The 72,089-nt window shown below is 39.5% G+C and overlaps 1 long non-coding RNA gene across 1 annotated transcript; it reads left to right on the top strand.

The window, feature by feature from the left end:
• Nucleotides 1-35,962: 35,962 nt before the first annotated feature.
• Nucleotides 35,963-60,879, top strand: LOC147227340 (uncharacterized). The gene is made up of 6 exons (XR_015107151.1): nucleotides 35,963-35,978; nucleotides 49,773-49,948; nucleotides 51,402-51,437; nucleotides 51,801-51,830; nucleotides 54,750-54,825; nucleotides 60,774-60,879. It is a non-coding gene; the product is annotated as an uncharacterized LOC147227340 (long non-coding RNA).
• The last annotated feature ends 11,210 nt before the right edge of the window (nucleotides 60,880-72,089 follow it).

Genomic DNA, 72,089 nt, shown 5'->3' with positions numbered 1-72,089 from the left:
GATCTCCTTGCTCATCAGCAAATGTAACAATTTTTCATCCCCCACATTCAGTGCAACTAAAGAAGGTGAGGCAAAACACCCCTGAGGTGAGTCGCAAGAAGGAAAAAGGAACATCTGAAGAAACTGTGTTACCACATAAATCTTGAGACATCCCATATTCTAAGTCTATCTCATGTGTCAAGGCAGGGTCAGTTTTCCGTGTGGTCTTTGTGTTTGTTGTAATCAGGACACTATATTTGCATTAATTATTACATAGATGTTTTCTTTTTAATTAGGGGAATAGTTCAAGATTTTTTTTCTTTTCAAATAAACAGATATGCGATGCATGAAGATGATGCATCTTTCCATGCTAAGGAATAAAAGAAAACATTTTTCTTTTCATGAACAGAAAAGTGATAAGTATTTCATTGGGGAGCTGACAAGTAGTCTGAAATTGTACCACATTTATGCAAAGCATCTTGAGTCTTTCCTTCTTTGTCTCAGTGTGGGTTTTATATTTATAAAAAAAACAACAAATAGCAAAAGGATGCAAAAGGATGTCAAAGTCATTTATTTATTTTGACATTTCACTTTCAGAGAAGAAAAAAAATTTGATCGCATGAGGTACTTGTATGTCTCTTTCAACAAAATGAGATAATTGCAGAGATGGTTGTGTTCACTTTGCTTTTTTTTCATGGAAATTTTTCAACTTCTCATCTTTTAAATTTGATCTCATTACCTCTCATGTAGTCCCTGACACTTCTGGGTGCAGTTCAGATGTTTGGAAGGAACCTCAGAGGAAAGAAGCCTGCCTCATTGCTCATTGAGTTTAAAATCCAGCCAAATTTTTTGCATCATTTGTCCCATGAGTAACCTGTGGTTGTGCTCTGTTAGAGTTCACAAAACATTTATATTTTCTCTCAAAAAGGCCTAATTAATCTCTCATCAGGGTGGCAATACCCTGCATAGGTTCATGCTTCCCCGTCAGCACCAAGACGGTTCTTGGTTAGATTCCAACAGAGGCATCTCTGCGTGGAGTTTGTATGCCCCTCGGTTTCCTCTCGGTTCTCTGGTTTCCTCCCCAGTTCAAAACTATGCCGTAGGTTCACTAGAGACCCTAAATTTCCTTGATGTGTAAATTACTCTTTTATGTCTCTGTATGTGGTTCAATGGTCAACTGGTGACCTTCCAGGGTGTGTACAGCATTTCATCCAAAGACATCCAACACCCATGCAGAACTCAGCACAGAGCTAGTGGTGGATAATAAATGAATGAATAATCTTTTATTGTATAATTTCCGCAGTAAGAAATACATACATACATACATTTTTATTCCATCAAATAAGAACATTTAGGCTGACTGTATGTATTATTCATCACTTTTTTACATTTATTGAGTAATTATTGGAGAATGTGGTACTGATCCTCTATGATTTGTATCGGCTTTATGCACTTCTAAACATGATCTCCCTGATATAACAGTTGAATATAGAGTTCTGCATAACTCTTTCAAAAAGTACTGTTGTGTTGTTTGCATGGGTTACACACCTCTCATGATTTGTTACAATCAAAGGGTTGACTGAGTAGGTTCTGATAGTGGTAGTGCACTTGCAAATTTGCTGAAAGTGTGTGCAAGTGTTTACTTGCATACACTATGTGTGTTGTGCTCTTTACTGCCCTGCAGTCATTGTGGGCATTATATAATTCTTATGTCTGAACCAGTGATTTTTATTCTTCTTTTAACTGTCAGCTATTAAATTTTTACTGCCTTTCATTACCCACAAACATACACATATTGTTTTTATGTAATACTCGCATTGAACTTTGTTTTGAGAATACAAACTTTATGTCTGCACTCCTTTTTTCAGCGCATACTGTTTAATGATCAGTTGAATAAGTTGAACAACAAATGTTGAACACACTGGCAATTTATTCTGTTGTGTTTATTTATGTATTTTTACAGTGTGCAACATCTTGCTGTATGTTTTTCCCCTTCCATATTGTATGGTTTATATATACTCCATAAACAACAGTGTGTCTGTGTGCCAAAATAACCGACAGATTTATTTTTCTTGCACACATCTCCCTCATCAAGGCTTTTTACCCCTCACTAAGTTTTGGATGGAGGAAAGAGGAGGCTGAAACTAAAAAAATTAGAACAGCCTCATGGCTCCAAGAGAGCAACAAGGTGGTAAAACTTTGCAAACTAAGGCACACAAATATAAGTATTATATATATGTATAAATATATATAGAAAATACTTATATTTGTATAATTGTATTAGTGCATAAGAGAGAGAGAGAGAGAACGAGAGAGCAGGAAAAATAATGTCTTAAGGCAGGACAATGCTGAGCTCAACATTAGGGCTCCTCAAAAATGTCCTCTTTTCTTGTGTGTTACATTCCTTCTTTCTTTACCCAAAAAATAAATCTTGAAACATAATATTTTCAGATGCCACAAGCAGGTTTTGTCAGTTCTTTCTTATCAGAAAAACTCTTATCTATCTGGAAGAAAGCCAGATAAATATATAAACGATGACTGCTTGTGGATGTGGCAAGCGACAAAGTATAATCTCTTTGCAATGAGTGCATATTATACACAGAAGCACGATTTAAGCATAACTTTGATTCTGACACTGAAAATTGGACCTTGCGATTTCTGTATTACCCCCAGTGAAGGAGAAACATTAGAATTCAGAACCCAAAAAATGAGCCTTTCAAGTAACCCAGAACTTCCAAATCACAGACGGAAGGTACATGGTTGGATTCTGACAGGGGGCTTTTCTATGTGGTGTTTGCATGCTCTCCCTATGTCTTTGTGGGTTTTCTCTGGGTCTCTGGTTTCCTCACAGAATCCAAAAACTTGCAGTCAGTTCTGAGTAAGTCCAGAGTAAACCTCCCTTTCGCACCAGTGACGTCTGGGAAATCCTCCAACCCCTCTTACGAGTGCAGGATATACAGTATAATGACTGAATGAATAAATGAATGAAGGAATGAACAAATAGATAAATGTATTTATAAAAATCAATAAAATATCTCCAAATATAACTAATTCTTGATATAAGAATAAACAAGTATGGACCCAATTAAGTGTCATGACATTTGGATCCTGATCAAAAACAAAGTTCAACTTTAAAAATCTTAATGGGACTCATAACGACTTTGTCATTTACAACTGTTTACCATTATGTGATATTAAAAGGTAGCCCTACATCTGTAATGGAATTATTATGAACAGTCTGAATAGTCTGTTGTCAAGAAAATAGTAAGGACTTTAAATTTTGAACATGTAAATCAGTCAAAAAAAAAGGATGTGACTTGTGAACTGTAATTTGCATTTTAGAATATACAGCTTTTATCAAAGCCATTAAGACCTTGCCTGCAATGAAAACACATCCTTCTTTTCTGTGTGCTTTTGATTCTCTGTGAGATACAAAATCTACGTGAGTGACAGAATCAGCAACTCAAAAACGTCAGAACTCTGAAATGTCTCTGAATATTTGTGCTTCATCCCTTTAAATTTGATCTCTGACTGATGTCTCCTTAATTATTTGGCAAACAAACCAGTTGCTTGTCATCATGTCTAATTCAATTTCTTTATCATTCTCCTTTATTTCCTGGTCTTCTCCGGGATGTTGAATAATGGTAAGGCTCATAGTAGTTCATGTGTGGAGGAGGATTTGGCACAACTGATCGGTGCGTGCAGTGCCTGGTGGCTGTGGTTGGTGGTGTTGGTGGTGGGGGAGGTCATCCTTGCAGAGCTAATGCCTGAGGGTTGTCCTGCAGCTAATCTCTAATGACCTACTCACACTTGCCTGCTTCGCACAATAACAAGCACATGTATCTACTCTTGCTGCCTTGGCATAGAACAGACAGTGCAGGGAAAGAGGAAGATGAAAGGGAGGAAAATTGAGAAAAATTCAATATAAGACAGTGATTCCTTAATATAATATTTAGCTGTGGTGACAAAATGTCACCTATACACACTTGATTTTAGGCATTAATCAATATACAGAAATAAGTATGTATAGAATAATTCAGCAAGTGGACAACAATGTTCTTAATGATGTGTGTTCTCCATGTAATTGCAGCCACCTTTGTTTGTAGATCTTTTAATCTTCAGGTATCAATTAGTAGTCTGGTCACAGTGCCTACTGGTTCTGGTTTGACTGAATGTTCTCTTACAGTGGCATCCTATTTTAGAAAACAGTGCATTTTGTATAGATGACCATTAGTATCAGAATAATTACATTGTCGGACAGTGGCTTTATTATTGCTCCTGTGAGAATGCAACTGATCTCATGTTGTCTCCTGGATTAACAAGACAGTGGGTTTTGCAAACATGACAGTCAGTGAACCCCAACCCTGAACTCCCAGATAGAAAGAGACACTTAAACAAACCAATATTTCCATTCTTTAATGCTCACCTTTCCATTTTTGGTTGTTTAGTTGTTCAAAAACTCAACAACTAGATATATCACAACTTTAATATGATTTTGTATAACTTTTCTCAAAATTGGACGGTGATGGTAAAAAGCTGCATTGAAAGAAGCATAGCTTAGGCAGTGCTCCGAGACAAACCAAGGACATTCAGAAAATAGTTTAATACCCTCGTCAAATGCAATTTGCTTATCTTTTTAAGTCACGGATGATTCTTCAAAAACCTTGAAGAAACTCATATCATTCCAATTACGCTTTTATGACTACAATTCTTACTTATGTATGACCAACAAAAAATTCCTAACCCTAAGAGCAGGCTACTGAATAAGTAGCCGGAAAATAGCTACGCTTGTGAACCTGTTCGCCGGTCGCTAGAGTAATTCTGAACGGATTCTAACTAAAAAATTGATATACCTGTAGACGTATGGAAGTGTTTAGGAGAGACAACAGCAGAGTTTCTGGCTAGATTATTAAACAGGATCTTAGAGAGTAAGGAGATGCCCAAGGGATGGAGAAGAAGTGTGATTGTGCCCATTTTTAAGAATGAGAGAGTTATGCAGAATTGCGGTAACTATAGAGGGATAAAGTTGATGAGTCATACAATGACGTTATCGGAAGGAGTAGTGGAAACTAGACTGAGGACAGAGGTCAGCATTTGTGAGCAGCAGGATGTCTTCATGCCTAGAAAGAGTCCTGCAGATGCAGTATTTGAGCATGCTAAAAGAGAAGTACAGTGAAGTATGTTGGACTAGTGCAGGACATGTATGCTAGCCGTGCGGCAGTGTTGAGGTGTGCTATAGGTGTAGCAGAGAGGTTCAAGGTGGAGTTGGGGCTCCATCATGACTCAGCTTTGAGCCCCTTCTTGTTTGCAGTGGTGATGGACAAGCTGACAGATGAGGTTAGACAGGAATCTCCATGTACCATGATGTTTGCAGATGACAGCATGATCTGTACTGAGTGAAAATCATGAGAGGTGGAGGTATGCTCTGGAAAGAAGAGGAATGACGATTAGTGCGTGTGTGAATGAATGGAACCCAAGTGGAACGGTGAGGCTAGGGGGAGGAGATCAAGAAGTTGGAGGATTTAAAATACTTGGGGTCAACAGTACAGAGCAACTGAGTGTATGGAAAAAAAGACAAAGAAACAGCAGCTTGGAAGGGGTGAAGAAAATTGTCAGGGGTACTATGCAATAGGAGGCTATCAGCCAGAATGACAGGAAAGGTGTAGAAGGGCAGTGGTGAGACCAGCGATGCCGGTGTAGAAACAGTCACAATGACGAAAAGACAGGAGACAGAGCTGGAGATTGCAGACATGACGATGTTTAAGTTCTCTTTTGGAGTGACGGATAGGATTGATAGGACCAGGAATTACTCCAATTGGAGGGACAGAACTTTAGATGTTTTCGAGAGGTCAGAGAAGCCAGACTGAGATGGTTTGGTCATGCACAGAGGAGGGATAGTGAATAATGGTCGCTGGAATGGGAGCTGCCAGGCAGGAGGTCTTGAGAAAGACCAAATAGAAGATTTATGGACATAGTGAGTGAGGATATGAAGTTAGTTGGTGTGATGTGGTGTGGTGTGGTGGTAAAGACGCATTCACTGTGGTGACCTGCGAAGGGACAGTGGTCCAATCACTTTGTGCAATTACACACTGCATGTAATACAGTATGTAGCAGCTGTGGCGAAGAGAGTAGAAGTGCAATGGAACTGCTAATGTAGTTAAACTGAAAAATGACAAACAAGCACTCATTGGTTGATTTACACATCTAATGGCAGCAAAAACATTTATATACTCGTATCTCGTATTATTTTGTTTCCCATGTAAAGGATAATGAATGAACTACTTTTACTGACGAGGTATAATCGCATGTGGAATTAAAAATCTATCTTTCTGCTGGAGGCTTCACATGTGTTTGACTGACCTCTAAATTTAGGCTATGTGATAAACTTAATGATAACTTATAAATGTCAGGGTAAGACTGCCCTTTGTTGCTTAGAGCAAAAAAGAGTTTCAACATAATTATTCTATGTAGAATTCCATATTTTTGTCAACAACCATACGGTATAAATAGGAAATGTATTTTATGCCCATGGGTTATTTTACTTAAAATAAGGAGGCACCGAACATTGTTATTACACTCACATATTGATTCAGTAAATGTTAAAATGTTTGTGTCAAAATCATGCAAAAGTCAATGACTGTAGAGTTCATTTCTTTTGCCATGTAATTAGATATTCATTTACATACATGAATATATATCCGGTACTTGCCCTGCCCTAAGCAAGGCAAGCAGATATGAATTAATTAACCAACCAAGAAAATAAAAATATAGAGTAAACTAAAGTCATTCACCAAAATGTATGGCTGTTCATTTTCTCTTCATTACATGATATCTTTCAAAACTCAGAACAACGAAGACTTATGATATAAATCTCTGCAATATTCAGCTTCAATTTGTGATCCGAGTATGACATCAATCTATTACACATTTATCTGTGGAAAATGGATTAGCAGTTGTGTCCTGAAGTCAATTGCATATATTGTTGTCGTAGCATTTAGGTAAAAGAGAAACAGTCAATTTTACCCTTATGTCTGGTCAGTTTAAATGAACTTTATTCACATTATTGTAATTAGTTCTATTTTTTTATTTATTTTCTATCATTATGTGCAATTCCAGACAGGCTGTCATGCCGGTCTCTCAGAGATCAAAGGATTTGAAGGATTTAAATTCCAAAACATTGCAAATAAAATAGAAATGAGAAAATAAATAAATAATGTAAGTCAAAACAAAATAAAAAAAATATAGAAATAATTCCAGATGGCACAGTGGTAAGCGCTTCGGCCTCAAAGCACAAAGGACCCTGGTCCGATTGACTAGCGACCAGTCAAGGGTGTACCCCAAATATCGCCAAATGACAGCTGGGATTGGGTCCAACATCCCCCATGACCCTGAGTGCAGGATGATAGGCGGCAGACAATGTATGGAAGGATGGATAAATAATTTCAATTACCAAATTTGTAAGTTAAAACATGCAAGCTTAGCTCACCATATTATAAGAGGGCATACCTATTGTACTGGCTCTTTCCATATCATTTGTTAGATATTCAGATTTTTGCTCAACCAAGCTGTCATTTTTGATGATCAATAGCCACTAAATGTGCTTTGCTCTTTGTATCTGATTGGATAGTTTAGATAGATTAGACAGTAGTTCCCTTTCACTGCTCACTTTGACTCACCAGTGATTTCTTTCTTAGCACAGATGTCACAGCTCAACATTGGGAGAAAGTGAAGATGACATGCTAAGTGCCTGAGCTGCATTTTTGCAGCAGATTTTACGCACTTTGCCCAGCAGCAAACAGCCTTTTACTATTCATAATACACAAAGGCAGGAGGATGTAGAGATAGAGCTGTAATGATGATAGCTTTTATTCCCTAATTATCAAAATTGAGCCGGTTGGGTTATATTTTTTTTTTTCCTCTAAACCATCTAAAAATGTACCCTTGAAATATGTTTTGGTTTGTCAGATACTCTATCACTCACAACCAACACATGAGAATGACTGCTTCAATGGAAACTTCTCATTGATAAGAGAAACTTCTACAAACTGATCACAAAAAAATGACACAGCTTGGCACCGGGAGCTGAATTTTTACTGTTGTTGTTTGTACCTTCTGCTTTGAGTTTAGATTTTTTTGAACGGCTGCCCTTAAGACATCCAACACTGTTATGCTGTTTACGACATCAGAGGCAAAGTTACGTCTCCACATAGCTGATTATTCCTGTCAACTCTGTGGAACGAAGAAAGAAAAAGTCAAGTGAAATGGCATAGTGATGAAAGAGGGGGGAAATACAGAGATTAGAGAAGACGAAATTTCTGAGGAATATTCTGAAAAAAAAAGAGACAAGTGTAATGTGAAAGGACATATAAGAAGTTTCAGAAAGAAAGAGAAAAAACAGATGGATGGCAAAAGAGAGAGAAAATGAATAAAGTAAAGAGGAGTGTACCTGTCAGCCCTGTGCTGCGTTTCCTCAGGCCATCTGCTCCATTACATCAAGGGCTTTACATTGATTAGCATGCTATTACACCCTTCACATAGTGGAGGTGTGTGTGTTCATCCATACACACTTCAGTGGTTGTATGTGTTTTTATACACTTGGTTGAAGGTGATGTGTAAATGTGAATGTATATATATATATACATTTGTTTATCGATAGACTGTACTTGCGATCGTGTACATAACTTTGTGGCCTTGCCAGTTGGTGTATCTCATTGTGAAGACCCTGTGTGTATTCATGAGACTTGTTTAGCCATAATTACAGCCGTGCATCGTGGTTTCCAGTTGAATTAGATTTGGAGGTGAGTGAGGGTCTGGGTTGAATAGCCAGGGTTACAGAGCAACAAGGATTCCTTGGGGTTTGCACCCTGATTATGGCCGGACATGTAAAAGAAAGACTAAAGGGGCCATAATGGTTTCTTTACATACCTGGCCAGGAGAAAAGATTATTAGTCATTTGTACCGAAGTGTACCATGACAATTTGTGATATCCCGGGCAGAAATTCAAAAATGTACATTTGGTATATATCTTAACTAGGATGTCAAACAATGCCAATCCAGATAAAGGGGTGGTTTTCAGACCAAAAAGTGCTCTTTGTGCCATGAATTCTAGAGTGTCTGCAACCAAATTGTCCGACTGTTCAATGTCTTTGCAAAAGGGTTAAGCATCTCTAATCCACTGGACATAAAGCTGGACCAGGAGACCTGTTACAGCATACTTACAGATGGTAAAAGAATTCTTTGAACTAAGTGCAAACTCCTGCATTCTAATATCATTATCACACAACCAGGCATATTTTGTGTTTGCTCATGATGCAACATGACGCCCTCCGTGGCAAACGTGTTTGCTCACTCCGCACCCACACGTCCTTAGATTCCTCCACTCTAAGGACAACTTTTTCTGTGGTGCGTGAATGCCTCTGCTATCGTACAGTAGGCAGACACTTTTGGTTATCGCCAACAAACAAGCACAGCCAAGTATTACAAGTTTCATACCACCAGAGCTACAGATCATCGTACACTCCCGCAACCACCACCATCACCCCCAGGATGGCCTTAAAGCACCGACCACGAGACCAGAATGAGGATTGCGCCTTGGAGGCCGGTTACAAGTGTGGCAAGCGGTGTGGGCTACATGCTAAACAAAAAGCCTGAGCGAGCTGACCACTGCTACCTAACATCTTGCTCACTTACTGTGGTCCCTGGAGAACAAACTAGATGAGCTGAGGACCAGAATCATAACCCAGCGTGAAATCAAGGAGTCCTGTGCCCTAATCTTCCCCGAGACCTGGCTCTCGGACAAAGTCCTGGAATACGCCGTTCAGCTGCAGACCCACTCTGTACACCGAGGGGATTGCACCAGAGTCTCTGGTAAGGCCAAAGGGGGAATTGTGTGTGATCGTGAACAATACATGGTGTGGAGATATTTGCAATATAAGCAAGTACTGTTCACCCGACGTGAAGTTTTTGCTGCTTAAATGCCATCTCTATTATCTACTGAGGAAATTCACTGCTCTGTTTTTTAGCCGCTGTTGGCCCATTCTGTCATGGGCAAACTCCACGGTAGCAAGCCCCATGATGATGTACCCTGAGGCTGTTGTGATTGCAGCTGGTGACTTCAACCAGGCAAGCTTGCAGACCGTACTGTCCACGTACCACCATGGAGACATGTGGACATTCAGAGCCAGGATGAGAACACCCTGGACCATGTGCACAGCAACGTCCGTGTGCAAGGCCGCACCCCGTCCCCACTTTGGACAGTCAGATCACATCTCTGTTTCTGTGTCCCACGTACAGACAGAGACTGAAACAAACGCCATAACCAGAGAAATCAAACTCTGGACCCTGGATTCAGAGGGTTTTTTCCAGGACTGTTTTGCTATAACTGGGATGTGTTCAAGACCCCAGCCTCTCTGGTGGACCCTCCTCTTAGCAGAGAGGACTATGCTGAGTATGTGCCTGGATACATCAGCACTTGCCATGACAACATTGTACCCACCATATGAGTCAGGAAGTTCCCCAACCAGAAGCCTTGGCTGAACCATCAGGTATGCCACATGCTGCGTGCCTGCTCTCATGCGTTTTTGTCCAGCAATGAGACAGAGTTCAAAGCTGCTAAGAACAGCCAAGATGCAGTATGAAGAGAATTTGGATGGCTTCCACTCCAATGCTGACCCTGGGCAGATGTGGCAAGGCCTGCAGCACATCATGGACTGACTACATGTCCACCACCAGTATCGGCACCTCCGCAGAATGACCTGAATGACCTGAATGACCTCAACATCTTCTACGCCCGCTTCGAGAACCCCAACCACAACACAGAGGTGCCTCACTCACACAATGGAACCTCTGCCGCCCCTTCTCACTCCTCTTCTCCCAACAGTATCATCGGACCAGATACGCCAAACGCTGAGAAGGATCAAACCCCACAAGGCAGCCAAACTGGACAACATCCAAGGGCGGCCCTCAGAGCTTGTGCCAGTGAGCTAGCTGATGTTCTCACCGCCATCTTCAACCCCTCCCTCAGCCATCATCCCCCTCCCCAAGAAGAGCCCACACACCAGCCTGAATGACTACAGGCAAACAGTAGTCACTACAATCATCATGAAGTGCTTCGAGAGAATGATGCTGGCTCACATTCAGAACAACAGAAACCCTAGACCCCCTGCAATTTGCATACCAGCCCAATAGGTCCACCATAGCTGCGACTCTCCACTACTCCTTCTCCCACCTAGAAAACAAAGAATCCTGCATCAGGATTCTCTTAGTAGACTACAGTTCTGCATTCAACACCATCATACCCTACAAACTAACAAACAAAATGTCCACCCTTGGACCCACCGTGACTGGCTCCTGGACATCCTAACTGGCAGACCCCAGTCTGTCAGGATGGGTAACTATCTTGCCTCTCTCCCACTCTATGTCGCCTCCCATGAGGACAATATCATCCTGAAGTTCGCGGACGACACCACAGTGATAGGACACATTACCGGCAGAAACTAAGCAGCCTACAGGATGAAAGTGGCCAGTCTGTTGAAGTGCTATGATGACAACAACCTCACCCTCAATACGGACAAGACCAAGGAGATGGTAGTGGATATGAAGGAGAGGAGACTTCATCAGTCACTGTTCCTCGAATGTCTTGAGGTTGACAGCTTCAAATACCTACGTGTTCACATAAGTGACAACCTCACCTGGTCCCTTATCACCACACAGATGGTCAGGAGGGCTCAACAGCGGCTGCAGTTCCTGAGGAGGCTAAGAAGCTTTGGCATGTCGCCTAAAATCATTAGCAACTTCTGCAGCTGCACTTTTAAGAGGACCCTGACCAACTGCTTCCCTGTGTGGTATGGCATCATCACTGCTCTGGACCGCAGACGCTTGCAGCGAGTGTTAAAGACCGCAGAGAGGATCACCAGAACCCCACTGCCTTCTCTGCAGAGCATCTACCATCGCAGAGTCCACAGTAGAGCTCTCTCCATTGCCAAGGACCACAACCAACACCAACATGGACTGTTCATACTTGTACCCTTTGACCAGAGCTACAGGAGTGTGAAATGTAGAACGACACAATTAAATCAGACTGTTAAACAGCTGACGCTTATTGTTCTTGCACATGTAAAGTCTACTGCCCACTTAAATTGCACTCATCCTTGCACTTGCACTTTGTGAGTGACACACCAAGGTGCACTCAAATGTCTTATTGCACTGCCACTGTTCTGTTGCACTGTTTATATTAGTATCTTTGATCATACTTATAATAATGTTTACACTTTTACTATCAGCACATATCCAAATGCACTGTGGACAGCAGAGTAGGAATTTCACTGTACAGGGACACACGTTTCCACACTGTCCATGTAACAATAAACGGTTTTAATCTTGAATCTTTGAATCTTGAATGTTTCCAGAAGTGGAAGTCTTGTCAATGATACCTAGAGGACAGCATTGTAGTAACACTGGACACCATCTCAAAACAACAGTGAAACACAAATTAAGGATCCAAACTCAAAATAATTTGTAAGACTCAGTTGATAAACTTATATAACCTATATAAATGGGAAATCAAAGCCTGATAATTAATCTAATTAAGGTAAGTAAACAACATGATCACACTTTTTCCTTGGATATTATAAATCAATATTTCATAAACACCAATAAACAAGACAAAAAATAAATAATTGTAACTGAGCTTGATCCTCTTCCATGTTTCCATTTCACATACTGTCTTTTCAGCTATTATGGTAATATACAGGTATTGTGAAAGATAGTAAAAGCCATGGTCTAATAAACTTGCCACCTGGAAAACAATATTTCACATCATGCCAATCTCTGGCTGTCCAGCAGCTACCCTGGTGATCCTCAGTTATCAATCTTAACTGAACATTTATTAACATCAAAGCCTAAAAAAAAGTTAATAAACCAATTTGGTTTTAACAGACAAAGGTAAAATTATCATGATTAACATATTACATTGAAAATAAAAGTCACTCCATTTTCTGCACAGGATTTATGAAATGTAAAAAAGCATATACATTTTTTTTATCTATATATGCAGTATATAACAACATGTTAATGTAGCCACAGGGGGAGACAAGCTAGTGTCTTTCTGAGCTGATCTCAAGCCCCAAATAAAAGCAGAGGGTTGCATCAGAATAGACGCAAAATAAAATATATAAACTTATGTGTTACAAACCTTCGACTTCCACACTGGATTGGTTGAGGCCCGGATAAATAACTATCACCATTGGTGCTGATAATCTACAGAATGCCAAAAATTTGGCTAATGTGGGTTGAAGAATAAGAGGGGGATTGTTTGTTCAAAAGCAAGACAATGCTTCATACCACCGTGTAATAGAACTTCTGCAGAATGGTTCTGCTACTTTGAAAAACCTAAGTCTCATGAGAAAAAATAGGGGCTCTGACCTTTCTTGGATACTTTCTTTGATATCCACCTGCATGTCTAGTAGCTTATTCCTGAGTGGGTCAGGTCGAGTGGTGTTAAAAGCACCGGAAAAGTGAAAGAACATGACTTCCACAGTACTGGCTGCATCCTTGAGGTGAGTATAAGCCGTGTGCAGCAGTAAGACAGTGGCATGGCCAATATAGCCAATTTGTGGCTGGTATGTCAACTGCAAGGGTTTGACGAGAGAACAAATGTGCCTCAGGAAGAGCGTCTCCAGTGACTTCGTGGTATGTGATGTCAAAGCCACAACTCTGTACACACCATGGGCATTTTGTCTTTGACACCGAGGCCAAGCATGAGGTTTACCACAACCAAGGAACAGCCATCATACTCAGGCTAAGACTGCATATATATTGAAAGAAATCACAGCTGAGTAGCACAGCCTTTGAGCAATTTGGGGGTACGACAGTCAGGGCCTGCAGTCTTTCATGGCCAAAGGTGACTAAGCATCTCTCACATCTCAAAGAGGTCAGCAAAGAAGAGGTGAGATATTAAGGGAAGTGAAAAGAGCAGACAGGAATGCAGGGAAATGCAGCACAAGGTAACGGTTGATGTAGCAGTGGTCAAACAAAGGGTATATGCATAAGGGTATGTATGCTAGGTTGGAAAGTAAGGGGGGAGAATGTTTTATACAGGTTCACAAAACAAAGACATAGAGATGGAAGGACATGCAGCAGGTACAGGTGATCAAGGGTAGAGAGGGAAATGCATTGACAGATGCCAAAAGATGGAAAGAGTACTTTGAAGAGCTGATGAACGAGGAAATTGAAAGACAGTGAAGGGTAGAAAAGGTGGCTACTGTGGACCACAAAGTAGCAGAGATTTGCAAAGGGTGAAGTGTGGAGGGCATCGAAGAATGAAGAGTGGAAAGGAAGTTCATCCTGATGGCATGCCTGTGGAGGGAGGTATGGAAGTGTCTCGGTTAGGCAGCAGTAGAGTTTTTGGTTAGATTATTCAATAAGATCTAAGAGAGTGAGAGGATGCCTAAGGAATGGATAAGAAGTGTGATGTACCCATTTTTAAGAATAGGAGAGATCTGCAGAACTTTCGTACATATTAAGGATTAAAGGTGATGAGCCATACAATGCAGTTATCAGAAAGAGAAGTTGTAACTACATTGAGTCAGTATTTGCAACAGTATAGTTTCATGCCTTGAGAGAGTACTATGGATGCAGTATTTGCTTTGAAAATGCTGGTAGGTAGGAACAGAAAAGGTCAGAGGGAGCTGAATTGTGTTTTGTAGAGCTAGAAAAAGCATACTACAGGGTCCTGCAAGAGGAACTGTGGCACTGTATGAGGAAGTCTAGAGTGACAGAAGTACTGTGTGTGATACTGGTACAGTACATGTATAGCAGCTGTGAAACAGTGGTGAAGTTTGGTGTGACAGAGAAGTTAAATCTAGAGGTAGGACTACATCAGGAACCGGCTCTGAGCCCCTTCTTTGCAGTGGTGATGGACAGGCTGGCAGGTGAGGCTCGACAGGAATCCCCACGTATCATGATGTTTGCAGATGACATTATGATCTACAGTGAGAGCAGGGAGCAGGAGGAGGAAAATATCAAAAGTGGTGAACTTGTGGAGCAATGAGGCTACAGAAAGCTGAGATAAAGAACGCAGGGGGATTTTAAGTACTTAGGGTCAACAGGCCAGAGCAATGGAGAGCGTGGAAAACAGGTGAAGAAACAGGATCAAGCAGATTGGAAAACCTGGAGGAAAGTGTCAGGGGTAATATAATAATGTAATAAAAGACTATCAGCAAGAATGAAAGGAGAGGTGTACAAGACAGTGGTTAGACCAGCGATGTTGTATGGTTTGGAGACAGTGGAATTGAAGAAAAGACAGGAGTTTGCAGAGATGAAAATGTTGAGGTTCATTTTAGGAATGACAAGGATGGATAGGATCAGGAATATGTCTATCAGACAGACGGCACAAGTTAGATGTTTTGGAGATAAGCTCAGAGAGGCTAGATTGAGATTGTTAGGCCATGTACAGGGGAGGAATACTGACAATATAGGTAGGAGGATGCTCATGTTGGAACTGCCTGGCAGGAGACCGAATGGAAGATCAAACAGTGTAGTGTGTAGTGAAAGAGGACTTGAAGTTAGTTGATGTGAGAGAAAAGGATACAGAGAAAAGGATTAGATTGAGGAGGTTGATTCACTGTGCCGATCCCTTAACGGAAAAGTAGAAGAGCCTCCCACAACATTTGGACATCTGAAGTAACAATGGTTTCCTTAAGCAAACTAGTGCCAAGCATACAACCAGTGAGCTGATTAAACACATTTCTAATGAAATTATTGCTGCATGTTTCACACTTATATTGGTTTACAGAATCGATGCCATAACTCTTTTTAAAATTCTATTCAGCGAAAATTGCAACCGTGATGTGTGTTGTGGTCATAAATATTTCATACTCACGCTTGTAATCTGAGTTCGCAATTCAAAGAATGCAAAGAACTTAATGGTTTGTCTTCCATTACCCAGGTAAAAAAATATATGATTGCAGGAGTTTTATGTAAGTTTACTGACATTTCATTGTCATTTCTTTATAATAAATTCATTGATACAGTCTTGTTTTGTCACCTCAGAAATATTATAAGCAGTAGAACATTTTCTTGTCCCGGAAATCTGGAAACTGACATTAATGGTTTCATTACCGGTTAATTAGATAAATACAATTCACTGCTCTCTTCACTGGGGAAAAAAGCTCCCCCACCTCATTCAAAGTTCTGCTGCCAGGATTTGAGCTTGGTTGAAGGACCAAGATCATATTTCATGAATGCTGGCCTCTCTTCACTGCTTACTGGTGGCTTTTAGAATAAAATCTGTCAGATCCTTATTTTGTTGTGTCTTTCCAACCCCCTGAGATCATCAAATCCATCTCTTCTGGTGCTTCCAAGATCCTGATTAGTTCACAAATGATTGAGCCTGAGGCTCAGCCTTAGGTTTTGTTGATGTGAGTCTGTAATATCAGGTTTGCCAGCTGTTAAACAGAGTCAGAAATGTACATACAGGTTTGAATACTGCAAATGAATCATCTTGATTGAGTTTCTTCATTTATTTATTACTTAATTTATTCATTCTCAATGTGAAATGATGGTCATATCCATGGCTTGTCCAGTGAACGATATGTTTTCCTCAGTAGATTTAACCATTATTTGCATCAAATATCAGTGTGAAAACTAACGTAGTATGTGTTTCATAGTTGGAAAATAGTATTCAAGGTCACACATGGGAAGCAGAAGTGGAACTGTTGCATCCTGTGATGTTTTATGGCAGAAATAAAACTGTACAGTGTTCAACTATAAAATGAATCCAGCTGAGGAAGCGAGGAGGATATTTTATTAGGTAATTAATATTTTGAAATCTAATTTGGTCACAGCTCAGAGTTTGCAGCGTGTCACTTTAATGTGTCAGAAGAAGGTTCACCAACTTATTGCTCACATTTTATTTTTTCTTCATTGCGAAACTTCTCATCATAGCGGTGGTGGATGAGGGGTTTCTAAGCCAGGAATATGGCTTAGAAATATATATATATACACAACATATTACTTCTTCGGAAGAGCTGCAATGTGGACACTCTTCAACATGGAAATCTGACTTTCGAAATTAATTAATTCTTGAGCTTGTAATTCAATTTTCTTTGTTTGGTCAAATTAGATTTCACCATTTAAATGAATTGAAATGATATCAATTTTCTTGAGCCCCCCAAAAAACATACCAAAAAGAACACTTTGTAAATGACAAGTAATGCATAGAAACAATATTACATAATAACATAATAAAAAAGGATTTAAAGAAATAAACTGATTTTATCAAGGTTACTTACCTTGAAGATCAGACAAACATGCGAGCAGCGGCAGAGATTCACAGAGGAAGTTGAGGGAGTTATTCGTTTTGTGCTCTATCACTCAGCTTACTCACTACATAGTGAATGCTACAATGTATTGCTAAATTTAACTTGCACACTATGGTATACTTTATCGATAAACTTAATTCAGCGACAGAGTGAAGGCCAGTCCTCTTTTTAAAATGATCAAACCATCCCCGACTAGCTTTCAGTGACTCTTCCGATGCCGCTGTCTGCTGCATCCAAACCCCATAAATGTGCCATGCCTTCTCACAGATGATGCTCTTGGTCACGGTATCTCAATAACAACAATGTCTCCATCTCTATATGGATCATATGACAAGATTCATTCCCTGCTCATTTTTTCCCATGATCTCTGCTGGGCTACACAGTGGCTGGCGGCGCATCCGACTTTTCAAACACCACTTCATTGACAGCGGGGGCCATGTTGGTGTCAAACGTCATCCCGATCGCTCAAAATACAGATGTCGGCTCATATCACACAGCAAGAACGCAACTGAGCAAATGTTGGTGTCTCGAAAAAGTTGATCAAGGTTCCACTGTACATTGATCATTGTCGCTGCTTGTTGGCAGTTTTTGTCATTTGAAAAAATATGTGCGACGATTGCATCAAGAAACATACTATTGTAGATGGTTGGTTTGGAGATGAAACAGCTATGATCGCACATAGCCGCCATACGATTGTCAGTAGGCAGCTTGAGATTATACAAACTGTAGCACGAAGCTATATAACCCTCTTGAGCCTACAGGATCACAACAGCAGGCCTTCACTCTCTCATGAGAGCACACACTTTCAGAGCAGCTATGAGTGATAACTTGAGCTGGTGCACAGCTGGGTGGCTGCAAAATTCATGCATGATATATAGACAGAGGCCACAGGAGAGAAAGGACATGAAATCAAGCAGCTATGTTTGATTGACAGCACAGACTGTGATCGCTATATGGTGTTCTAATTTTAAGCTCCCAACCACTATTGTCTATAGTAACACCAAGGATGGTAATAGTTGAAGGTGCAAGGGAACAGTTGAGAAAGAATGATTGACCCCAAGATATTTAACTCAATAGAGTTAGAAACACTGCGTATTGTAAGGAATGATGAACAGGTGCTGAGAGAAAAGTATGATACGGTTTGAGCTGAACCCATGCCTGAATAGTAAAAAAAAAAAAAAAAAAGAAATTGAGAATAAATTAATTTGAGAGATATATGTTTAGGCTCTGTTTCTTTGGTAATTCTTGACAAACAAATCCATACATGGCATTTCCGGAAGCATTATTATGAGAATTTACGTACATTTACATGGGTTTGTCGGACTAGTGGAAGCAAGTGAAGAATCAAACCCCAGAGACATTCAGTCACAGCAGAGGAACAAGCTGCATTTAACTTAGCTTTACTTTTTTCTTTTCTTTTTGTAACGTCTGCTTGTTTCTCACGTGCTGTAAAAAGATCTCCAATCTGCAAAAGAAGCTATTTAGTGAAATTTTGACTCATGCTGAAGAAAACACAACACAAATCACAAGTCAAACCTCAACTAAAAAGCACCAAAATTCTCAATTTTAGTGCAATGACCAGATGATCAGGTTGGTAATTCTACAATACACATTCCTGAAGTTGTATTTAGTAAAGAGAAAACTAATCAGGAAAAGCTAACCGGCTTCTTTTGACTTCAGTTATCATGAAAGTTTGATGAAATTTTTTTATTTTATTTGCCTTCTCTTCTCTGTCATCTTTTATATCCTTCTTCAAGATTACAAATGACTGTTATAGTTTACGTCCAAAGCATCTGTTTTCATCTATTCCCAATCCTGATCATCTTCTAGCAGATGTTAAGACATTATTAATGCCATCTGGTTTGTCACTACACTACAAGCCCACTTTACATGGTAACCCCTCAGCATTGGCACATAGAAACAGACACCTGCTAACCTGCCTCTTATAACTACACATCTGCTGGGGTTGATATCCAGAGGTCTTACAAACCAAGGGAATTAAACCTGTAAGAGATAAAAAAAGGCTATTCATAACAATTAAAACTGCTTGATTGTTGTAATATACTGACAGTGCAGAGTCTTAGAGAGAGTCCTGTTACCAGGAGAAAAACCACAAGTTCTCAACATCTACATTGGTTTCCTTAACCAAAAGAAGACAGATCTAATGTCAGTTATTTAAAATTTTGATAGACATCCTCTTAGTATCATGTGGATTCTAAGCATGGTGTCCTCACATTTTGTACATTGTACTATGCATCGTATGTTAATACGATGTATCTAACTGCCAGTGTGTGACTGAAACCATATTCTGTTACTCTCAAGATCACAGTAACAATCTTATTTTCTTAAAATTTATGCAAATGCGTTCATAGGAAGGCAAAGGTCATCTTTTTAGAGTCCATTCCTGGAATAGTTACTAGGCATCTCAGTCTTCAGTTTCCAATGTCTTCATATTACAATTCATTTTTAGTTATTAGTGTTCGCTCATAGAGCACTGAATGAATGGAGGGGAACAGAAAACTATCTGGTGCCTAACCATGACATTTAGTTGATACTTGATCTGATGGCTAATTTCAATATATGTTCTCATACTTATCTGTTGAGTCTTTATGGTGCAAATTCTGGAAATAAAACTGAGATAAACAGTGTCATTAAAAGCTACACACTGTGATTTTATCTATCACCTGGTAATTTCATTAAGACTGAATCCCTTTATGACCAGAGGCAGCATTTGTCTGCTTCTCATCTCAGGGCTGTATGTGGCCTCACTCTGGAACGATGGTGAGCACCAATGCATTGTGGAAAATATATTTGCATCATGTGATGCTTCTACCATATAGATGCCTCTAAATTTCTCGTGTCCAGATTGGGTATAAAATGCTTTTGATTATAAAAGTGACTTGCTCTTGACTGCAGATTATGATGATTATTATGTTTATTGTTATCATCCTTTTTTTGTAAAAGGCACAATCTAAGAATACATCTTTTAAATAACAGGTGCAATTAAACAAATCATTTGGATTATCTATTTTTGGTTAAAAATTGGGCTTATATACAGTTTTAACACTTCTCACACTTTTACAAGTTACAGAAGTTGCAAAAAAGAATATTTTATTGAAGCCAGATTCAGTCCTTTTTATGTCAGATTTTTTTATCATGCAATCATCAATCCTTCTTTTTAGTGGATGCTGAAGGACTAAACGGATTAAAACCAACTGGATCAACCTGAGCGAAATTCAGTTAAATTCAACAATGATATGTGACGCCCAAATCACAAGCGAAGCAAGCTTGAAACTTGCAATGTGTATCTGCCACTTGCAGCAACTTTCCTGCTTCCACTATCTATTGAATCACACAAAGCAGAATCATTTCAAAGCAAGCATTAAGAAGCGTATGTTACAACCTGGATTCTTACAGGATATATGGAATCTATTCATTCATTTCTTTATATTGGATTTCTTTTTAAATCCCGTACCAAGTTCAACACATGCGATGACTACAAATATGACCTAAATGTGGTTTCATTTGAGGGCCAGTAAATGTGATAATTTGCTAGACAAAACACTGAGTTGCCTGTAGGCTAACAGAGCCTTGTACTAAACAGTAGCTATTGATTAAGTCTTAGCCTCTAAATGAGTTGTTGTAATAAGATCAATCTTAATGTTATCTAGGGACATCACCCCCTAACCCACTCATCCCCACCCTCACACCGCCCACCACACCCTTCCCCACACATTCATCAGCCTGTACTGGCTATGGTAATTTTCTTTGTTGCTCTGTGTCTCAAATCTGCTGTGCACAAAGATGTTAGATTTCAAAGTGGAAAATAAATCAGTTAGTGCTTGTCTGCATATTGAAATGCCTGCGATTTAAGAATACTTGATCTTAACTTTATCAACAGTAAGCCACCATTAACTCTCCCCTAATTCGTTTTGAGGCTAATGCTTGTATTTGCTTAACTAACTCAGGGGTGGCGTAGCACAGGAGGAAGAGAAGTCGTCCTGCTTTTATTCCCGGCTCTTCCTGGTGTGTTGGGGTTGTTGTTGAGCAAGACGGATGGCAGCCTACTGTTCATGGTTCATCCATGATGGGTAATTGCAGAGAATGAATTTCCGCGCAAGGCATTAATAAACGATAAATTATTATTAAATACTTGTATGTGGTGTTGTGGTGGACACTAAGGGGCGTGGCCTCTCACCCCGCGGGACTAAGGGCTGGGGGGGGGCATGGTTTAAGCCAGATATATATTCACCCCCGGAAGTTCACTGGCCAGTTGTTTTATCGTGCTCATGGATTAAAGTTGGACTCTGAGACTCCGTCATAATTTCCTCACCGAGCAGCACATTAGTGACTTTGATATGATGCAGCCTCAGAGACATCTGAGAAGAGCCCGTTACTTTCTTGACCCCAAGAACTTGACCATCTCAGGCAGCTACATACATGGACCAGTGTGTCATAGTCATGCCCTTCTGGTACTACAATGGGGCCATGGGCTGTTTTGCTCAGGCCAAGCAGTTTGGCCGGAGGCAGGGTAACGGGCTCAAGAAGTGGGCAGAGTTTCTGCTTCACAGTGAGAAGGAGCAGGTCGCCCCCAAGCCCAATGAAGTGTGCAACTCCGCCTCAGCCAGGTCGGCACAACTCACTCATCTGGACCCGCCCATCGTGACCGCCTGGCTGCTGGAGTTCTGGCAAAGTGATCAGGCTGCCTAGTTTCAGCATGTGGAAGCAATTTTCCACCTACGTGGAATTTTTTCAGGTGATGCCAGGTACTTTTTGGTCGTCGCAGCGCTGGACTAACAGATCACAAGGCGAGCCATGGAGCGGTTGTGTGACCGCCTGCAGCACGGTAGAAATGACATGCAGCATTGGTAGATACAATGTGCGATGCTGCTTTCCCTGCTCAGGTTGGGCAATGGGCTGGCCATGGCCCTCATGGATACTATGCTGGTGCTGTATAAGGAGAGTGTAGTATAGCGTTTTTGACAGGGAGTTAATGGCCCCGCATCTGGTGACGCATCATTTCTTCTTCTTCTGGAAACCTGCTCATTCACAGCATACGTGGATTACAAGCAGTTAACTTTTTGATTTCCAAAGTGGCTATGGTCTGCCTTTCAGCAGCAACACCTTGCAGCCATTTCAGAGTTTATGACGGACATAGCAGGGAAGTCGAACCCTGTTGCAGATTGCCTTTTTGGCTATGGCCACCAACCAACTGGTTGACCCAGACATTCTCACCCTGTCAGTGCTCTGGTTGGCACTGGCTAGGTCATTGGGGGCTACGGTACACCGTACAACAGCCTACCACCCTCAAGCTAAATGGCTTGTGCGAACGGCTTCACCGGTCTCTCAAGGCAGCGCTGCGGGCCGCGCTCTCGGATGGCAACTGGGTGGACTGTTTACCGTGGGTTATGCTGGGGCTGCGCTCAGCCCCGAAGGACGACCTCGATGACACCCGCCGAGCTGGTTCTTGGCCAGCCGTTCAGGAACCCACCCCCCCAACCCCCTAACCCCGACGCATCTGTTGTGGCAGGCTGATGAGGTCTCCTGTGAGGGAATAATTTGTGTTCTAGGGTCCCCTCTGGGTGTTTAGGGGGGTACTAAAGCGCGTGGCCTCTCACCCCCCGGAACTAGGGGGTGGGGGGGGCATGGTTTAAGCCAGGTATATATTATATATTCACCCCCAGAAGTTCACTAGCCAGTTGTTTAATTGTGCTCATGGATTACAGGACTGACTCAGAAAAATAGAATACAATATACCCTTGTTTTTCGCGGGGGTTACGTTCCAAAAAGAACCCGAGATAGGCAAAATCTGTGAAGTAGAAACCTTTATTTTCTTTTACAATTATTATACAATTAAATACTCTATTATGCATTGCTACTTTTTTCCGTCCTTCTTTATGGAACGAACGGAAGATTAATTAATTCCGTAATGTTGACCTATAGCCGCATAGCTTTTACCTTAGCCTTAGCATGTCCAGAAGTTTAACTTTATCTGTGATAGATAGCATCTTCCGCTGCCTTTTGGGCCCTGCCGCAGGTGCTTTTGTCGGTCCAGAGCGTTTTGTCAACATTATGGGTTTTAGAGAAACTTGAAATTACAAGAGAATTTGTACGCAGGTACTGTAAATTTGGCAAGCTGTTTTACGTACGTATACATATTAAACTGCAACATTATTGACGCACAAGTAGAGAAGAAGCAGAGTGACTTTTTAGCCAATCAGAATGCAGAACACAATGCACGATGCAAATCCGTGAAGTAGCGAAACCATGAAAAGTAATCCGTGTTATAGCGAGGGATCACTGTATTGCAAAAACAAAAATGTCATACATTCTGGATTCATTACAAATCAACTGAAATATTGCAAGCCTTTTATTATTTTAATATTGTTGATTATGGCTTACATCTTGAGAAAACTCAAAAATCCTATCTCAAAACATTAGGATATCATGAAAATGTAATTTTTGTTTTTTTAATTGCATTACAGAAGATAAGAACTTTATCACAATATTATAATTTTCTGAAATAGTCCTGTAAAGTTGGACTCATTCGCGACGCCAAGAATCTGTCATTATTTCTTTACCGAGCACCACAGTGTCACATAAGATATGTTTGACAATAAAAAAAATGTTTTCAATGAAACTGTAGTGAGTTTGAAAGTTTCCTTCTTTGCTCCATGCAGTCCACCAATTCTCAAACATTTTAAGCAACTGAACCCCTCAACAAACATCCAGCATTTAACATTTTTGAATGAGCCACAAAAAGCTGTGGATGAGACACTTAAACACTGTATATACCTTTTATTGTGCTGTGGGATCAGTTGTTCTATCAAAGTCATGATACAAGAGTTCTTCAACGGGTGTGCTCTTAAATTTCTATATTTATGAATAATATCTATTATATTGCATTGCATTATGTCACAATGTGACCATGGTCCAACTACTTTCAAGGCTAAAGCTACCAACATGGCAGTAAATCAATACTCAACAGATACCGCTAATACAGAATGTTGAGTTGTAGAAATAAACACATCTTCTAACTTTATTACTAGCATAAATGCCAAGGGACAGAGGGATGCTATAGTGGAGTGATAACCAAAGGGAGAAATATCTCCATGGAGTCAAGCACTTTCCTTTTGACACGATTGTTGGATGACAGCGTTTGTAGGTATTTTTCCCAAGGGCACCGAGGAATTGAAGGGACGGTAAAACCCATGTGTAAGGTATCTATGTATTCAGTCAGCTTCACCCACCAGCTTATAGACACTGATAAAGGCAGCTTTGAGTTTTTTTTTTTGTTTGTTTTGTGTGTCTGTTTGTGTTTCATGTACGTATGTGCGTGTTTTTTTAACTCATGAATCTAATATCTTTTACCTCCAAGATATTTGTAGATGTATAGATTATTGCCATGGGTAGAATAGTAATGACATATCCGTATATCCACATGCATGACTTATTAGATACGTGTGGCTTTGAGAAAAAGCATCAGTTACAACATCATGTCAACAGAGTCTCTAAAATCAACTTGGCCAAAGGAACTACAAATGGGGTTTTTTGGTGACAGTGAAGTCTGACAAATAAATTGTAGGTTTTTAATTGGTGTATATCTACAAGCATGAATGACTATCTCAATTTTTTTTTTTTGAAGAAATGCCTTTATTGTCACATACAGTTGTATATCGAGCACATCAGTGACATTTTATCGCTGCATTTTACCCATCATGGATGCACCATGAGCAGAAGGCAGCTAAAGAACAGTACCAGTGGAGCGGTTAGGGGTTCAGTGTCTTGCTCAATAACATTTCGACAGGCCGGGAGAAACAAGGTATCGAACTAGGAATGTTCAGTTTGCCGCCCCCTAATTGGCCCATAGTAGCCAATAAATTCATTGTATCAGATACGCATTTCTAAAGGGCGAATCAAAACGGGGGCAATGTCAAAAACAAACAAACAAACAAAAAATATCTGAAAACATTTTCTCAATCTAAACTCCCTGGTAGATTCTCAGAGTAGAAGTGCTTGCAGTAATGACACTGCCCAGGTGTCTTTCTGACCTTGCTGTAATCCAGACTGGTCCAGACTGACCTGCTATGGGGAAGAAAAGGATTGATATTTCTCAATTCAGTCCCAAACAAATGTTTTAAGTCCAGTCCATTAGCTACATTCATAAATCTTGAAATCCACATCAGAACTAGTGCTACAGTGTAAAATAACAGTGTATTGTAGAGGCAGCTACTTGCCAGTTAATTAACCTCTGCATATGTAGTTCGAGAAACACAGATATAAGGACGGAGGTAGTGGAAGTGATTAGGTAATTCATGTCATTCAGGGCTAAAAATCACAAAAGAAACGTTCTTAGGAGGTGTTACAAAAACACACACCGTAGGGCTTTCTTTCAGTGTGTTCCATGAACCCATATGGTTCAATTATTACTGGACTTTGACTGCTTTGACACTGATCATCAGCATCTCATTTACTGTTTTTCTCAATTTTGTACTTTAGAAAGTCAGGTCTGAAAAATTAACCACTTTTCACACTTGTCTGGTTAAAAAGAGCATGTTAAAAGAGAAAAAAAGGAGGTTAAAGACTTAGAAAACAGCACTGATCCAAAAAAAAAACGAGAAGAAGGAGGGTGATATGTGATAATTTGGCCAAAAAATCACCTCTAAGGTGTTTTTTTTTTTTTTGCGGAGTATATTCCATCTAATGAATGATAACATTAGTCCCTGGTATTGTTTGAAATCCAAACAGAGTACGCATCCAAATATCCTGACAGAAGACAAAAGTAAAACGATCACATTGTTTTATTCTACTGCATAACTGAAAGAAAAAACCTTTGCAGCAGAATTTCTTGCACTAAACGTTTGACACAATTCTGTGACAAATAAGTAGTAGTGATGCATTGAGGCTTGTCATTGAACATGACATTTTATATCTAAGACAGTTGACAGATGATATTAAAAACTCCAAATAAAACATTTTCACTTCACTTTCAGAAAGCACTCCTGTATTAGAACTCTCTCACCTAATAATGGACTGAATCGAGTGATTAAAAAAATACATATATATATAGAGATATATCTCTATATATATAGATATATAGATATGTATACACAGAAGAGAAGGCAACCATTGTAACTCCATCAACTCAACTTGCTGCTGGTGTGGTGGGTGAATGATAACATTAATTGACAGTTGGTTTGTTCCACTGCCTGAGCACAATAGGTCACCTTGCAATTTCTGAAGGCAAAATGCCTTGGGGACATATAACATAATGACAGCCAGTCAAGCAACCTGGTTTGTCCCCACTTTGGCTTCTACTTTTTCACCAGTTCCTCTGTCAATCCATGTTCAGATCCCCTCCCAATTTCTACTTCAACTTTACCTCCTCCTTTCTCCTTCATCTTACCTTCCCTACCTCCTTTTTATACTTCACCTGCTCTTCACCCTTGCTTCCCTAATGTGCCTTGCAACACCCCCATAACTGCCAACTCCCTCAGCTCCTTGTTAGGGGAAAGCTCAGGTGGCTCTCCACAACTGAGATGAGGTCGTCGTCCCAACATCTGCCCGACATCAGGCAGCACCAATGTCCCACTAGCCTGTTAGATACAACTAAGCCCAGTGGCAGTTACACACCACAGTTTCTTAGTTTGAAAGTATGCTGCACGGAAACTTTTCTTTTTTGGCTGAGAATTACTGCATAGACACAGGAGTGTATCTCCTAAAAAATAGCTCTGAACTTGAAAAGCAAGGTTTGACAATGAATTAAATTCTGATTGCTGCAGGACAATTAAAATGAATGAAGAAGCAATTGTTCAGAATGTGTCAAAGAATGTAAAGTGATAGGTTTATGTTAAAGTTTTAGAAGGAGCAAACAATACTTGTAATTCCTTTGTTAAACTTCTTCCTCCCCGTTTGCCTGAATCAATCTACAGCTTTTTTACCCACCTCAGTATTTTATAATGCGTCTTGATACAAACATAAATAAAATCAATGTTCCATTTTCCACTGCAGTGCTTTTGAATGGTTGCATTTTATTGCAAATTAGTGAGAGCAAATAAAAAGAAAAAGTTTTAGACTGAAAAGAGGGGTACAGAAACAATGTTACAAAGCCCACTTCTAGAATGATGATGTTTAACCGCAATGGAAACAGCACGGTCTAAACAGTTATTGATTTGCTAATTGCCTTCACTTTCAATTCCATTGTCCCTTAAGGTGGTATTTAACCCCTATGGCAAGGCATATGGCTGAGAGGAGTGAAAAAAAAAATGAAGGAATTAAGACAAAAAGCTTCTCAGCCTCTGTTGGCCAAAGTGTTCATTTCAAAATAAAAAGCCGTACATGAGTTAACCCGCCAAACTTTTAAAGAAAGCGAAAAGACTCAGAATCACATATCTGAGACCATATCAGTTTGTATGTCAACAGAAATTCATTTGTTTTATTTTGATACACTTGAGAGAATGCTTGCAACTGATCTCAAATAAGCTAAGACAAAAATAGTATATCCCTCAGAGTGCATGGACTCCCTGTTCATAATCAGGGACATTAGAATGTCCCACATTCTAATGTGGGACATTAGAATGATAAAAAAAGAATTTCAAGCTGGTCAGTTGCTTTGAAAAATTTAATTTTGATGTTGATGGTCACATAACTGGTTATGCAAACTTGGTAATGACAATCTTTGTCCAGCTATTAGCCACTCTTCCATTGTACGACCACATGCAAGTCAGGCCAGACAAATGTATCCGCTTGCTGATATTACTATCTGATATGGGGCTATAGAGGCAATATTTCAGATTTTTTTACAGTCTCTGTATAAAAATTATAAATTATAAGATAGGGAACTTGAGCCATTTCCTAGTTTTAACATATTCCAACTCAATGATTATCACTCCTGATGTTGCCTGCAGCATGTTGCAGAAACCATAACATGCACAACAGATATGAGAAAAAAAGAAAAAGCTCTTTGAGTAAAGCCTTGTTTAGTGATTAGTAATGAGCCAACTTGTGGAATGCATAAATCATCATCCCATTCCTTAGTATAACTAACACTATGATCAAGTTCACACACTGCTTTTCCTTATGTCAGTAAATTTAACAAAGTATGCCGTATTAAAGCCAACATTTTTATGCATAAATTATGAAAGATTAATTCATTCCTTCATTACCTATACCACCTAATCTTCACTGAGGGTTGCAGGGTTGCTGTTGCCTATCCCAGCTGTCATTGGGCAAGAGGCAGGATTCCTGCACTGGTCAACAGTTAAACGCAGGGCTACATATTGAAGCAAACAACAATTCACTCTCATTCTCGCATCTGTGGAATTAAGTGTTTCCAATGGACCAACTGCACTGTCTTGGGACTTTAGGAGGATAATATAGTAATCATATCAATTAAATATTTGCAAACACTTCACAAAAAGAAAAAAAAGAAATGAGCAATCCATCTCACAATGCCTTCTTCCTAAACGCCATTGTCTGAATGTGTGTGTAGGTGTGTGTGTATGCGCACACTTCATTAACCTAGAGCCAACCCAATTGCCCACTTGATTACATACAGCACATATGCCTTCAGCCGATTAACTTCATTTTAAAATTTGTTTAAATTTATTGACTGTCTGGATTTAGTTTCCTTATGATGGTTCCTTTACTAAATGCTGTTTTTATGTACTGGAAAAAAAACAGACCTGTGATAGGAAAAATCCTGCACAGCTGGCTCTGGCGCTTTAAAATGGAATACAGCGGTCCTGAATTCTCTAAAGGATTCAAATGCAGGCCAATTTGAAACGACTGCTACTATAAGGACCTTACCCACTTCTGCACTGAGAGTTTGCCTGATCAGCAGCTGCAGTGTAGCAGCTGCATCAGGCCACAATGTGTCACCGATCGATCTAGCACTCAGTGTGAGTTCAATAGTGGAATCAAAATTAGGGGTTTACAATAGCAATATAACTGTTCAATGCATTGCAAAATTAGGGGGACGTTAATAAAATTGTATCTTACTGTGTCATAAAGGTTGAGGAAACATCATTCTGTGCAGGCGCTGGTTTTAGCACATTTTAAGCCCATATTTGAGAAAACAGTGCTAGACTATGTAAGGGAACAGGAAAGATGGAGCAGCTTAGGAAAAACGTACAACAGAGATCTCATAGTAAACACACAGCCTGGAGCTCATTAAACGTGTCTCTCGAAGGGCGAAGCAGCAGCAGTAGACTTGGGCTCAGTCTTGCCCTTGTCCTCCCAGCTCCATAATAAACAGCCTAATTAGACTTAGATTCTCCTGAGTTCCTTAATGATAGCGCTTCACACAGGCAACACATGAAAATGCAGTACATCGGATGCCTTCATCTGATGCCTGTGCTCTGCTTGCGCTCGCTGGCTCCCTCACTCACATCAATAATGTTGGTTTATTCACTTGTTTCTTTTACCACTGTGGAATTGGAATTGTGTTCAGGGGATTGAGCAATTCAACTAGCAATGTGTGTTTTATACCATTTTTAATGCTCTACAAATTGACTTAACAGCCTCAGAAAATTGCATTTTTTTGTCCTCGCAGTTTAAAAAAAGTCCAAACATTTAAAAATTACAATAATAATAACTTTCACTCTGTATAAATGTTTTTGGACTGTTTTGCTGCATACTTGTCGAAATGATAACAATGATAACATAATGATAACTTATACTTATTCATCCTGTTTTCACCTGTAAGCTGATTAATAGTATCTCATGTGGATACGCAGTATGTAATTGTCATTAAGAGGAGCCACTTATACTTCCCGCACCATGGATACCAAACATCATTATGGGATACCAATGGAAACAAAAAGGAAAATTGGAAAACGTGCATAATTAAAAAAGCTGACAATTAATGCAGCAGCTCAACAAAGACTATCTTCAATACTTTTCTTTTTTCCTTATCGCGTGAGCAGTTCCCCTTTTTCGTCCATGTCTTCATGTTCCGTTGGTACGAGAGAATGCAGGAACACAAGCGAAGGAAGACGGTTGGATCTATGGGGAGATGGGGTGGTGAATAGGAGGGCAGAAAATTGAATGATCAGCTAAAAGGCTTTGTTGAGACATGGATTGCTAGGGGCATCAGAAGCCTGGGTAGTGGCGGGGGAGGCTGATGAAGGGGGGGGGGGGGGTGGCGGGGGAGGCTGATGAAGGGGGGGGGGGGGGTTACAAACAGACAATAAACACTGTAATCCCTGAGGTAAAAATAGCGGAATCAGGATGTGACAAGAGTTTTGATAGTAATCTTTCCCCACATATGGTTGCAATGATCGCACTGCATGCTTTCACCATTGTAAGCCTGAACATAATTTACATATATGTAAAACACAGCACGTGTTAATGTGTGTTTTTCCATGAGTCAGACATGCTTTAACACAGGAGGCCTGTGGTGCTTCACTCCTTCGCACACTCCTTCTGACATTCCGGATTAGAGTGATTTGCTGTGATTAAGCAGCCGCCATTTAAGTTCAAGCTGGTTTTTGTAATAGTTTAATTCACAGGCGAGGAGACGAGCTTAAATGAGATTGTAGAGTGTGGTCGATTAAGCTCATTAGACATTTTGAAGAGGGCAGTCTTTCTCATCCCTCTATTCCTGCATTCTGATCCTGAATGAAAATGGGAATTAATTAGAATAAGAAGCATCTCCTGTCCTTCCCAGTTGTGTTTACACCCCGCGTACATGAATTTGTGTTCTGGATATGTGTGTTGCCTTGTAACTCCATGCCCTATCAATCTCACAACTGGAAGCCTGCTTGCAGTACTAAATCACAATTTAACTGCCTGGGTTTAAACAGCTGTGCGAGGGTTACTGCTTAGCACATTTCCAAGTGTTTTTCACATTCAAGGTGCCCAGATAAAACATGGATGTAAATAACAATGTCAAATTCATATTGTCAGTTGGTAAAGTGATGAGAATCATATTTAGAGCCCCCTGTGGACCTAGAACATCCCCACATTCAATTTGCAGCATGTAATGGTCTAACTACTTTGTAAGTGAATGGGGGATATTTTTATTTAATTATTTTTATGACCATTCTTTTAATAGCATTATTACTTATGGGTGATTAATTTCACATGCTCAAATGTGGTGGGAAATGATATGAACATTCCTATACTGTTTGGATTGCTATCAAGTGAGGACACTGGTTGAAGCACAGGTATTATGGGAAGGTGTGCTTTTCCATCACAGCCCCCTCAGCTTAGCAAACTTGTAATATTTATGTTAACATCATTGTTATTATAGCCAATGAGCATTCTTTCAGAACATTTGTTTGGATGAGAAAAAAGGATGAAATTAAGAAGTAAATCAAAATAAACATCAAAATCAGATAAACAGATGTTTTTTTAAAGGATTCTGCCCTTTTTTAATGGTCCAATTGCTTTGAGTACACCACCACCATACTGCTATGTGTGGAAGAAAGGTTACACTGCAAAGTGTCCTATGAATACTTGTTTTAGGGCTTTTGGGCTTTAGAGGTGGAGTGAACAATCAATACATAAAACAAGCTGAATGGAAAACAAATGAATTTGTTCACTAATTGAATGTATAAATGAATAAATTAAATGAAATAATATTTGTGGACTTTTTAGCATGAAAGAGACCTCTATTTCGCAATTGATCTGTGAGAAATAAATTAGTTATATTTTAACCATGCCAAATGTCAGTGATAGCGAAAGAGTTCATCCCGAGGGAATATCCAGGTAGTAATAATCCTGCTCAACAAAATGAAATAAAGTAAGAAACTGTACCTGTGTGTAACTTCAGGCTCTGCATTTGTACCCTGGGATTGAAGGTGAACCAGCTTGAGTCATTGTGTTGATTGCAGTGCATTTGAAAGCTCCCAAAGCTGTTGACGGGCCCTTTGGATGGGAATCAACGCCATTTAGCTTCTCCAGGCACCTTCTCATCATCATCTGCACTCAGAATCAGACCTTTCATCAGACATCGGCTGTGAGTTCTGGCCACAAGCCGAGCCAGATTCTGCTAACTATTTCTCCCTCGTTCTCTTTGTCTTCTGACTGTCTGTCTATCTTGCCCCCTTTCTTCCTCTTTTTTTTCAGATTTCTGACATATAGAGGAAAAGTTAAAATTTTCAACTGATTTTCAAGTCACTTACTAAATTTAGAGTGCCTCTAAATGCTAAACTGCCCCCACATGTCCAGTGTTGACAGGTGAAATATTTCATGAGTAAAAGTCCTGTGACTATGAGGAACCTCGTTTTTCATCAACAGATCCTGATCATGTCTGATTTCACTTGTGCATATAATACAGTTTACATTGTTCCACCATTAACTAGCATTTGCAATAATGGTTTACCATAGTTGGAGGCATAGTTCATTAATCTAAATACCCCAATTTGTAGTCCTGTTGAGTCAGTAAAACCCTATACAAATTTTTACACCTGTTTTGTTATCTTGTCTGTAGGTATAAATTAAATGTGCGCAAGTCCTGTGATTGCACAAGTGATCTGACACAAAAAGCTATACTTTTATTTAGTGGTTTATCTGCTGTTTTTATCTGCTGTTTTCCCGCAAAGACTCAGTAAAGCCACAAACTCATCACTGGACATTGTATTTGTATAAACACCTTAATGGCCCACCACTGAGCAACCATATTGGTAAAATCTGTAGTGATATTCTCAGCCAAATGAGGTCAGGTAGCCTGGCATCTGGATAAATCTGCATTTTACTCTGCGAATCCCGCTGGCCTCCTAGAGATTTGTTCCAATTGCCGTTGGTCTTCAAATACTGACCCGCTCAATAGATCTTATATGAGCAAGGTTTGATACAGGAACTGGCAACTAGCAATTGAGACAAGTCCAATGTCGCAAAGGCATTTTTATAAACACTAGCTGTCATGTCCAAAATGTTGGAAGGTAAAAAAAATGGAAAAAACAAAACAAAACACTTGAGACTTTCTGATAAAATTGAGAGGCTATAGCACAGAAACCTATCTGAGACTTTTTGTTTAGACCGGAGGATCATAAGTTAGGACTTGGTATTATTTGGTCATTATTTCGTATTACAGAAACAAATCTTAATATCCTATCAATATCCTATCATTTAAGGAAACATTTTTGCATATACTTTTAAAAGTATAATGCATGGTTAGCTCAGCAACTGCCATCAGGGATAGCAATCACTTGGTTTGGGGGTTTATATGTTTGATAATACCACTATATTTTCTGCAGATGCTATCTTAATTTGTCAAGTTGAAGGTATTGGATGGCAATTGGTTTGGTTCTCAGTTTCCAAATCGTTCGACTGAAAATCACATAAGTCACAAAAAAAAATAATTGAAAACAGCAGATGTTTTCTGAGCTAAGAGGGATTTAAGAACTCGGTTTTTGAAGCAAAAGCAGGATCATAATGCATAGTTTCATTAAAAATTATGTTGAATGCTGTATATGGTAGAAGAAGTGACAGATGGTCGGAACTTCCTACATTTATTTCAATTAAAAAATAACCAACAGAAATACACAGCAGATAAAGATGATGTGTACTCAGCCACTGAAGACCAGGGACTCTGTCTGACCTCATCTTTTCCCAGAAAAAAGTTCTCGAAAAGCTTTGATATAGAAATTGCTGCTACCTTTGGCTAGTAATTGAGTTTTAAGAGTCCAACATGGTAGCACGCCAATACATAACATTAAAAATACAGTAGTGCATTTATTTATTTGAAATGTATTTTAATTTTTTTCTTTTTCTTTTTTCCAATAGAAATACTGGGTAATTCATTCTGTCCATATTCAGTTGGATTTCTATTCAATATTATAATTATTCCGATTTACATGATGATTTTGTTTTTCATTAAAAAAACTACATTTGAAATGTAGTTCACGCTATTGGCTTTCCATTGAGCTCACAGACTATCCATCCATCCATCCAGTCGGGTGAAAGTGGTAGCAGCCGGAGCAGAGAGGCCCAGACTTGCCTCTCCCCAGTGACATGGTCCAGCTCTTCTTGGGGGATCCCAGACATTCCCAGGCCACCGTAGAGGTAGAGACTCTCCAATGTGCCCAGGATCTTCCTCATGGCCTCTTCCCAGATGGACATGCCTAGAATACTCTTGGGCAGGTAAAAAAAAAAGACCCGGCCCCTCTCAAGCAGCCTAATTCCAGACCCCATGATGTGTGTCAAGGTGAGCTCGACTGTATCTCAGTTTCACACACCAGTTCGTGCTCCTTACCCACCAGAGAGGTGACGTTCCGTGTACCAAGAGCCACCTTCTGCAGCTGAGGGTCGAACCGCCAAGGTCCCCCACTGTGGCCACTGGCAGGCTGACACCTCCTATTGGTGGTGAGCCCATGGGAAGAGGGGCCGCTGTCGTTCCTCTGGGCTGTTGCTGGCCGAGGCCCATGGGTGCAGGCCTGGCCACCAGGCACTTGCCGTCGAGCGCCGCCCCTGAGCCTGGCTCCTTTTGGGGGGGGGCTTCCTTCTACATCTGGCCAGGGGAAAACTTGGTCCGATTCCTTTTTTCATTATAAGGGGTCTTCTGAGCCACACTTTGTCTGGGCCCTCACCTGGGACCTGTATGCCTTGGGTCACCCTTCCAAGGACATAAAGCCCTTGATAACATAGCTCCTAGGATCACTGAGTCCCGCAAACCCCACCACCACGATAAGGTGGCAGCTCAAGGAGGGGACTATCTCCCAAATTAGTCATTCACCCATAAGTGACATGGTGCTCTGCAAGTGTAAACAGAATCCATTTGAATATTTGCAATTCTCTTTGTGTTGACTGGCCTGCCATAGCCACTTTTATGTGGTTTAATGTTTATATTTAAAGCGCTCTGAGAGATTCCCTGATGAGGTCAAATCCTATTCATTGTTGTTAATTATTAAACACAAATTTGTAAAGGATAGTTTATTATGATGAATGAATTATTTAAAGGAAGGCTTCTGAAGACTCTTTTCAGGGGCCTGCTGCAAAGATGTTTCGTCTTCACTCACTGCAGATTGACAGGAGTGATGACAACACCACGAGAACTTGATGTGTTTCTCAAATATCCTCTCAGCTCCCCGTTTAATACTTTCGGGGAGTCTTTAACATCTGATTTTTCTCTGTCTCTTTCCAAGATGAGTTTAACATTTTTAACATTTAAACATTTGAACCCTGTAGGGCACATTGCTCGATGCTTGTTTTTTGAGGTTTATCGTTTCCTCAATGAGAACACTAAAATTGACAGCGAAGGGGATACATGTATATGTATATGTATATGTATATGTATATTTATATGTATATGTATATGTATATGTATATGTATATGTATATGTATATGTATGAGTTCACATAATAAAGACCACACCTATGTAGTATCCGAGTCTTTGAGAATATTTTGTGTTGATTCTCATGAATATATTTCACAGCTGTGCAACACACACACTGCTGTAATCACTGGTGATGAATGGACATAATAAAAGTCACAGAAATGATCTCCCAATTTTTGGTCATCAAGCACCAATAATTAGTTTACAAAGACCTGTGGATCTGTGGTGATCTTTCAAATGTTTAATGAATTAAGTCATTCACACATATGCGACAGGAAACACTGGCCCTTTAATTTTTAGGAAGGCTTATGGTCATGTGACAACAAGTGGCACCAGTAGCTCACAGCACAGGATCCCTCGTTCTTTTGAAATCCATTCACGTGGCAAACGCCGAAAGGTAAGTTCCTGGACAACTTAGCTGTTGCCGGTGGTGAGCAAACAGCACGCCGATGCGGAGTTATCTTCTTGTATTTTAGCTACTCAAATTCAATTGAACAGGAAACAGAGGGAAAACGGCACTTTAGAACAACATTCATGAGGGACTGAACTTTACAGAGGTTACTATATATTTCCTTGCGCTGACCTGGACGGAAAGTTAAGGCAAATTACACAAGTCAATAAAGTTGTGTAACCACTGTGTTTTTCCCACCATTATTTGGAGGTTTTAATACTCAAAACCCTCAGTCTAGTGATGTTTAGTATGTGTTTATCTGTAGGCCATCAGGTGCTTGCTATTCTGTCGTGTAGCTCCAGCTATATTGTGAAATCTCCTCAACTTTAATATTGTGTTTATTTCAATGTCTTCTCATATCTAGATTTAGTTTGTCTATGCTGTGGCTCCTGCTTGCTGTGTAGTGAACATCCCAAAATGGTTGCTTGTTTATGATTGGGGTGTAGGTGTAATACTTAGTTTTTCCTCTGGGGTATCGCAGCCACATCTTACCGGTCACCCTTATTTTTGCTTAGATTGTCCATCCTTGTCATCTCCATTGTTTGTTTTAGTTTATTTATTTATTTTTTTTTGTATTTTTTATTTTTTTATCAGAAATCAACTAATGAATGCACCAGTGACATGAAGTCAGGTTAATGGCTGGTGAGGCATCACAGTCAGATTTACAAACATATGAACCCTACATAGTAGCTTATTCACGATTTTATTGGCAGCAGCTAATATGTTTTGTTTAAGATATCATATCAGCATTCACTACATATACAAACTGTAGCATAGAAAAAAAAAACACATTTAAAAAAAAACAACTTTACTATATCTTACCTTTACTTATAAATGAAGTCCAGATACAACACAAAAACAGTCACAGACACACTCATAACACACATGCAAATAATTTCACTTTGTTCAAATGGTTACATTGGAATTAACTAAATAGGTCAGTGATAATGGTTACAGTAATGGGCAGCAATCACAGACACACACACACAAATCCTTTTACTAACTATTTTTACAAGCTTTACCTTACTAGCTTTATCCAGTGATACGTTATTCATATCACTGCATGTACTCAATGTCCTCCAGAATATTTAAAGGTGCACCTGAGACTACTGCACACCATCATAAACACAATCTTCAAGTATTCTCATCCGTCTCATCTATTTACCATCAATGGATGAGGCAGATGAATCATGAAGCGTTAGATCTGGGGTGTGATAGAAAGAAAAGAGTAGCTCTTCAAAAGAGTTGTTATAAACTTCAGCAGTTCATTAGTTGCTGAGGTTTGTAATTTATTATTTACTCAGCAACCCCACTTCAAATGCAGCAGTGTTTACAATATGTTTTTAACAAGTTGCTGAAAAGTATAAAGGCATGCTTCGGGCTACAGTATAAAAAGCATTTTATCATAACATGCCAGTTTTCCCGTGACAATGAGAAGCATTTCATGCACAAAGAAAGATGTTACTGAGCCGGGACTGCCTCATCACATATTTATTTTCCACCCAAAATGTAATGAACACATTTTGGACACTGGGCCTTGCAGTATACAACAAAGATGAATGTGCAAATGGCCATGCTGAATGTTTCAGGTGCACCTTTTATTGACTTCTTTTGACATTTTAATGCCATTATCATATAAAATCATATACTGACACATTAGCATTAATACACCCAGAAAAAAAGTGTTAATGTTTTTTTTTCACAAAAGGCTTTTTTTTAGAGTTATTTTTAAGGTCTTTTGTTTCATGTTAGGAAACTTGAGGATTAACAAGCAATAAATTACTGATCGCAGTATGATCAAATGACCCATTTTTGTTCATAATAATATGCATTGGTACACAAGACAGCCTCCTGTTGTCACATCAGTTCATATCTCTTTGTTTTTATGTTCTGACTTTCTTTGAAGTGCATTGTGTGAATCCACCATCATGTATTTGAACTGATATTGATTTTCCTCTGACTGTTTCGAGGTAACCCCTAAAGTGTGAAATAAAAACATTGACATTGTGGAGTGAGAGACTCATATCACGTCTCCTAAAGCGAAAATTCTGCTTTTTTAAATGGGAGAGACGAAAAATCCATTGTTAAAATGGCTGAATGTGAAACATTGTCAGCAAAAATACAGAAACTTGAAATTTGCTCTGTACATGATTATCAAAATCCAAATCATTTTTAGTTGTCAATGATTTAATGAAAAGTTGTTTTTCTTAATCAGCATCTCAATTACAGCATTCTCCTTCTTTGAACTGGGTAAAAACAGCATAAATGGTGATAGAGAGACACACTGAAGTCCTTGTAGATGTTGAGGAATCTTTTATCTTTCCATTTCTCTCTGTTAACCCCACAACCCTATCGAACAGTTGACCCCATTCTTCTCTTTCCTCTCCACCCGAATCATCTAGTGGCAATATGACACTGGCATCAGACATAAGCTCCCAGGTCAACGAGAATGGTGAAAAAAGATTTTAAAAAACATATATAGAATGTTGGTCTCATGCTACTGCTGGTGGGGAGCATCCAAGGATACAGTCACATCGGTATAACATATAATTGCAGTGTCTAGAAACAAGACACCCATCACACACCCACGCAAAAGCAGATTCCCACAACATTTAATTATGCCACAAGCATCATACATTTTATTATAGAAACCATACGATTGAGTGGTAACTTTTTCTTTTTTTTTTCTAAATTCATTTTTTTTTATTTTCCAGGTACTCCTCTTCCTTCCTCACATGTGTGTTTATTTTAAGATTTATTGCGAATGACACACACACACATACACACATGCAGACAAGCTCTGTGCATGATAAAATGCACAGTGCCAGTTGTTCTGCTATAACAGACTATTTGCATATCCTTGTGCAACTTTGCATTTTGTTATGTTAAAACCCCTTTCAGGCCACAGACTAGACCACTTGCACTTTGTTTTCAATGAAGGCTGAATGTTGTAACATCAAATCAACTGCTGTATTGACTTGAATTCCTTTGAACTAAATACACACGTAACAACAAATAAAGAATTCACGACACACCAACCAGCCTTTATGGAAAAAAGACATACATGTATACACAGACACACATGCACGCACCTTGCAAGTGGAATCAAACCAGATTTTTGAAATAATCTTACCTCAGGCTGTTGCCCTGGCAACCTTGTCTTTGAAGAGGAAAATTCCTGCCAAGGATCCAGAAACGGAATGGAAAATTACTGCGAGCAAAATCAATGGGATGTCTACGGTGCATTATTAGAACTGCATGATTGCACAAGAAAATATCTTTTGTGTCCAGTGCAGAATAATCCTGTGAATTATAAAAAATAATTGGGTTAGGATGTTTCAGAAGACCGAGTGGTCATCTTTGTTGTGAGACAAATAACTTTTTTGAAATAATAACAATAATAATAAAATACCATGGGAACGAGTTGAATGCATGTGAACACCTCCGGTTAAATTTTACAGAATGTCTATTTAAAATGCCAAATACAATGAACAAACAAACAAACAAATAAATGTAATTTTGAGCTACACCAAGGACACTAATCATATTCTACCTGCACTTTAGGGTGTCTACCTTTAATTTGATTCTATTTCATCTCATTGATTATTACTCAATGTAATTACTGACAAACAAAGAAAATTCTATCTTACATGAAATGCCTTAATTGTATTCCCTTGATTTCATTTCAGCTGTTATTTGCTTCAGTGAAATAATTAATTATTGCCTCAGTTCCGACAGGGACCTTTCTTAGTGGTGTTTGCATGTTCTCCCCAGTGTCTGTATTGGTTTCCTATGATTCTCTGGTTTCCCCCAACAATCCTAAAACTTCTTTAAATGGAAACCCGAAGTGTGAATGAGTGAATGGTTGCATGTCTCTCGATGTTCACTGAAAGCTATAGCCCGCCTCATGCGCAGTGACAAGTGGGATTGGCCAAAACCCCACCATGCTAACTGCAGGATAAGTGGTATAGATGATGAGTGAAAGCATGAATGAATGAATGAATTCCAGGTGGTCGTCACTTAACAACAGGGTTACATTCCAAGGGGTCTGTTGTAAAGCGAGTTTGTCATTAAGCAAAACACCACAACCGTAAAGTATTTGCATACTTATCGGCCATTTGTACCTTGCTATTTTACCTTTCATTCCCTTAAATGTTTATATTTGCATGACTATAGGCCAATTATAAGCGCGGGTAAGCACATACAATACATACTCACTCACAACTTCACTGCCAGCGCATTCCGCGTGTATTTTAATATTTCAAAGCCTGTCGTAACGCCAAGTTGTTGTTAACCGAGTAAGTCGTTAAGTGAGGACCACCTGTAATGTGTTTCAACCTACGTTGCAGACAACAGAATGAATGAATGAATGAATGGAATTAAGTAAAGAAACCAACATTTTGCCAAAGAACTGTCAATTTCTGTTGATCTAAATTTGTTGTGAATATCGCAAGCTTCTTGTACATGTATAATTTGTGTAAAGTAAAAAACAAACTGCATAATTAAAAAAACAAATTATAGTGTCAATAGCGGATTGCAGTGAGTTCTAGCATGATTCTAAAATGAAGCAAATTAGGGCGGTACTGAGGCAGGAACCCGAATCAAAGACTATCACCTCTTTTTTTTTCCTTTTACGAAAGCTGAAACACTGGCATGAGTAAATGTTTCTCCTGTCAGACAAATTTAATTAAAGCCGAAGAAATGCATGATCTTGAATTTAATTGCTCATTAAAAAAGAGCAGCCAACTCTTTGCTCGGGGCTTCATGGTTGCTTCATTAGACATTGTAAAATCAAAAATTCAGGTGCACAGCTGCTCTGCCAGTCGCTGGTCGACAGCTAAACAAAATGTTCAAAACAATATACAGACAAAAACGGAATGGCTGAAAATAAATAACTGAATTGAATAAATATATGCTCTTTGATACAAGAACTGTCAAATACATAATTAATGTTATTTCACTGCCTCTCATATATTGTTGCATACTGAATATTGGCCTGAAATTCAGGCACATATGGGCTGATACTAGAGCTGTCTTAGGATTTTTTATATTTTTTTTAGTACCATCAGACAATAGTAGAAAGTTTCCAAGTAATTTTCAATTAGTACTGTGCATCAAGGTAATTCTAAAGTGCTCCTTTAAGTACTTGGTTTCTTACTACTTTCTAATATTTTCATGCTGTAGTTGAGTGTAATTGAGTGGGAATTTTCTGACTCTGTATCCACCAAACTGGTTTGACAAGCCTGGGTTAGTTATTCTTTTTATGATGAAGATTTCAAACAAAGTTGTTCACCATGCTGGCAACTTGCTGCCAAACATATAGAGTGAATATGGCCTTGGTTCAAATGTAATAAATCTATATAATCTCCCCAATACATTTGTCAGTCTTATTCCTCTACTAAAAGTTCAGACATTACTTGAAAAGCCACCATTTACAACAGTTTTAAGTACATTAGATTGGTTTACATAAGCTTGAGAACCCAATACATGTCCCGAGTTTATGTTTGTTACATCTTGACTCACCTGGCTGTGTTTTTTCAACTCTAAGGTCCCTATTACAGAAGCAGCACAAGCTTCCAAACACATAGCACACTGGTTTTGACCTAGCTCAGTGGTCATCTTTTCCATAATTCACTCAGTCTCCAAATTGGCAATCCCACCCGTGTTTCTCTGTGTGCCACTAAGCATGTTGGTCAGAAAAGTGACTGTTTTTAATATCAATTCTTGGCACATTGTTACTTGGATATGTTCATTTACATAAAAGCTACCTACACTTCATACCTGGACATTCCTGGGCAGAATACTATATAATAAAGAATACTATTTATTGTGGGGCTGCACAGTGGTGCAGTGGCTAGCCCTTCCTCCTTGCAGCACAAAAGACACCGGTTTGATTACTACAGCAAGCCTTTCTGTGTGGAGTTTGCGTGTTCTTCCCGTATCTGTGTGGCTTTTGTCCAGGTTTTACAGAATCATGCAGAAGGTCAGTTGAAAAAAAAAGGGAAAAACAGCCCTGTAGTGTGAATGAGAGCGTGAATGGCTGTTTGACTCTGACTGGTCATGACAGAAGACAGCTGAGATAGCTGAGGATAAGTGGTTACTAATGAATGAATGAATACCACTCCTTGCTTGGCAACTCAGCTGAGGGAAACTACAGTGACTGTAGAAGCTTTCTAATCCTATGCAGTAACTTTTTATCTTCATTAATGGAGTTCATTTTTTATATATTTCTTTATTTTTTATATGATAACCCATTTACTTGGTTGAACTGACTAATACTCCCTTTCTTTGTAGTTGGTCACTACTTATGGCATTTAAATTTGAATGGACACAGTTGCAACAATTTCCTCTAACTTTGCCTCCACAGGATACATCAGGTTTCCTTCTGTCTTCGTAGATCACTTTTTTCCAACAAATTACCACTGTGCCCCTGCCCCAACTTGTTCTTAACATGCATGAGACCTGAAATTAACATTGGTTTATCATCGATTTTGCCAGATTCAAAATATATCACAATAAACAGATAGTTTTTGCTACCAGTGGCAAGTTTATAGAAGTACAACAGAATATTCTATAGGGGAATGATCTAAATATTTTTTTAGATGGTTTCATCTTAACAGATTCTTTGGGTCATGGCATATTACCACATATTGTGCAGCAAATAGGTTATTCAGTACTAAAAGGTTGTGGTAAATTTTGTGTATTCCAGTCACACTGTCAATACATTATCAAAAAAAATCGGAAATGTCCAGATATCATAAGCGACTTACATAGAGCATTGCAAGTGTTGCAAGACATGATAGGAAACTGCAGTAAGAGGAATGAAAGAAAGAAAAGTATATTGTGGGACTTACTTGTCTGGAACGACTTCTGATGGATAGCTTCACCTACAGCTCTACCACTTTTACCTCACTGCTTTAAAGAGCTGCTATCTTGCATGAACACACACAATCTGTATTGTTTAAACTACTTCTTTTGTATCTCCTGACATGTTTGTGGTATCCATGAAACAAGCTTGCAAAGAGCATACTCAGCTATTCCTATTCCTATTTGCAACATCCATAATCACTCACACTCATTTCCATAACCTGGCTGGCATCATTTTGCTGTAGACTACTTGTCTAAACTTCCCCCTGAGCATATCTGAACCTTAAAAGAAGAAAAAAAAGGTTCCCGACGTGAATATTATCTTAATTATTCAGAATTTCCACTTGTACCCCAAAGAAAAGGAAAGCGTCCAAATCAAGATTCAATCAACAGTCCTCACAACATAAGTGACACTTAGGACAAACACACTCTCTCACACACATTTAACATATCTTCTATATTTTGTCTGCACTTCCCCTTAATAAGACACTCAGACAGCCTCTCGAGGTGAGATTTCTTACTGTAAAATAACAATTTCTGGAGGGAAAGACTTAATTATTGTCAGCGGTTGTTTTGCATGACTATGTAGCACATACTACAAATATAATAGGGTTTGGACCAGAACTAGATTCGGAGGAAGAGCAGTTGAAATGGTTAAAAGACAAGGAGACACCACAGAACAATAGTTTAAATGCCAGCTTTTTTATCAAAAGAATTTAAGTAGTTCAAATTGTAATTACAAATCGGTACCATATAGACATTTACACAGACACAACAGTAACTACACAACACGATTTGCATAGACATACAAATATGAGTTTCAGTATCAACTCCTGTTTCCCTTAAAGTAAGTAAACATGAACGTCTTATTCTGCCATAGATTTAAACTAATTTAGTTTCACTATCTAAACTGAGCTCTGTTTAAAGTCTGTTTACAGTCTTTGTACATCATAGGTGCTTATTCAGTTCCTACATTTAAATGTTTGAGCAGTAAGTTATTTTGTTTTAACTAGATATATTTCTTTTAAATCAACATAGGCATATTTTAGTGTAAAGAAATCCAGTATTGGTATTACCTTCCCAGTGGCAGGTTATCTCAACTATAATAAGCTTTGAGTTACATTAAGCATCTCAATTAACCCAATGGGAAATGAACACCTTCAATTGCAATAACACTTCAGATTCACAGGTCAACATATTCCATATATGCCAGATAATGTGAATAAGAATAAGAATAATAATAAGAATAAGAATAAGAACAACTTTATTAATCCCGAAGGAAATTGCAGTGCCAGAGTTACAGAAAATATAACAGTAATAAATAATAAAAGAAAGGCAGAATTAGAAATAAAAATAAACTATAAACTATATACTATAACTAATTTAGACATTTTTATATAACTAATATGACTTAAAAAAATGATGAAATTCCACTCAATATTTATTCAAGTATTTATTAACTTGTGTCTGCCTTCGCCTGGGTTACAACTACATTTCTCTATGCAAGTCACTTTCAGAAATGCAGGCTTGTCAGCCCCAGACAGAGGGGAAATTCACCTTAAGCCTGACTCACTTCTCGAGAGAAGAGGAGAGACTTTGCCTCAGCAGGGAAATAATGACATCCACACAAGAGATGGCAACGATTATTTCTCCTCAGTTATCACATAAACCCTTAGCTTGATGTATTTCTGTATGTTTACTAGTGAATAAAACATAGGTATAAAGGGAAGGCTAGTGGTATGAGCATACACCTTAAAAGACTGTTTTAGCACATTATCAGCACAGGGCCCTCCCTCCGGTCTCTCTGTCTGGTACCCCAACCATCTGGTCCAAGTGTCCATCTGCCCATCACACATGAACCAACGGCATCCAGCAAAATAATTTTAAAAAATAGCAGAGGGTGTTTAAACCTACTGATTAGCGTTTTGGATTCTAGACAATTGCTAAGCAAACGGCAGGACAGCATGAAGGACTGTTATTGGCTTTTACCTGTCATACTGGCGTGCGAAGTCAAATAACACTGTTCAAATCATTAAATTATTCTTTCAGTGAATGCAAGATTTTCATAATTCAAGCAAAAAATAGTTTGTTTCTTATTTTTCAAACTTAAGATTGAGGATATTTAAAGTGATACGTGTCAGACATTGTGAAAGAAAAAAAGGATTGACTGAAGACTAATATTTGTCTTTGCCCTCATAACCCATTTTTATGCATTCTGAGCATGATTTGTTGCAAAAAACAAATAATTCACTGTATGATGGATTGATTCCTTATTGTTGCTCTTTTTACCTATTTTCTTGTCTTGGCAAATGGACTTGATATGTCTTCACTTCAAGATGTTTCACCCCTCATCCAAGAGGACTCTTCTGCTCTAATGACCCATGGGGAGTTTCTGAAGTTTATAACTTGCAAGTTTTTATGCAGATCTAAGTTATGATGGCTTGTTATGTAAGTGGAAGAGTTGATATGCAGAAACTACGTGTAAAGGGTTTTTTCATGATAATGGTGGTTTTGTTCGTTGGAATAAAAGAGCAATTTAGTGGGACTACCTGGATTGGAATGTGAAAGGGTAAAGCTAAACAAAAGAGTGAAACCTGTTGAGTCAAATGAACTGAGGCTCATATGGACGTTGCCGGGGGCTGGTTCTGGTGGTGGGTCTTTCCTAGTCGTTTGAAGTGTGCAGATGGGCCTCATCTGTGTGTGCAAATCCATCTTGGTCGTGATCCCAGTATGGCGTTATATGTTTGTGAAAGGAAGTAGTCAGAGATGTTTTTCTTGTTTTGACTAAGGTGGCTGTTTTGATTCCTCTCTCGAACCATTTCTCTTCTCCGACCAGAATACGGACATTGCTGTTTTCAAACAGCAGATGGTATATGCTATCATTTGCAGTGAGGATTGTGATAATGTCTACGTTGGAGAGACCAAACAACCTCTGCCCAAACGGATGGCCCAACACAAGAGAGCCATCACTTTAGAGCAGGAATCCACAGTCCACCCACACCTGAAGGACAAGGGGCATTCCAATCCAGATAATCTCATTAAATTGCTCTAATGTTCCAGCAAACAACACCACATTAGTATAACAACCCCCCTTACACCTAGTTTCTGCAGATCAACTCTTCCACTAGCATAATAAGCCACCAAAATCTAGACCCACCGGAAAACTGAGTAGTTATATTCGGAAAGCTCACCATTGGTCATGTGAACACCTCAAATGAAGGGCGAAACGTCTTCAATTAAAGAAATTCAAGTCTAGTTGCCAAGACAAGAAGATTTCAACAAGAACTATAACTTTGATGATTACTTCATTGGTCTGAGGAAAATGCTATATGCTCTGCATGTAACACAATTACTAAAAAAACATATCAAATGAAGAATTTGGAAGTATATGTGAATTATAAATATGTAGACTTATATAACGGTGGTTTCTAAGAGTTTCAAAGGAAAAACATGGTACCCTTTCGAACCAAATAACTGGAATATTGATTCTTCAAGTATTATAGCTCTAAATAGATAAATAAATGACTATATGTGTTGCAGTAGTTTGCACTCCTCCAAGAATGTTCCAGGTTTCATTCAAACTTGAGTCTTTCTGTGTAAAGGTTGCGTAATCTCATGGCAGCATATATTCTCTATGGTTGTTCCAGTCACATCCAGCAGTATAAAAAAATGCAATGCGTTTATTGAAGAGTATGCATTATCCACAGGTGTGAATGAGATTGATGATGTTCCATTAAAAGTAGATTACAAAACGAGGAGAGGGAAATCTGAATGAACATTCAGAACTCAGAGCACTGCAGTAAGTCACTCTCAGGTCCTATTCACTTGGGCGGACTTTGACTTCGGCCCTATTTAACTAAACACTGTAAATAGTGTCTTTTCCGAGCACAGGGACATGAACACTTAAAAAGAAAAAGATGTGTGCTGCTATAGGACAGTTTGATCCCAGCCCCTGCTGTATAATACAATGTCTCTCCACACGTTATGATAATGTGAGTTTCAAATCGTATTAGCTTCTGCGAGCCCTGGAGAGTCTAGGAGTTCAGACATAACTTTTCATTGTAATGTGTGTGCACTCCACAGTTACATAGTTACGGACTGAATGCTATAACCTTGTCTGCTGATGATAGTTGTGGGCGGGCGCCTCCGCAGACTTATTTGCACTAAATAGATGACCTTGTGCTGTCTCCAATCAGATATTGTAAGAACACACAAGGTCTCCAGGCAATTGAAGCTGTCACTATTCATAAAGAAGACGTTGAATAAAATATTGGACAGAATAGAAAGTCTCCATCGCGTCGTGATGACATATAGTGACATATCTGTGCCTTCTTCTAAGTGGATATTGAAATGGCAGTCCAGATATCCTTCAAATATTCCCCACTAACTACATAATATGCAATAAACTTTGGTCTGTTTCACTTGAAATTCTCAATATGACTGGAAAAAAGTTGTTATATGTTTGAGGAATGATTTCTGTGTCTGATTCATTTTAACATTCCTGAAAATAGTTTTTCCAGACTCAAGGGTGATCAGGAAACTCAATGAAGTGCAATAGGGTAGTTGGTGCAATAGTGTCTACATTAACGCCTTCTTCTTCGCCTATTTTTTTTTTCCTTCAGGGGTCACCACAGTGAATCAATCTTTTCCATCTAACCCTATTCTTTGCATCCTCCGCTTTCACACCAACTAACTTCATATCCCCAAATCTCTTTGGTCTTCTACTAGACTTTCTACCTGGCAGTGCCAATTTCAGCATCCATCTACAAATATATTCACTATCCCTCCCCTGTACATGACCGAACCATCTTAGTCTGGGTTCTCCGATCTTCTCTCCAAGACATCTAACGTGCTGTTCCTCTGATAGACTCATTCCTGATCCAATCCATCCTTATCACTTCCAAAGAGAACCTTAACATCTTATTCTCTGCGACCTCCAGCTCTGCCATACAGCATCACTGGTCTCACCACTGTCTTGTACACCTTTCCTTTCATTCTGCATATTATCTCTGACACTTTTCTCTTTTCTCCACCCATTCCAACCTGCTTGAATCTGTTTACTTCTTTTCCACATACTCTGTATCTCTAGACCAGGGGTGTCAAACTCATTTTAGCTCCGGGGCAACACGGAGAAAAATCCATTCTCAAGTGGGCCGGACGGGTAAATTCATGATATATTAACCACTGTTAATGTACCTATTGTTCCATTCATCCCCTCAAACCAGGTATCCTTTCGCTTTGCGAGCCAGTTCGTGGGCCTGATGCGTCCCACGGGCCTTGAGTTTGACACCCGTGCTCTAGACTGTTGACCTAAAGTATTTGAAATCCTCCAAGTTCCAAATGGGCACATCACATTTCTTCTCCATTCCTCAGGCATTTTCCTCACTCTCTGACATCCTGTTTAACAATCTTGTCACAAACTCAACCGCTGCCTCTCTTAAACACTTCCATACCTCCACAGTTATGTCATTAGGACCAACTGCCTTTCCGCTCTTCATCCTCTTCAATGCCTTCCTCACTTCACTGTTACTAATCTCTGATACTTTGTGGTCTACAATAGCCACATCTTCTACCCTTCCATATCTTTCATTTTCTTCGTTCATCAGCCCATCAGTACTCTTTCCATCTTCCCATCACTCTTCCAACATCTGTCAATACATTTTCTTCTCTATCCTTAATCACCCGGACCTGCTGTACATCCTTTCTATCTATCTCTCTGTTTTGTCAACCTGTATGAAACATTCGCTCCCTCTTTACCCTCGAACCGAGCATACAAGTCATCGTATGCCCTTTGTTTTGCCTTTGCTACCTCTACCTTTACCTTACGCTTTCTCCCTGTACTCCTGTCTGTTCTCTTCATTACCTTCAGTATCCCAGTTCTTTGCTAACTGTTTTCTCTATATATACTCCTGCACTTCCTCGTTTCACCACCAAATCTCCTTACTTGCTTTCCTTCTAGACGATACACTAAGTACTCTCTTACCTTTCTCCCTGATCACATTAGCTGGAGTAGTCCAATCATTTGGAAGCACTCCCTGACCACCAAGAGCATTTCTTAACTCCTCCCTGAAAACCATAAAACACTCCTCCCTTTTCAGCTTCCACCACTTTGTTCTCTGCTCTGCCTTTGTCCTCTTGATCTTCCTTGTCACCGGAGTCATCCTTCAAACCACCATCCAATGTTGTCTGGTTACACTCTCACCTAGGACTACTTCACTGATCTCTTTCAGGTCACCTTGTCTATACAAGATGTAGTTTACCTGCATGCTCCTACCTCCACTCTTATAAGTTACCCAATGTTCTTACCTTTTCTGAAAAAAAAAAAAAAAAAAAAAAAAAAAGGTTTTACCACAGCCATTTCCACCCTTTCTGCAAAGTCTACTACCATCTGGTCCTCTGCATTCCTTTCCTTTTCTGTATTTATCCGGGCTTGGGGTCAGTTCAGGGAGTGTCCACTAATCACACCAATATGGTGGTATATGGTATTTAATGGCAGCTCTTACATCATTTTTTAATTAGGTATACCTCGTAGTTCCATGTCACTAATATTCAGAATTTAAGTGTATGTATCATTTCTGTTGGCATTACACGGATGTTTCAACCTTGGCATATGCTATTTTCTTCAACACCAATCATAAATTCTATTCAATATTTTCCTTTAATTTTCCTAGATATTTGATCAAAACCTTCACAAACATTGGAGTTTGTTCTCCTTTTATCTTTTGGTCAACTGATTACTCTCCTCAGACCAAATTGGGACGGTTAATACTCAAGGATGTGGGTCAGATGGAGAGGGATATGTGTCAAACCACTGTAATCTTTTTATTGACATCTACAATTTCGATCTCTCTTGCTGTGTGTTTACCTTGGCAGAGAATGCTCTTGGATTAGTTCTATGCTGCCCTGGCTGCAACCTCCTGCCTCTACTCTACCCATTCAAGTTCCATACCCAACTGCTGCCTGCCAAATAGGCTCAGAGAGAGAACTGAAGTGAAAGCATGTGGACAGAGGGCTACTACAGCAAAAGGGAAATTATACTGGAAAATAAAGTATGAGAAACTTTCTGTCATCAGCTATGTTATTGGTGGACTACAGAGCAGAGTGGCAGTTTAACAGCAAGATAAATAGATGTGTGCAAGAAAAATGTTAAACATAAGCTAATGATATTCAGGATCAGCACTGCCGTTCTTGGTCAAAGTTGGGCAGGGGCTCAATTATCCAGTTTCTCATTAAGAGTAAAAAGTATGATCTTTTTTTCACTGATCAATTGATTAAAGATTATTTTTAGTAATTTGATTCAGACACCAGTTTTGGACTGCAAACAAACACCAGGATCAAATTGATGCTCAAGTATACCTTAATGAATGGAATTTATTCCAAAACCGGTTACCTTTCTAATGTCATGTACACTGAAATTTCATCAACATTAACTTTGATCAACATCACTGTACGTTTTTTTTTTCATGCATTTGTTTGTTTTAATCTATTCCATCATTATCACCACACATACAAACACTAAAATAATTAGAATTACTGTATATCAATATCACAGACAACAACTCAAAAGACCCAACAGGGTTGTCAGTCCCTGGCCTGGGTCCAAGCCACACAGACCCACAGATCACACTGCCTGATCCAGAGTTATGTTGTGGAACCTTAGTGTGTACAGTCAGTGCCAAGCAACGCCTCTTCAGTGAGCTAGCAGAGAGCCATCCAGGCTGCTCTGGCACAGGTTCCCTTTCAAGTCATATGAAGGAAACTGCAAGAAAACCTGGCATACTATTTGATGCTGAACTTACGTTTGATATTTGAGTGAAAACTGTTGTCAAGTGCTACTCCCAAAAATACAAATTTTGTTTCATTGTTATCTACAAAAGTGTTTCAACATTTTTATTTTATTTTATTTTTTGAACAATTGGACTACTGAAATGGCCTCTATGCTCTGATAAGTTGGAGCTCCCTCAAATTGTTTCAGATTATTACTGTCTATTTCTTTAGCAAAATTCCATGAAATACAATTATACTGGCTTTCAGCAGGTAGCAAGTAAATATTTCCCCCTATATTATGTTGCTAACATAGAAGCATGATTTAGCAAACAGTACTTTTACCATTTATTGATCACATTGAATGGACTGACTTTATATTATATATCAGAGATCCTCCAAACCCCTTAAAGTCCCAGAGGTCCTCTAAAATAAGTGGAAGTGGTTGTACAATTCCTCATATACCCAGATTCCAGCAGCTGGCAAAAGAGAAAAGAGCAGCTTAATCAGTGGACCACTTTATCTGAAATGTGTTTGTGTTACTCCACAAAATACATTTTTAAGGTGAGATTTAACTGCAGATCTCAAGCCTGCCTTTTCCCTTTTTATTGTTTTGTTTTTGTTACTTTAATAGTATTTAGCAAAGTGTTGACTAAAATGATTTGGATTTTGTTTTTGCTGTTTATTAGCAACCTGCTCTTGAAATTTGATATACTGCTGCTCTTGTACTTCTTCTAGGTAGTCGTCACAAGGGACAGTCATCCATATAAAGAGGTGCTGCTCTAATGGTTTTACAATCTCATCATCAAGCTATATATATCTCCCAAATCTATATTTTGGTGCTCACAGACAAATGCTGGGTAGCCACTGAAGGTGTATTTTTATAAACAAACTCTCTGTGGACAAGGACATGCCTGAGAGTCACTTTTACCACACATGTGTTTGACAAGATAATTTTTTTACATATAATTTTAGCCCTTGATCATCTTAAGTTCTTTCAACCAACTTTCAACCAAGGATATCCTCCAACCAAGCGAACACATTCTTATCCCACTACGTCAGTATAGCGGCGAAGGGATAATTTTCCCTTAGTGTCACATACAAACGCATTACAACCATTCTCTTGTCATTTTTCAGTCTCAGAATCTATATCTAAGCCTAATCAAGGTAAGAGCAGAGTTTGTATTTTCTGCATGTTTCTGTTCGAAATGAGAAATCGCACTCCACTAACTCTGCCGCAGAAAATAGATGCTTCTCGAGTTCTGTCGAAAAATGATGAGAAAGAGGGTGTCCAAAGCGTCAGTATGTGAAGCAGGATGGCATTGAGAATGTGTAGATTAAGGACACTTTTCCATGTCACTCTGCAACACATTCAGTGTCATGGTGGTTTGCTCACCCACTGTAATTGTCGATGGTGCCTGCATTTATTTCTAAGTGTGTTCTTGACCGTTTTTTTTGTCCTCCCCCATCTGCTGTGCCAACTTCCTGGTGCATTCTGATTCATCTTGATGTTACACATGTTGTTAGACCATAGACCCAAAGTACAAAAACATTACTTGAAAAAGCCTTTATAGACCATAGGATTTATGGATCATTGTGTTTAGTCATGACACCATGTTACTTATTCACTTATTCACTTACTTTGTCACTTAGCAGAAGCCCTAGCTTTTATGTTCCAAGATTTTTTGCTTTGTGACGGAGGAGTCTTTTGTTTATTACAAGGATGGGGCATTCAAAAGAATCATAAATGTTGTTGCACATTCATGCCTCAGATAAGTGCATCTGTATAGTAGCAAGACTAATGAAAGGGCAGTTGCCAACATAAGAAATTAGAACCACATTTAATACGAAGCACATTCTGAATCTATTTTTATTATTACAGCAGAATCATTTGACATTGTATTTTCCTTCATTTTTTGTATTTCATATATCTGGAATGGCCAGGGTTAAAGGACACAAAGAGGATACATGGAGCACACACACACACACCTATCAGCTGTGAAAACACCAAACGTGACAGGGACTACAGGGCCTTCATATTCATAAGAATGAAATATGAATGAAAAATCTGTGCATGAATACTACAATACAGTTGCACATTCAATTCAATTAAACATTCATATTTACATTTGCAACAAAGTGGATATTGCAGTTCCACATGTGTTGAATATTGTATAAAGGGCATCTTTGTGCAGGGCCTCTGTGTGTTTGACTTGGGTGGAGGCGGATCAAAACCTTGAACATTTTGACATTGAAAAATCCTTACAAAGGCAGAGTGGATATTTTTCTGAGACAGACAGCCTGTTTATCTACCAACACTCTCCTATATGAGACCAATAATGTCGTTGCTACTGTTTTCACTTCTCTGTAAATATTGTCTCTCAGATGCTGGCAATATTGGTCATTTTCAACCAACACTTCATTGATTTAAAATTGCGTACCTTGACACTTAAGCCTTCATGCCAGATGTCTGATCACAGTGATCAACAACTTGATTTCTCAGCTCCATTCTAATAGAAATAAATAATTGAAAGGATTTAATTGCAATAATTGTCAGGAGATACGTCTTAATCCGGTGCACTTACAGTCAAACGTTAACACAGAGAAGTTCCTTCAAATCCTGGGTAATGACCCTTTTAGAAAATGGGACAAGTATTTGCACAGTACATGGGAAAAATGTTGGAGGGAGATTATGATGTATGTCAAATGTTATTTGGCCAGAGCTATTTATTTATTAATTTATTTATTAATTAATTTATTTATTTTCTTCTTTTTTGTTAGTCTGGTTTCATGTCAGTCTACAGATTTCCATGAAGCAGAATTGATGAAAAAACAACAGCCTGCTGATGGTTAACTAGTGCTAGTGGCATAAATTATGAGCGCTTTCCAGAGCCAACTCTAGAAAAGTGATGTAAGTTAGGATTGTTCTAGCACCACATTGATCACAGTACAATGTGATCCGCTTCCACCTAGCTGCACAATCCTAACCACCCGCCATTGCTTTATGCGAGAGCCTCCTGCCTGTTCCTGCCAAGCATTCCTTCTGCCTGTTTTTGTCCCTACTTGTTTGCGTAACCGTTCTCCCCTCTAATCAGACTTGTTTTCAGCCCCACTGTTTGGCGTGTAGTCCTGTGTCTTCGTGTGGGTTCGACCTCCCAACTGTAACAGCAAGAGACTTGCTGGTGATAAATTTTTGTGTCTAAATTATTATATTATTGGAGACATGCTGCTTCATTGTTCTCTCAAAACAAACACATATACAAAAAAATCAAAAGGCTTTATTGTATTTAAGTTGCGGTGCATGTATTGATGAAAAATGTAATTTAGGAAGACTTTAAACCCAAAGTGTGTTTGCTTAAAAAAAAACAAAGACAATATGAAACCATTTTCCTGTTACAAGTACACCATGCATTCAGAATGCAGCTGATATTATAGGCGCTGTTGCCACTTGAGCAGCTGAAACAAATCACGTACACGTCTATGGTCATATTGACAAAATTCCTTCAAAAGAAATAGCTCAGCATTTTGTTTTTCAATATTGTTAAACACCTTGGGAATGTATCTGTACTGTAGCAGGACTGATTCTTAAAAAAAAGCTTTTTTGTCATTTTTTGGGCTTAATCCCTTTTACTGTTTGTGCAAATCCCGTAGGTCGTGTCCCAGAGGTCTGACATGGTTTTTTAGTTGGTTACAATAGTTTTCTTTGATCAGGACTTTGAAGACTGTGACAGCCCCAGAGAGCAGAGCAGTGCGCGTACAGGCAGGGTTACAAAGAACAATTTTCGCACTCAAGATTTTGACCAAGTCAGCTTTTATAAGTCAGTGTAAGTTGCAAAAACTGACAGATCTTACCGCAACGGCCAATGGAATAAGGAGAGCTTAGGATATATATCTTAGGTCATATTTTATAAATTATAAAGATAAATATTTATAAATATATGTTTTAGCAAATAAACCTACAATGTATGTTTGAGACCGTGTGAAGTTGTCTAACAGCTCATATTCATTTTCCTGTCAGTTTTTCTTTCAGTAATATCACACAGATCTGAGTGTGGTAAGAAAAGTTTTTTTTTCTTTTCCCTTCAGATGAATGATCTCAGGGTTGAATTATGGGAAACTGGAGTACAAGACTTTACTCCATGCAGAGGAAACGGCAAATTATGTGAGTTATTGTGACTGACTGAGATATATTACAGACACAAAGCTTCAGCTGATTTGGGGATTTTATTTTTCTGTGCTATGAAGCCAAAACAATTAACTGATCATGGCTTGCACTGTGTGTGTAGCTAATGGGGGTGTGTCTCAGATAGGCAAATGGAGAGATTCCTCCTTAAAATTTGAGTAAAATTAATTATGAATATTTGTTTCAAATTAGATTTTTTTTTTTCAAATTCTATAACGGAAGACACTAAGGGGCATGGTTCAGTTCCTTGGCATTTTGGTCTACAGAAGTTCCTTGTTAGTATTGTGTTGGTGTTAGAAGAATAAAGTTGGAACTTGAATTTGTCTCCACGATCCCTTCTTCTCACACCACATTGGTGACCCCATTCTGGACATGTCTGAGTTGGACCGAGTGTGCAAACACACTACAGCCACATTACCCCAACTCTCACAGCCGGCTGTTCTTGCTGCGGCCGGGATACTCCAAGAGTTCTGGTAGAGCAACCTGGCCTGCTGGCTCCAGCATGTCAAGCCATGGATTGTCTCAGACAATGCGAGGCACTTCCTTGTAGTCACTGTGCCGGACCAGCCTCCACAAGGCGAGTCTTGCAGCTGTTGGTAAATATGCTTTGTCTCCGGAGGTACAGCTTTGCAGCTCAGAAAGGCAGGCGACACAGTTGACTCGGCTCCTGAACGGGTCCAGGCTTTTCACAGGGCTAAACATGTCCTGGCCAATGCAGCCCTCCTCGCTCATACTCAGCATGAGGCTGAATGACTGAGCTGTGGTTTGCTTACAAGCAGCACCACCTTGCAGCCATTTCAGAGTTCACGACGGACATTCGACATGTGGCTGGACAGTCCAACCCTGTTGCTGATTGACTGTCGGATGTGCTTGTTCACATCAGGGGAGATTTCTTGGCTACGGCCGCCGACCAGACCAGTGACCCAAATGTTCCTCACCTGAAATGGCCTGGTGACTCGTTTTACTCCCTCTCACACAAAGGGTGCTCAGGCATCTGTGAAGTTGGTGGGTTCAAAGTTTGTCTGGCCTGGCATCCATAAGGACATCAAGGAGTGGGCGGCTGCATGTTTGGCATGCTAGCGTGATAAGATTCACCAGCACGTTAGGGTGCCCCTTGAACCGTTTCAGATTCCAGACAGGCGTTTTGACCATGTCCATGTGAACCTGGTCGGACATGGACACGGGCCACCTACTCACCACGGTTGATTGAACCACTGGGTGGCCGGAGGCTGTCCCGCTGTCCTCCATAATCACCTTGGAGGTGGCACAGAAGTGTCTTTCTTCTTGGGTTACCTGCTTTGGTACCCCTTCAGACATCACTTTGGACAGGGGTCCACCGTGAGTGTCAGTGCTCTAGTCGGTACTCGCGGGGTCATTGGGAGTTAAGGTGCATCGCAGTACAACGTACCTCCCTCAGGCTAATGGCTTGTGTGAATGGGGTGTGGGCTCTCATTCCATGGGACTGGCGGCTGGGGAGTGATGTAGGTCCCAGGCATTTTGGTCTACAGAAGATTGTTTAGTTTCGTGTTGGTGTTGGAGGAATAATGTTGGAACTCCCCTTCGTCTCCGCAATTCTTTGTTGTCACACCACAGTATATGTATTTAATTTGATAATATGACATTAATGTGATGCAGTTATACTTAGGAGCCCATGATATAATATGGTATTGAGATATCACTCTAAAAGTGAATAAGACAAATAAATTAAAAAAGAAAATGAGATCTAAATCATAATTTACAGGAAAATGTTTGTTCCTTCATTTTCTTGAACAAATGCTAAATAGAGCCACAAAACCCATTTTTTTTTTAGTTTCTGTAGTGTTTTAAATAATCAAAATCTAATCAAAATCAACCCTTCCATGCAGTCAACTGATATGAGCAGTTTAAATAAAGTATTCCAAAACAGTTTCCTTTCATAATCAACAAAGACCTGATTACCTGCACAGACAGATGGTGTGATCAGTGGGGCTCCAAAAATGATAACACTGGCTATTCATTGCATGAATAATCACTGACTGCAATGCAGTCTGTGAATGTATGTTCTTTGCTTTCATAATAGTGATGAATTAAAAAAAAAAAATTCACCCACAATCCATGCTTTTTGTTATCTTGAAAACAGTATGATTTTGAGCCATTAAGTTTCCCTTAAAAAAAGCATTCTTGTCTCTAAATTAACCTGAATATGCCAAGAGTGTTCCCTCTGTCTTCCAGCATCACCCTCTTCTTTCAACAATTACAGTGATAAGTCACAATGGTTCAACTTCTTTATTTTAAGTGCCCTCATCTTGCACAACTTCATTACCCATGAAACCGCAACATTGCCTTATTTTGAATTCACAAGCTGAGTCCTGGCCTTTTGTCCACAGCTCTCTCCATCAATAATTAAAATAAGCAAACATGCATTGAGAAAAAGTAATCCATGAGACAACCAGTAAACCAACCCAAATGAAAAAAACAAAAAATCTAAGAATGCATTAGATCCTTGAAGTCAAACTTGGGGGGTTTGGTGGGCCAAGAAAATTTAAGGGAAACTTGGTGTAAATGCCTACTGGAACATGCAAGTTGTTGTATTAAAGTGCAATCTTGCTTTTAGTACATACTCTCATTCTGAAGTCACTAATAGCTTTTATTAAGAGGTTGAAATGAACAGAGAGCACATTTAGAGCTTCACAGACATCTAAGATTAACACGTGTCTGTGACACAAAGGCAGATAATATCAGGTGGGACCACAGACTGACAGGAATTGTATCCAAATTACACATGCACTGCAGATTGGCAGTCCATTAGCTTGCAAATGAGGCTCTCAAAATGTCCTTTAAAATGACAGAAAACCTGCCTTGAAACTGCCTCAATACTGTTACCCTGTTTTCTTTCAAATTGTTCTACTTAAATTAGACCTTTTGAAAGTTAATCTCGCTGGAGATTTCAATGCTGTCTGCAAGAAATGTCGAATCTTCTCAAGTAACTGATGCCACACAGCACAGAAGCATATCTAGTATGTGTGCAGCCCAAGGATCCTTTGAAGGTAACTGGTGTAACTAACGATTATTGGGCAAGTTACCCTAATTTCCGGAGTATAAGCCGCTACTCTTTTCACATGGTTTGAACACTGCGGCTTAAACAATGATGCTTATTTATGGATTTTTTGAGGCTAACGAGCTTCATGTGACCAAAATATTCAGCCTTGTCACATCAATATCCTTCACAACCAAAACATCTCGTTGAGTGTTATGTAATGTTACCTATGTGAGTGCGCTTAAGTACACATACTACCAGGACTTACCTTATCCAAGAGTATCGGGGGCAAGTACTTTATTCACTTGACATGGGGAGAAAGACGAACGAACTGTAACACTAACAAACACTATCGCCCCCTGGCAACAGTGGGTGAAATGATGAGCGCAGACACCTAATACATCACATTTCCATTCATCCTCTATCGCTTATCCTGTGGGAGATGCTGGAGCCTATCATTGGGGCAAGAGGCAGGGTACACCCTGGACTGGTCGCCAATCCATACAAAGACAGACAACATCCACTCAGTCATTCAAGGAAATTGTAGTCTCCTAACTCTGTTGGATCTTAACTGGGTGTTCAAACAGAACAATACTAAATATCTTATAAAGATAGCCTCAAAATCCATCCCACCTCCACCCCCTTTTTACAAACAACAAACAATGAACCAGCCTAGCAGCAATGAAATGAACTGATAATACTACTCGCCTATGGCTGTGGGTAGACTGCCCTACACACCTCGTTTCTGTCTGGATATTATTCTGCCATTTTGCTAAGACATCACTCACTAACAGAACAAGAAGGGCAAGGGCCCGTACCCCAAGTCTCTGAAAAGGTTAGATGGTCAGGGAATTTGGTTAACCAAGAAAGGTAGCTCCTCATTTTCTCTAGAGAAGGAATGGCCTCGAGTGACATGTCAGCTGTTACCGGAAAGGCTGCCTCCTTTTGGGTAACTGGATGATCTTTTGGGGGGATATCTGGTCCCTCCACCAGATTAAGTGGTTGACTCAGTGGTTGACTCAGTGATGTTATTCGTTGTGACTCTCGTGGCACAAACATTCCCAGCTCACTGGCCCACATCTGATCAGTGTGACGTTTCCCGAGTACTCCTGAGCCCACATAAACCGTCTAAGACTCTGGCCCTGAGTGTAACAACGCCACACCTAGCATCCACTTCTCCTCCCCCCGCCTATAATCATGGGCCAGAAGAGAATCCCCCACTGCAAAGTTTTCGTCTTTGGCAAATAGGGCCCTGCAATCCTGCTGATCTGTCTGAGCCTGATCCACCACCGTTGCCACACTTGACTTGAGGAGCTGACAGCGGAGGAAGAGCAAGACAGGGTACTCATTAGTCATAACATGGGACATTCCTGTAGCTGAGCAAGAATGAATCCAGCCTGTGTTGCACTGTGGTTGACCCCCTGGACACTTTAAGCATTTGCACAAAATGTTCTGCCTGTCCATTTGTGGCTGGGTGAAGTGGTGTGGAGCGCATGTGCTTCACTACATTCACTTTGTGAATAGCAGCAAAATCATTTGAGATGAATTGTGGGCCATTATCGCTGATCAGTACTTCAGGCAGAACTCCTCAGAGTTTGATTGGTCTGCACTTACAGCAACGTCAAGTGAGCATCTTCCACCAAGGTTTCCCTGGCCATGGGCAAGTGTGCAGTGGGGAGAGACTGGGAACCATCTGGTTATGCTGACATGAATCACAATCTATAGCCTGCTGTCCAATCCGAGCATCAAACCCTCAGATGCTCAGACAATTTCTTTTAATCCGCAATGAACAACAATCCATACTGTCAGCAGTGACGTGCGGTGAAGTTCATGGCTGGTGAGGCTCTGATGTCATCACAGTCAGATTTACAAACATATGAACCCTACAGAGTAGTTTACTCACCATTTTATTGGCAGCAGTTGATGTGTTTTGTTTAAATTATCATATCAGCATTCTTTACATATACATACCGTAGCATAGAAAAAACCTTTACTTATAAATGAAGTCCTTGTGCCGCTCCTTCTGAAGCATCGATAACTTGCTTGTAGAAGTCTTCCTTGTCTTTCTTCAGTTTTAAAAGTCTGTCTGTCTCAATGGAAATCACTGCCAGTGAAGACAGTCGTCCTTGATCGGTCCTGTTCCGAATGTAGGTTTTGAGTCGTTTCGATGCCGAGAATGACCGCCGATGCTGTCGTAGCCGGAACGGTGACCACCGACCGGAGCAACTTTGTCGCCTCAGGAACAGCTTGAATGAGATCCTTCTGGGCCAAAAAGTTGAGAAGCTGCCCAGGAGATTTACATTCATCCCACACTGTTTGTGAGCTATACAGCCTGATGAGATCTGCAAAAAAAAATAGCTGGATGGCTGCACTTGACTTGCTAACTATTTACTGTAGCTTGCTATTGCTAATTCTATTCTTCTGTAGCCGAGTAGTAAGAAGGATCCCTGGGATCCCTGGGGTGCCCCCAACCATGAGGCACCATCACTGCGTGCCTCACTTAATGTCTCTTCGCACTCGTTTTATGATTACGAGAAACACGAGAAACACGTTACAGTTGTTGACGAAAAACATTAGACACATCAGCTAAACTATGGAAATTTAGTTCATATATTAAAAGTGTTTGAACATTTCAATAGTGATATGCACGGAGAGAGTAATACGGCCTCAGTGCATAGCATGCCAGCACAGTTAGCAGAATCAATGTGCAATCCATTGTGGGCTCAGCTGGTGGCCACGTCATCGCAGATCTCTTCTTCATATTTGAACAGTAAATGAATTTTTTTTTGTAGCGATTTTGAAAAAAGATAACTAAAAATGGTGAAGCTACATGGAAAATAACTCTATAGTACAAATCACTGAAAAAATATAACCATTTAATTTATTTTTTCATTTCTTTCTGTGATGACAGGTGAGGCCTGGCCTCCCCTGCCTCTACTGACTGCACGTCACTGTTTGTCGGCATGATCACACTCAGAAGGACTGGAAGTTTCCTGTCATCCTCTATGCCATTTGCCGGCACAAACTGTTCAAACCTCTCCACATATGTCAACCACTGCTCCATCGCTTTGTCAAAGGCCCCGACATGAACAACAATCCCTGCCATCTACCTGACAAACCGTCAACCGGCCGGCACAGCCACTACAAATGCTAATATGAGCCACGCTAAGCAGTGGGATTGTTCACAATCCAAGCGTTCTTGCGATCAGCTGGGTGAATCCTACTTGTCGTAAATTTGTTATGTTTCCTTAGTGAAAGCACTTAGGCGCATGTACAATCAGAACTTATCTTATCCAAGAGTAACACAGGGAAGGCCATGATACCATGCTGTCATTCCAGCAGTCCTTTATTCACACACTGGGAAGAAAGACACAATAAACACTATTGACCCCATGAAGTCTACACCAATTACTACTCTCTCATCTCTGGGGATCTTCCTCATCTCTTCATCAAACTCATTCCAGAACTTCTCCTTCTCCTCTAACTCACATCCCACCTGCGGGAATTGTATTTCATTTTCGTGTCTGCACTAATGCAGCCTCAGGGCGGCACAGGCCAGTGTCTCCCTGACCCAGTCCCACGCCCGTATAAATGCAGAGGGTTGCAGAAAGGGCATTCTGTGTAAAACTTGGGCCAAAACCAAACATGAGAATCAAACCTAATAATCTCATACGAGGTAAGTCAAGGCTGAAAATGACCGCCATTGTTTCGAATGACCCAGAGCAGGGGTGCTCACACTTTTTCAGCATGCGAGTTACGTATAAAATGACCAAGTCAAAATGATCCACCCACAACAAAAATACAAAACAGTCTCTTTATGTACAATGTATGTTGCTGTACCTTGCATAACTGCATGAGCCAATATTGCACAATACAAAATAATTATGTACATTTTTTTCATTAATTAAGTTCAATCTGATGAATTGCACTGAATTGAATCAGCCAGGGATGTATAGTCTGGACAGTAGCAGCTTACAGCCAAGCTTATTAACGATCATGTGACTCACCCGGAACATGCATCGTTCATGGCTTTCGGTTTTGAAGTATGTCGTATGAAAAGCAACCGCTGTCCGGAACCGGGATTTTAGTTCCTTCACCCTTCTCTTTCTCAGCATGCTTCTCGGCGGGATGTTCGTGTCGTATTTTCCATGATCACAAAAATGCCGCTCCACATTACCCTTCTTTGGTTTGCGTATATGGTAGATTGGCAGATGAGGCAAACGCACTTCGAAATTGTCATTGTGAAAAAAAGGTCCTCCTCCCATTCCGTATGAAAGTGATAAGTTTTGTCTTCTTACCTGATCCAGCTCCCCCACTCATTTTATACCCCTTTTTTAATAAAAACGAAGGCTAAAAACTAGCTTGTTAGTTTTGCTGCACTTTATGCAGTTGTTTGTGCATGTGCAGTGACCTCAGTGTCAGTAAAAAATCAGAAGTCATCTGACAAGCTGCCGTCTCAATCAAGAGACGGAATGGATAATAGGCTGACATCTATTTTTTTGATGTCATTTGATCTACCGGTATTACCTTTGCGATCGATTGATAGATTGCAATTGACGTATTGAGCACCCCTGACCTAGAGGGTACCAGTGGAAATTGGGCTACTGTGGGCTGAAGAAGTAAAGGAGGAAGGCATGTTCATAAGCAAAGAGAGAAGAGGAAAGACAACTGTCTGGGACTGAGTGTAGGGACTTTGAATATCGAGACTATGAAAGGAAAAGGTAGAGAGTTGGTGACATGATGCAGAGAGGGAAAGTGGATATATTGTGTTCAGGAGACTTTCTTTCTTTCCTCGTACAATTTGTATCTCGGATGGGAGCAATTATATTGTGAGAAGAGGAGATAAGGAAAGAGCGAAGGGCCAAAATTGGGTATTAGTTGACATACAAAACTGAAATAATATGTGTGCGGCTGCTGAATTACATCCAAACCCTAAGTGCCTCTTACATTTGCAACCTGTTTGCATCTGTTTGCACACTTTGCAGGTACCAGCAGTGCAGCATTTAACACCTGTATGTAAGTATGGTCACAAAAGCTCTCAGCTGCTTCTCACCTCCATATGAAGCCGCTGTCTTCAATAGGCTGTAAATGGGATTGACTCCTGCTGAGTCCCCATGAGAGTGCTCTCCATGGGACTGCGGGAAGTGTATTTCAACCGTTCAAATGAATAATACCATCACTTTGTAGTGAGGAAAATATGTTTTCTACTTTCCCCTTCATTCTGTCACTCCATACCTGCTCTCGTGAGACCAGCACTGCTCACTGCAGGAGGACAATTCCTCCAAGCAAAGAAGTTGACCTTTACAAATAGAGGTGGACAGTGGCCAAGACCGCCACTTACTATCAAAATATGGCAAGAATGTATTCATGCCTTAAATGGCTCTTCAGTAACAGAATCCCCATTTTTGTTTTTCATCGCTCTTTGCCTGTAGTTTTAAGGGTACTTCAAAAAGATTAAGTGACATGGGTTCCAGACTTTCACAAATTATATAGACAACCTTTAAATCTTGAAAGGTCTCAAGACAGGATCTGACAAGTTTTAGAGAATAACTGGCTGTTAGCAAACACCACATCTACATGTACTCCCATATATCACATATACAGGTACACAGTAATGCACAGTATTCTGCAGTCCACAGAAGCTTCGCTGCTGCAAAAAGACAGTTCAATTTGTTCAATGTCAGATGTTTACAACAGAAGGTCATAATTATTCATAATAAATTATTTGGGCATAGTCCTTTCAGATTTTTTTTTTTTTTTTAATTTTTTGACAGATTGGAAGATTTGAGGAAGAGAAAATTGTATCTTGACAGTAATGCAAAATCAAAGGTAGGCAAATCACAAGCACCATTAAATCTCATTCTGCAGTGATGATTATTATTTTTATTATTATATCATTATTAAGTGCTGCCACTCTGTTCTATATTGAATTGTTACATGTTGTCAACATTATCTGAATTTTAAAAGTGGAGAGGAGCAATTCATGCGTAACTAAAATGTGTATGCTTAATTATTGAGGTTATTATGTTATTTGCAATCCACCCATTATTAATGGCAGCGTAGTAGTATTATGAAAAAATGAATATGAAGGCAGTAAGATATTCTGAAAATTGGTTTAAGTGAATTTGGATCCAAACACCAGAATAGAGAATTACAGAAAGCGGAAATTGGGAAAAACAGGGACCATTCAATTTTTATTTTTTTTTGTAACGCCAAATCTCTTTATTTCAATGAACAATGACCCTTTCCTTCGCATCATATCTGATTTGAACATCGAAAAAAAGGAAGGCCTGATGAAAAAATCAATGTGAAGTTCTTTTAAACTGAAAATTAGTGGTTTACCCACAAGATCTCAATACATTAAAACATGTCGAAATAGATGAAACCATAATAGGCACATATGTATCTACAGATTAGACTTGTTGATTTTTGCCCAAATAAAGGTTTAAATTCCGGAATGTAGCCCCAAGAGGGCACAAGCCAGCATCCCCTTTAGCTGGTCCCAAGGTCCCAAGGCCAGACAAAAATAGAGGGTTGTATTGGGAAGGACTTCCAACATAAAACCTATGCCAAACTTAATATACAAATTTATCCACTGACTTTCATACCTTATCGTACCGGGATCAACAACAATGAACTGTGCTGATACTTACATGGTACTGAGGCAAATTGGGCTACAGTTGGTTGAGAAAGGAAGGAAAAAAACATGCGCCCAGGACTAAAAGAGGACACTTTGAATGTTGGGACTACGAGAGGAAAAGCTTGAGTGTTGATTGTTGATTGAGAGGATATACTGTGTGTCCTGAAGACAGAGTGGACAGGTTGCAAGGCAAAAAGCTCAGAGGCAGCTTAAATCCTTTAAGCTGTTCCTTGATGGTATTGATGAAAAAAAAAAAATGAAGTAGGAGTTATCTGGAAGGAGCTGTTTGTTGGGAATGTTCTTGAGGTGTAAAGAGTAACAGCTCAACATGTGCTTTGTTTGCATCCGAACTTGTTCAGTGTCAATATGGTATTTTCTTTAATTGTATTGGTTGATGTAAACTTAGTGTCCAATCCCATGCGTGAGGGCGGGATCGGAATGAGGAAGTGCAATAGAACATCTAGGCGCGAGGCATGGGACCGCTGCGTTTTGCCCGAGGGAAGTTTGTGAAGCTAAGCTGAAAGGAGAATGGTCATAAAACATTGTGGATGCTGTGTCTACGTTGCTGTTTTCGACTATTTAACCCTGTGATGAGTGAGTACTCGATGTATATGATTTTTATGCTTAGACGATATGTTTAAGTGCACATATGCAATGCTAATCGAGCGTTAGCATTGTTAGCATTTTACCGCGAGTTAATTTCATACCCTGTATGTAAAGAATATGAGCCTGGATGAATACATGAGACTCATTGGAGACTTTTAATGCTGAGTGGACCGAGAGGAATTCTCTGGACTCTTCTGCTGAGGCTTAACCGATGAGTTTCACCGAGTATACTTCATAATGCCATGATGCCAAGTCATTGCCAACCCGTTTGCCGAGAGGGAATCACATGGTGATGGACAACGTTTGACTATCCATTGCTTCGAAACCAAAAGGATTTGTGAGTACGTCAAAGCACGTGCATTTTATTTTGGGGCTTGTGAACAAGTGAAACGGCCATTTTCTGTTTTTCTGGTCCAACAACTCAAGCAGCGAATCAGGCCTACCACGATTGAACTTTCTGAGAAAAACAAAAAGGACTTTAAGGTTATGGTTTTTGAACTGAACTGAACTTGAAGGGATTTACATGTTTTTTGAATATGTTTATGTAGTTGCAAAGCAACAAAATCTCAAATGAACGCACTACCAATTTTGTTTCATTTTTCTTTCTTTTAATTTTGTGAAACTAAACTTTAACTTTATACTTAAAGAGATCTGTGTTTTGTCTTAATTCACATTTTCTCCTTAGGAGATGGAGGCACTGCCATAATTAAAAAGCATAAATAAGTTTAATTAAAAAAAAAAAAAAAAAAAGTATTATTGTTTCTCCTGTTTACCACTAAAAATTTCACCTAAGCAACGTTCCCAGGGCCCCACCCATTGTACTTTCACTGCATTAACTAAGAAGTTAATACCTAGCCACTTGGGTTGGGTGCTACACATACAGTACTAGAGTTCCTCTCTTGGCACCCTGTCATATGCTTTTTCTAGGTCTACAAAAGCACAATGCAGCTCCCCCACGCCTTCTCTGTACTTTTCTATTAGCATTCTCCACGCCAAGAGCGCATCTGTACTACTCTTCCTAGGCATGAAGCCACACCCCTGTTCACAAATGCTGACTTCTGCTCTCAGTCTCGTTTCTACTACTCTTTCCCATATCTTCATTGTATGGCTCATCAACTTTATTCCTGTACAGTTGCCGCAATTCTGCACATCTCCCATATTCTTGAAAAAGGCCACCATCACTCTTCATCTCCATCCTGAGAGAGTTGTTGAGTTTCTTATCACCGCTGTAGCCCACCATCAAAGTTTTCATGAAGCAAATTTGAATTCTATTGGATGGAGTTAGATGGAATCAAGACTGGCAAAATTAAAATTTCAAATATCCATTTTGGTTATGTCTCGCACACTACCATTATCATTACATTTTTTTTTTGTATGAGGAAAATCATGTAGAAGAGTTGTAGTTTTTTACTCATGGGTTATACAATCAATTGGAAATTAGTTAACTATCTATGGTTTGGGTGAAACCTGATGTAAAACAATCCCTAGGCTGCAGTCCATATTCAATAAGACTAATCACAATTTAAAAGCTATTAAAACAAGCCTTGGCTTGCATTATTACATTGGACAGAGCATTGATAGTCTTCCATTTTGTCAGATTTGCAGATATTATGGTGGTGGTAACAGGTTTTACAGGTAAACACATTTGTCTATGGGCTGCCAGCTGCTGATCTTTTGCCCATCTGATGACATGTCAGGGTTAGTTGTACGACAATTTACCAGTCAACTGCCTGGGAACAGAAGATTACCAATGCCCAGAGTCTGCAAAGCTAAAATGATTTCATATTCCACCCATTCTTTATTGCCTTCGTCTTTCCCCGGGCAGTGGGCTGGATACTCTGGTCATGATTTACCTAACATGCAGGAGACTGTGTTCCTGCATAAATATTCAACGTACATGTATGTGAGTGTTTCCCTTTAGTTGGGTCTCCAAATCATTATCAATAGACGATTGGAACACTTTTATTATTATTTTTTTATTTCATTTTAGCAGACATTATATGTTTTTCTTTGAAATGTATCTATATGATATATAAGTTTAGCTTGAGACGTTTGACCGACTCGGGAAGAGTATTGAGTGAAAGGAAGTGTTATTTTGGCATTTTCTGTCTGCGCATTCATTGGGGATCAATAGATGAACAAGCTTCTCTCTTTAACGAAAAATGTATTTATAATTTTCCAGCTGTCAGTTCAAAGACAGTCCCACCACTCTCCACTTCATGAAGGGATTTGCATTTGCAATGATTTTTCTTTCTTTTTTTCTGCTCAATATAACAAAACATGAAAAACTATAAACATGGTAAGCATTGATAAATGGTATTTTGTCTCATTCACCATTTAGGATGATTGGCAGATGGAGATTTATTCTTTCCAACTCCCCGTTCTCACTTCACTGGCTGCTCCTCATGAGTCAACTGTGGTTTTACTTTTAAGAAGCAAATGGGTAGCAGAAAATTGAGAATTGTTTAGATTCTTATCAGTCCAACTTCAGTTTGTATACTGTATATGCATGCTACATTACCTGCTTATACACCATTACTGTGACACTGCCACAGTAAAAAATTTTTATCACATGACAGTATGGAAACCCCAAAATTTATTCCTGAGGAAGATGGTCACACCTCTGAAACATGGGGTTTTCTCCTGAGTCTGGAAAAGGTTTACAGCGAATCTTATGAGTAAGCAGCAAAAAATGGTAATTCTAGCTATTTTCAACAAATCCTATCAAAGGAACACTGTAGTATCCTCTCACTCAATATGAAACCTTACCATCTTCCTGTTATAGGGGAATGCATGTGAATAAAAGAAAAAAATTCTATAATAAAAGTTGTTACTTGCAGCTATAGCTACTGTATCCATATGAAATACTTTGATTAGGTAGAATAAGAATATAGGGTAGTAGTGTGTATAACAATAAAATTGGAAATAAGCCCAAAATCATATAGGGAGTGCAGATTCTCTATTCTGCAACCAGCCTTCTAGAGTGATGACTGTTTGAGAAAAACATTTTTCCTGAGTCCAAAAGTAGCTTTACTTTAATCACAATTTATACTGCTGCGTCCCTTCAACTTAATAATAATTTACTCAATGAGTATGTCCAGGGAGTGAAAGTAACAAAATATTCAACTCTTGTCAGCAAAAACAATAAATATAACATCCACCTTTAATCAGCAGTTGAGTCAAAAAGCAAATCAGGATGATCTTCATTCCAAAAAAAAACAGTTGAGGATATTTTTACTGATTCCAGCAGGCAGTAAACATCAAGAGAATTTAGATGTATTTTTGTCATATTTAAAACCACAATTGCGCAGATGTCTGGTTATAACAATATAAAAAGAGAGAAAGGCAAATCTAATATTCCCGACCTGCATCTAACAAATAATATAGTTTGATCTATTTTGGTTTTTAACAAAAGAAAAATCTCATGAATTGAAATTTTATGCCAGAAATTTTAAATTTTAAAACCATAACTGAATCAATAGAAGACATTCCCTTGGAATATGTATCACATCAGTTACTGTCCAAATACCGTATTTTCCAGACGACAGAGTGCACCGCAATATAAGCAAACCCACTAAATTTTAAAAGAAAACATTTTTTTTACATACATTAGCCATACCGGACTACAAGGCGCAGATATCCATTTTTGCACAGAAAGATATCGAAAATATTTATTTACATACCCTGATTGATTGTTTCCAAATGGTGTCTGCAACACGGCAGTAATACGGCTGATCAAACAAAATAGAAAAGTCATTGATTGCTTTATTCATCCTCCTCCTCTGCATTGAAACCACTGAAGTCTTCTTCTTCAGTGTTGGAATTGAGCCTTAGAAAATCTCTGTCACACACCTTTCCAGTCTCTCTGTCACTGTTGCTCGCAATGTCACTTTCTTCATGAGGCAAAGTTATGCTGTTCTCTTCATGCAGCAGTCCAGCCTCTCAAAACCTGTTGGTGATCATGGATTCTTTTACACTGCTCCACGTTGTTAGGATCCACTGGCAGACCTCGGAAAATTATTGTCTTCGCATGTGGCCAGATTTTGTGAATAATTTTTCGCCGATGGTCATCGATTGCTTTCAACTTAAAAGCTGCGTCATATGCATTTCTTCATCTGCGTTCCATGATGAGGGCATGAAAAATATTTTGCTTGTCATGCTGAATTTTTGTGTTGAATTCGCAAGAACATCTTTTTTTTTGCATTATCCCCCCTTATAACCTCTTTCTTGTTTTTGCACTTCATGCTACAGCACCCCTTGATAGCTGTTAGTGAAGAAAAATCCATACAAAAATCCACTTGGAAATCTGATTGTTGGTTAAATAACCAACAATCAGATTTCAATCAATCAAGACCACCATTTAACCTGTACTGTTTGTTCACGTGATGAGGGTGTGCACCCTCAGTCTAACTGTTAGTGCTGAGAAAGACGTCCTGGGTTTGTGTGTTGTTGAATTAAGACCCTCTTTTAAAAATCACAATCTGCTAAGCCCCAGCTTGCAACATTGATTCAAATGTGGGATTTCAAAATGGCAGCGGTTTTTGAAGAAGCGGGGAATATGATGCTCTGGTCAGAACTTCGATTGCCCCTGCTGAAGTGGAGCATCCAGGCCCATGAGTTCATGGGTGGCATGAGGATCAGCATTGATATGATGCAGAGAAGGAAAGTGGATACACTGTGTGTTCAGGAGACCATTTGTACCAAAGGTAGTAAGGCTAGAAGCTTAGAAGCAAGCTTTAGGTTGTATTATCATGGTACTGACAGGAAGAGAAATGGAGTAGGAGTTATCTTGAAGGAGGAGTTTGTTAATGTTCTGGAGGTGAAAAGAATGTCAGATAGACTTATGAGTCTGAAACTGGAAATTGAAGGTTGTGATGCTTAATGTTGTTAGTAGCTATGTCCCACAGGTGGGATGTGGGATGAGTTGCATGAAGTGATGCAGAATATCCCCAGAGATGAGAGAGTGGTAATTGGTGTAGACTTCAATGGGCATGTTGATGCAGGCAATAGAGGGGATGAAGAAGCCCCCTCCTCCATGAGGCCATGGAGAGTTATATCCACAAATCAATCGCTGCAGGTATTATCCAGCACTCATCTCCCCAGAGGGCAGGGTTTTTCATTGTTAGTAAGGACAGCTCACGCCAGCCTTGTATCAACTACAGTGGACTGAATCAGATCAACGTCAAGAACAAGTATCACTTACCCCTCCTTTCGTCATCCTTTGAACCTGCTCAAGGAGTGACTCTATTTTCCAAGCTCAACCTCCGCAAAAGCTACCAATTTGTTCTTATCTGCCAGGGAGATAAATGGGTAACCAACTTTAAGACCCCCGTTGGACACGTCAAATACTTAGTCATGCCGTTGAGACTTTGGAATGCCCAGCCATGTTTCAAGCGCCGGTGAATGATGTACTCCATGACTTTTTGAATATCTTTGTCCTTGTTTTGTCTAACTGGATGACATTCATCTTTTCAAAGTCTCTCTCTCAGACAACATCAACAGGTACGAATGGTCCTGCAGCAACTGTTGTATGGTTTTCAGGGAGGAGTTGAGAAAGGCTCTGGGTGGTCAGGGAGAGCTTCTAGATAATTGGACAACTACAGTTATTGTTATCAGGGAGATAGGTAGGAGAGTACTCGGGGTGTCATCTGGAAGGAAAGTAGATAAGGAGACTTGGTGGTGGAATGAGGAAATGAAGGAGTATATACAGAGAAAGCGGTTAGCAAAGAAGAAGTGGGACACTGGGAGGACTGAAGAGAACAGACAGGAGTACAGGGAGCTACAACGTAAGGTAAAAATGTAGGTAGCAAAGGCAAAACAAAGTGTGTACAATGACTTGTATGATCGGTTGGGCAGTAAGGAGGTAGAGAATGATCCATACAGGTTGGTGAAACAGAGAGATAGAGATGGACGGGATATAAAACCGTTCCAGGTGATTTAAGCTAGAGAAGAGATAAAAGCGATCATAGATACATAGATCTAGAAGAGTAATGGGGTGCTGGAAAGCATACTTTGAAGAGCTGATGAATGAAGAAAACGAAAGAAAGGCAAGGGTAGAAGAGGTGACTATTGTAGACCACAAAGAAGCAGGGATTAGTAAAGGTGAAGAGAGGAAGGCATTGAAGAGGATGAAGAGCAGAAAGGCAGTTGGTGGACTTGATGGTCCTGGTATACCTGTGGAGGTGTGGAAGTGTCTAGGAAAGGCAATGATAGAGTTTCTGACTAGATTATTCAACAGGATCTTAGAGTGTGAGAAGATGCCTGAGGAATGGAGAGGAAGTGTAATGATGTCCATTTTTAAGAATGAGGAGGATGTGCAGAATTGCGTCAACAATAGAGGGATAAAGTTGATGAGCCATACAATAAAGTTATGGAAAGAGTAGTGGAAACTAGATTGAGAGCAGAAGTCAGCATTTGTGAGCAGCAGTATGGCTTCATGTCTAGAAAGAGTACCACAGATGCACAATGTGCTTTGAGAATGCTAACCGGGAAGTACAGGGAAGGCCAGAGGGAGCTGGGGAGTAATTAAGTAATAATTTTTTTTGCAGTTAAGTATTGCCCTTAGTACAGTTAAGTATTGCCCTCAAGCATACATTAATGGTTGAGAGCATAATTAAAATATATTAAATTAAAAACAAGGGAGACACGATGTAAAAGTTAAAAAGAGAAAGAAGAACAATGGCTGTAGTTGTGGGGAATCTCTGAATATTTTGTTGATAAACCAAGTGGTTACAGGTCTCTCAATTGTTGTGTTTTTTTATGTATATAACTGCACATTTTTACTACAAATGGGTTTCAGGTGCAAAGACATTACTTGTTTTTTGTGATGCTGATTAATATATGGTTATGATAAACATCACATAAAACATGTTTTCACTTTTCTTTTGAGAAATCATTATTAAAGTTGGTAGAATATGCTATGAGACCCTGTTAGGGGAAGTTACCACCTATGACACAATGACATTTATTTAGTTTGCCTTG

The sequence above is a fragment of the Fistularia commersonii genome, chromosome 14, assembly GCF_037954325.1.
Source record: "Fistularia commersonii isolate RoL2024-O1a breed Wild chromosome 14, RoL_Fcom_v1.0, whole genome shotgun sequence".
NCBI lineage: Eukaryota > Metazoa > Chordata > Actinopteri > Syngnathiformes > Fistulariidae > Fistularia > Fistularia commersonii.
This window is presented reverse-complemented; position numbering and strand designations above follow the sequence as displayed.